Here is a 72,089-nt window from a genome sequence, read left to right on the forward strand (position 1 = left end):
CTCACCATCATTAAAACATTTACAAATCACTGAATCTCCACTGGTGCAGACCAGGTGCTATTCAAACCATCAGGATATTCTTGAGGAGAAATGGCTAAACAAGTTGATTAAACTTTACTCCAATGCAACATTTGTCATCTTCAGGGAGTGCAGTAAACTCTTTGGGGAGGATGGAATGACTCTCAAGCTGTTTGTTAAGAGGACAGCACCCTTTTCCATCCTATGGACACTGACCAACTACCTGTACCTCTTAGCATTGAAGAAACTGACTGCCACTGACGTATCTGCCCTATACTGCTGCCACAAAGCCTTTGTCTTTCTCCTCTCATGGATCGTCCTCAAGGACCGGTTCATGGGTGTTCGGGTCTGTATGAAATATAGAAATAGTTTCTACAACTGTGTGTTTGGCTCTGATGGTTGTTATTCTCTATGGACAGATTGTTGCTGCCATAATGGCCATCACAGGTATAGTCATGATGGCTTATGCAGATGGTTTTCATGGTGATTCATTTGTGGGTGTGGCCCTGGCTGTGGGCTCTGCCTCAACTTCAGCTCTCTATAAGGTCAGATTTATGGCTGTATAACAATTTTACTAAAACAATAGTTGCTTCTAAGTCTGTTTTGAGTGTCTTATTATTTCCTCACCTTCCAGGTTCTGTTTAAGATGTTCCTTGGCAGTGCTAACCTTGGAGAGGTTGCTCATTTTATTTCAACAATGGGCTTCTTCAACCTTATTTTCATCTCCTGTGTTCCCCTAATCCTCTACTTCACCAGGGTGGAGCACCTGGGCTCCTTGTCTTCTTTACCGTGGGGTTACCTTTTTGGACTGGCAGGACTATGGCTGGGTGAGAAAGCATATATTTTTCTTGCTAAAAAGTGTCACAGATTTTATGTATTTTATTGGGACATTATGTTATAAATATTCTTCAGAATGCAATAGACTTCAATTGATTTTATCAAGGATTGTCAGAATATATCCACAATATTGTTTTCAGAATTAATTTGTTATTCATTTCAATGGACTTTTCTTCCACTGTAAGCTATGAGCTACTTTGTGTTGATTAATCACATAAGTCCAAACAAAATACTTGAAGTCTGTCAAAAAAAGCTTAAGCGTTTTAAATACTTTTTCAAGGCGGCGTAAACTCTATCTAAAGTCTGTATTAGCAACAAAAATTAGAAACCTAGTAGTTACAGCATTCCCAGTTTAAATCCGACAATAGTTTTGATGTTTTAACAGTGCTTATAGGCTTCATTGCAGAAAACAAATTTTCCCACCAAATTTGATTCAACACATTGCTTAATCTCAACAAATTTCTGCTTAACTTTGTTCATGTGTTTCACAGTCTTTAATATTCTGGTCCATGTCGGCGTGGTGCTGACTTACCCCATCCTCATCTCCATAGGGACACTGCTCAGTGTGCCTGGAAATGCAGGTATGTGAGTCTTTAATTTTCTCCAACACTACCCCCAATGTTCTGATTAGATCCCCTTCGTTTCACTGTAAGCGAACACAGTTGTTAAAAGAGGATTGAACGTCCACACACACACTAGGTTCCTTGTACTGAGATCAGCACTTAGGGCCACAAGTGCAAACAGATTACACAGCAAGTCTGCCTCTCCCATCCTGGAAATCCAATCACTGGCGCACCACAACAGACCCTGCAGCTATCGTCTCGCTGAGGGAGGATCAGGTTGCCAAAGCGACACTAAACGCCTGCAGTCCACTTCTTTTCTTTAACCACAATGTGGTGGATGAAGGTCAGTGGGTTACGGCAACCTGTCCCAGAGCTCCTGATCGCAAAGACAGAGAGGATCAAGTGGATCGCTTCTGCTGATGATAAGCCGCATTTATTACACTCATCCCCCACAGTCAGAGAGTCCTGCTGTTTATCTTACTTAAAGTAATTAATCTGAATTTGTTTTTGTTTCACTGACACTCTCCATGCCCTCTTTTATGCTCTCTACTTTCATTCCTCTCTAGCTGTAGATGTTTTGAAACATGAGGTGATCTTCAGCGTGGTGCGGCTGGCTGCCACCTGCATCATCTGCCTGGGGTTTCTCCTCCTTCTGCTGCCAGAGGAGTGGGACTCAGTCACCCTTCGATTCTTCACCAACATTGCTGACAAGAAGTCCGAGGAACACGGAGAGGAACTGACAGAGTCCAGTGGCCAGACTCGAAGTCGGAGTCGAGCAAACGGCACCGTCTCCATTCCCTTGGCATGACACGGCTGGATTCTCATCACAGCAGTTAGCAAATCGCCTGTGTTTCCTCCCTGAGGTTCTGGCAGAAAGCTCAGTCTGTACAAACTTCTCATTCAGGAGGACAGCATCGACGAAGTTGAAATATATTCTTTACTTTGCATAAGTACCCCTGTCACTTCACAAAGGGGAGGAGAAAACTTATGGATCATGCAAACCAGAAAAAGGCTGAAACTGGTATTTACTGTGGAAATAGTTGCAATGTTCCATCTTATGTCCTGCACGCACCCAAAGCAAGAGCTGACTGGCTTCTCCTGATACGCTCTGCAGACTGTATTCTGTGAATATAAATTTCGGCAGGGCCAGTTTGGCTCAAAATATTTTTATTCATTTAAGTCTGTTCAAGAGTATTGATTTTAAGTCTAAGCAGTCTTAATGACAAGAATGGCTATTATACTGTGCGTAATGCAGAAGCTCATTGGGTTTTATAATAAAAGACTTGAAACCTTTAGGGATTGTGTTTGTAGTTGAAGAAAGAGTTCAGGTTAAAGTTGCATGGTGGTATTATATTTTGTTGTTATATGACAGGTCTCAAATTGCATTCAGACGCAAAAAATATCTAATTAATGAAGATTTTGAAGGTTCTGCTTAAGCTGCTCCTAATTTATGCTTTAGAATAAAATATATTTATCCCAATAGCTGGAAAAAAAAACAACAAAAAAAACAGCTGTCAAAATAGCTTCAGCTGAAGTCAACAGAAACTAATGTACCAAAAAGAATCAGATAAAAAGCCACCCAGAGAGTATATTCAAAAATCTTAGATCATTGGGGGTACAACATCTCTTATGCAAGCTATACATGTTGGCAAAACATAAAAACTACCAACAGAATAGATCAGCACATTTTTATTCAAATTATTAAGCATTGTGGTAGAAGGGTGATGATTTGTGCTCCTTTTAGATACACGGAATTTAGTCTTCTTGCAGTCTTTGTATGAACCACAAACTCCTTTGTTTATCAATGTTTTCTAGCGTAACATGTGGTGCTGACTTTCTGTCAACAAAAGTATTACTTTTGTCCCATTTTTAGCCAATGGGAAAATGGAAAAATCTGCTGTTTGGGATAGTAGAAATAATTAACAAACAGCTTCTTGATTTTATTCCCAGTAAAATGCAAAAGGGGTTTTATTAACATAATTATTGTCATATTCTATTAAAATAAAAGTCCCTGTCAGTGGTCAAATCCTGTATGAAATGTTAACATGGATAACAAAACCAGGTAAAAAAAAGAAAAAAAAAGACTGAGGTATTCCCACGTGTGAATGTTTGTCCAAAAACCTTTTGAGATGATTATAGTTTCTGTCACTTTATGATCCGTTCTGTCACACACTCACCCTCCCAGGAGAAACAGCACAGCAAAGCGTCATAGACCACAGTCAGTGAGTCGAGACCTCTAATGAGCCATTTGCTGAGATGACACTTCCAACTATACAGTTTAGGTGACATTTTAACATATAAAAATAAATGAGGCAGAAAAGGGATAAACAATCTATAATGTTCATATATTAACTTCATAAATGCCACTTTTTTACAAGATGTGTTTTATTTAGTGAAGTGAAGCTCCATCAACCAAAATCGAAATTATGAAGTAAGCAGAAAGTAGGGGATTGGTAAAAGTTAATTCAAGAATTAGTCCAAATTACTTTTTAAAGAGCCCGTGTGATACTTCTTAACTTATATTTAGATGACAAGCACCTTTTAGAGTGATGTGGCTATCTTTTTTGGTTTTGCAAATTACATCCACATTTAGCTAAGTTAGAAGTGTCACACTATTTAGACTACAAATACAACAAATATTCCAAAAATAATAACATGTGAAGCTGTTTATGAAGGGTTTAGCCATCAGTTCATGCCAATATACACAGATACAGTAAAGATATGATGAAGGTATTTTTTTTCAGCATGGAAAGGGAAATTTGTCTGAATTTATGGGAAGATGGGTTAAGATAAATACAACTGTGGATAAACTGCAAAAGAGCAGAAGCTGAAGTGAAGGTTCAACTTCTTGCTGAACTACAACTACAACACAAAGTCAGAGCTACAACAGGATGGTTTCATGAAAGGATTTTATGTTACTTTGTCCAGGACAAAGTGTAGACTTTAATCTAACTGAGAGTCCATAGAAAGACTTTCTTCATCCAGTCTGACTGAGGTTGAACTGTTTTACAAAGACAGACAAGAAGTTATAATTGCAAAATGATTGTTGACTGTGAACAGCACACTGGATTTGTTATTCCACTTCACAGTTTACCGCTACTTTGTATTGGTCTAGCACATAAAATCTCTAACATACATTGAAGTTTGTGAGTCCAATGTGACAAAATGAGAAAAGGTTTAAGAGGTGGGATACTTTTGCAAGGCGCCATTTATTTGGAGAATTTTATGACTATATTTGACACACATCGAAAAAACACTTCAGTAAAAGTGATTGAACCAGCAAGATGATAGATTACCATCCCTGAAGGTAAGGCATTACCATGCAAAATTATAAAGTATTGTGTTACATAAGAAACAATATTGAAAGCAATAATCCCAAAATGCACCAAACACAGAGACAGCAGAACAGCTCCGCATGAAGATTTTGTCACACGACAGCAACCAAATCTGTGTACTTTTAAGAACACAACAGGAGCCTTAGTTCACAAAGACTTAACAAATTCCAAATGAACCTGCTCCCCTGCAGGCTTTCATATCGCAAAAGGAAGTGCAGAGATATAACAGGTTCTCTGAAGCATTAACTTATGAGTTTCAGAGTAACCGACAGGGAGAGTTCCCATAGAAACCCAGCACTTTTTAATGACGGAGGTAATTCTCTAAACAGGAGAAGAGTACAGGCCTACTTATTAACCAGACCAAAACTGTTTAGTGTATTATTTTGACAGCAGACAGCGACTCTTACGGGCAAACACTAGGGAAGACGTAAGAACTACCAAGGTGTGTAGCGTGCGATTCATGACCTCTTTATTCACAACACTAACGGGCTTGCTGTGCAGTGTAAATCCACATGCAGCTGACAGGGAGGAGAAAATTTCATCTAGATGATAAGATGCTCCAATCATGGGTATGGCTGTCATAATTTATTATTTAATTTCCCAGGGTAAGTCAATAATAAAACATCTTCATTACATTTTAAATCAAGCATTTGGTGCACAAGTCTAAATTTATGTTAAATATACGGACTCAAATATATTACATACACCCATGTAATTCAGTTATAATTCTGAAATTATTCTGGCTAGACATTTAATCACATTAAATGTCAGTTTGTCCCACAGTTTGTTGGACAAACTGCTTTTAACTGTCCCTAAGCTTTCAACCTGATACCAACCCGCCTCATCCATTCTAAAATCAGCTAATGTAATTGGCGTCACTGTCCTGTGTGATAAACTAGATGAATCCAATTTTCAACCATCTAACCATTATTTTTTAAAGTGTTTCAAGTAAAAAAAAAAAAGAAAGATAGTCCTCCTTAGTTATTATTTATTAGAAATCATAGAAAGCCGAAAGTATGGTATTTATGACTACAATAATGAGGTTCAATAATCCTCTGGTTGGCTATATAACTGCTGAAAGGTGGAATGGATTAATCAAAAATGGTTGCTGTAACAAACGTCCCTTAAAACAAATTAAAAAAAAAAAGATTTAAAAAAAAAACATCTGTTTGTTTCTCATAAATTTCGGTTTTTGTTGTTTTGATTTCACAATGTCAAACTAATTAAATAAGAAGATCCATAAAGTTCAATGAGGGCAGCCATTGGTTGTTATTTACAGCTAAGACAGCAAAGTAATTCAGGTGAAGCATTTTGACAAAGTACAGAAAAGATGATGCGCATCTGGTACATTAATAATTCAAATCATACATTTTTAAATAAAAACAAAAGTTTGCTGTAGCACTTAAAACAAGATATGGAAACAGCTGAGTGAAAAGAGACAGCTGCTAGCAGAGATTATGACTTCTCCCTATTTCCCAGAGGACCTGATTAAAGTGCTGGTACAATGGAAACTAAGTGGTCTACACATCATTGTTTCTTGATGGGACCTATTTTGAGCATATAGAAAAGAGAAAAAGACCCAGAATTTAATTTCAAATTGTCAAAACCAAAGTCTTGTTTGTCAAATGGTTCTTTTTATGAAATTATTCTCCCTCATGTTGTGATGTGGCATTTAGGAAGCATTTCCATCACAGGTCCCTTTTGATGCCATTGACTCGGGGCTTGAGAGTCCCGACCAGACATTACAAAAGCACTGATTCAGGAATACTTTGCATTGAACAAGAAGTTGTTTTTTTAAAAGCATAGAGTTGACCCCTCGCATAGAGTTGACCCCTCGCCGTTATGTATTCGCACATTCATTTATTCGCTGATTTTCTGTGGATCATAACTCAAAATTACAAGGAGAAAACCCACCTACTAAATATGCTCTAAGGAATTTTTCTTAGAGCATATTTAAAATATTCTAAAGAAAATGTGGCTTGGGAACATGAGCATTGACACAATGCTAGTTGACATAGCAGCCAATTTGTAAAGCAGCCAATGAAGGAGCACCACTTATTTTCTTGCAGGTGATTTCTTTCGACCTCAAGAGCGGAGATAAGGAAGATCGTATTTATTAGCTTGTGTGTTATGGTAAATGGAAGGCAAAAAGATGGATGGATGATAGAGAAAGTTGGATGGAATAACAAAGCTTTGAAATACAAATAACTTTCCATACTCTATTTTTTTCATTTTTATCCAGACTTTGGAAAGTATAGCTGCTACAGACGCCATCGAGGCCTGGAAAAAAGGTCAACATCTCAGAGAGGATTTGCGTTTTCTGAGGCCTTCAAAAAGACTGTTACAGGTTTTGGCATTCACCACATGAATTCAACAATTTATGGTGCTGCCTTCACAGAGGAGTGGTGCAATCAGTCTTCAACAAGGCTGTGTCATTACCAAGTGTCTCTAAATAGCATTTATGCAAATGACATGATGGAAGTTATAAAGGCAGATTGTGTAGGTCTTTAGGAATTAATAGGCTCACTTTTGGCCTTAATTACTTTAATAACCTAAAATCTTTGATAAAAGTGCGCTAAACAGAAACTTTTAATACGATCACAACTCTTAAATTGAGGAAACTGAGTGTTGTTTTGTAAAATAAGATTATAGTGCCCTCTATAGGGCAAAATTATGTATTAAAGTTGCAGTTGAAACCTATTAAGCTTTACAATTAGCAATAACATCCTACTTCTATAAAGTAAAATACATAAGAGGTTCAGACAGTCCAACTTAAGTCCTTTTCCATTATTGGAAAAGAGGGCCTTCTGAAGTCCCTGCACACAGTTTGTAACTTGAAACCAACCAGAAGCTTCTTAAATAATAATCAAACTTCAAAATAGAAAATGTAATTCTTGAAGCGCTCTCCCCAAGGCTGGTACTCGTTTGACTCAGAGGAAATGGACTCCTACCAAACACCTGATGCCGCTGCAGCAACAAAACTCTGATCTTCAGGCACAAGCTCACATCACAGCAGGACTCCCTAAGTCAGCAGATAATCTGGCTTCGGTTGAGAAGAAATCCCTCAAAGATAAACATGTGCATTAAAATGTATCAAAGACATCAAAGCAATCTAACATGAGCTTTTATTGTTCTCTGCCACAAGGCATCATTATTGGGTTGAAAAGGCCCAAACAGTAGTAAGTCTTCATTCCTCTTTCCATATTTTGTCATGTTGCATATATTTAAATGGGATTTTATGTGATTGACTAACATATGATATTGAATAAGTACTTTGAACTGCCTTGTTCCTGAAAATGTGGTGCATAATTAAAATTGCTTTACATAGGTTGAAGTGGGAAGAAAATGCCACAAAGATTAATAGTGCAACTCTGCTTAGGATTAACATTCATAACCTTAATACTCAGATTTGTGACATTTACTGGTTTTTATATGCAAAAATAAGAAATTGAAAGATATCAAAAAAAGGTTTTCTTCCACTTCACTATTGTGCACTAATTATCACATAAAACCCCAATAAAATGCATCAAAGCTTGTGGTTACCATGTGACAACATGTGAAAAAGCAAGGAATGCTTGTTGCTTGATTGATTGAAATAAAAAGTTTTGTCGTAACTCTTTCTTTGATATGGCAGAGATATAGAAAAAACAAGTATTTAATAATTACAGTGTTGCAAATATTTTGATATGGGAAACATTTAAGCAAAACATGATGCATATTGTGTGAAGTCTTAATCATTTTAACCACCACAGTCCAACTTTGCTTTCACAGTTTTATGTTGACCAAATGGATTTGGACTCTGCAAATGTTTCAACACCTTCTAAGAAACCAAAGCAAAGTAAATGAATTATTATGAGAGATGGTGCAATTAACAAGTCACAGGTCTCGATGGACCATAGGCACTGAGGATGGAGCACCACATTAAAGAGAACAACTCAGCAAGCTCTTGAATCAATAAAGCAAAGTCTGCCAGCAAGGAGCCAGACGGGCTACATATTGCGACGCTGAGGAGATTTAAAGTGGCCCAACCCTCCACAAAAAGGAGAAGAAAAAAAAAGACCTTCTCCTTTTCCGGTTCGCTAACCACACACACTGGACCTTAAAGCCAAATTGTCATGGAGGGGGAAGAGACATGAGGTCTCGGTGTCTGCCACTCCGTATCGCTACATAAAAAGAAGGTGAAGGATGCCGTGTGAGCAATTGGTTCCAATTGACAGAAGATTGGTCATGGTCAGCCTTCTGAGTGGAAATCCACGTGAGAATGAAGCGTTTGGACCAGCAAGGGGCACAAGAGGCCAACAGCAGACAATGAGGCCACTCAGAGGAGCCTGGCTGCCGTGGAAATGTGGAGATTTTAACCCCTTCTTCGCCTGCTTTTTCATTCCATTTAATGCATCGACATGTAACATTTTCAGAATAAATATCAGAGTCAGCTGCATCGCCCCCAACACATGACGGGAAGTAAAGTGGCTAAGATTTTTGTAACCTGCTAAAATCAATCACAAGGTTTTCCAAATGACTTTGTTAAATAAACAAAAGGTCAAATCACATGCTTGAGGTTGTGTCTTAAATAGCACCTCTCCAACCTCAAGGACCAGCTCAACCATTACCATCCTTGTGACTTTTTCACCAATTAGGCAGGTCCTGTTCACTGAAAGAGACCGGCTGCTTTTAAGTCTCAAAGGGCCAAAGGGTCAGTGCTCAATCAGTCTGCTTGGAGAGGTTGTGTGTTTGAACGAGCCTCCAGTTGACAGGCCAAGGATGAGGGGTCAAAAGGAGACGGGGGGGTAAAGGGTGCAGTGATTGGTATGGGTAAGGAGTCCTGCCAGCCTTTTGAAGCCCAGACACTGGCCAGGGCAGCTTGGGCTTTCACAGCTCTTTCTCCAGACCTGCAGCAGCTGATGACAAGGCCCCAGCTGCTAATTATATGGCTGATGGAGAGTCACTCAAGTGGGACTGTTGGAGCAAGGGGTGGCCCTTGTGTGCAAATCTGATGGAAAGTCAAGGGTGGAAGAACAAGAAGGGTTCCACCTCCATAAGGGTAGCTGTATTTTTTTCTACTTTTTTAAAGGAAACAATATACTATGCTAAGAGAAATTATAGTTATTATTCTGAATATCATGTTAATTTTAATTATGCATGCTGTTTTAGGTTTGGAGAATGGAAAAACAAGTAACTTAAATTTTAAAAATAGAAATTAGATGCAAGTTTGAATTGATTTGGGATTTTCTCCACTCCACACAGGCTCACAATAATAGATACACCCACACATCCAGTAGTAACATCAATGTTCCTTAGCAAGTTAAAGGCAAATCAAACTCTTACTTTAGCCATCCACCAGACGTACTGCTACTTTTATAGCCTTCCTTTGGCTGCAAAGTCACCAAACGTCTGATGGCTACAAAAAGTATGTGGTTCCAGGGTATTTGACCCAACTATTATTGGAGGTGTGCATATATTTAAATGTGTATGTTTAATTGAAAATGATGGAAAATCCATTTTAAATTCAAACTCAGTATTTTGCTTTATTTTAGTTGGTGTATCAAAAATATTTCCTAAAAAAAAGCTTCAAATGAAATTCATGCCTATGAGTATTTGCAAACTTGTTACTGGAGCCATACAGAATAAATTCAGTAAATCATTATGTTTACGGTCATATGCATCCATTTCAGCTGGACTTGGTTTTCAGTCTCAACAGTGCACTGTACATCCGCCCATGATGGAGCTACTCTAGATCACCATCTGCCCAGTGGACACAGGGGCTGAACCAGTTGAATTCCAGATGTAGTACTCTTTGGACTGAAGTTCTCGGGCTGAGGACCACACAATGACACCACTTTCAATTTAACATAAGGATAAAAGCAGAAAATGTTTTGAGATCAAATCTCTCAGCTTACATGTGTAAATCCTTGGTTTGGCAGATGAATAAACTTGCACTGAATGCTGGTCAACACAACATCCGGACAGAGTCATGTCTGGCACCCTTAAGTACAACTGTGAGAAGAAACATCAGAACGGCAAACAGCACCAAGTTGATGAAACTAGATTTAAAGTTGTCCACCTACATGCAACGTATTAACATTTTTAAGAGGAAAAATCCAAGACATTCATGGTTTTCAGAAATAGATATTAGTGTTCACCAATACCTGCAAGTCAAGCTTAAATCAAACAAAAAAATAAAGAATGTGAGGCTAATAAATGCAACTAAATAATTTAAATTATTAAAGAAAATGTCTTTAGATAAAGACTGAAATAGTTTTGTGTCTTTCTTTTTTAAATAAATACACAAGTTCTTATTAGAAAGCCATAACACTTTACCTTAATGTAGGCAGTAAGTCCAGTGCAGAGAGGGTCAGAAGGTCCATGTGAGGATCCAGAAAAAGTTATTTTGCCATCCAATGTAACTTCACGAGACTTTGGAAACTTCTGACCTTTAGTTTAGCAAAAAACAGAAGAAGTTTAATTTTTATTTTGTTTAATCCTTAGTAAAATTCTAGAAAACAAATACTTTTTAATAATAATAACAATAAAACAACACGTACCTAGAGCCCAGACCAACAGATTCTTCTCTTTAGACACGTCTAACTGGCCGGAGCTCACTTTCACATCCGCCACACCCATCTGATTTCTGGACAACATGCAAACATTTGAGAAAAGCATTAGAAGCACACACCTATTATTTCACACCTATTGGGCACTGCATCTTTTTTAGATAACAGTGCTGATCACCTTGGCAATGTCTCTCTTCTTTTTACATTTTATGTATAAATTCTTCAATTTATGTAGTATATATTAACAAAAAAAGACAAGCAAAGTTAGTTTTACAGCTCTAGACAAACTTTACTGAGTAGGTGTAAAAGTACAGTTGTACAAGTTCCTGTTGCCTGACCTTAACAGATCAATTACAGGTTTCTTTAATAAATAGTAAATCACTAACTTACCATAATAAAAATGGAATAAATAAGGCATCTTTTCACTACAATTTCTTACCAGAGGTGCTTTTTTTCAATGGATCAGGAGCTATTTTCAAAGTTGGCCTAGTGCAAGAGAATTTTTCATTCTGCTGTTTACCTGTTGAAGAATGGCAGATGTGCTTCGCAGTACTCAAAGCTGTTCTTCACAGACTCGTGGAGCTTGAGGGACACACTCACGCGAAGGTTATTCTCCTCTTCCTTCAGCTGATAAAAGCCAAGGATGGGGGGAACAGGAACCTGGAAGGAAAGTACATCAGTTATCCATTCTCTCCTTGCTTCATAAAGTCACTGGTCTTCATCTGAAATGTATACCTGTGAAGTGTAGCTGCAAAGTCTAAATGGCTCCAGAGGAGGAGAAAAGGGGAACTTGTATGGCCCAGAGAAAGCCGAGCCATCTGCATCATCAACACTGCTGGCGGTCAGTATATTAGAGTCCAGAGAGGACACGCAGGGATGGACCAGGATGTCCTGCAGTGGAGAACCGTTGGGTGGCAGCGTGAGGGTCACAGTGACGTTTGGCAGCACCCCCTCTACTTCACACTGTTGAAAGAAGTGCAGAATGACACTGTCACTTCAAAATATATTCACACCACCTGAACGTTTTCACATTTTGTCATGTGGAAACCACAAACTTCAGTGTATTTTATTAGGATTCAATAAGACAAACTAATGCAGAGCAGTGCACAATTGTGAAGGAGGAACTGAAAGTACACAGTTTTAATTGTTTGGAAAGTATGTCAAAAATGTGTTTTCCCTTCTAATATGAAACTTGAAATTAAAATGTGACAACCTTTTCAGAGTACTTATCAGAAAAGCAACTACAATATCCACATCGTCTGGAGGAGGAGCTGCACAGATCCCCAGCTCAGGTGGACAAATCTCTCCACACAACAATCATTGACTGCCCACACCACGTACATAGACTTTATGATAGAGATACAAGAACGAAACTAATGATACAAGAAAGCTAAAAATAAGTTTACAGTTTGCCACAAGCTTTGTGGGGAGACTGCAAACATGTAGTGGAAAGTGATGTGTTCAGAAAAAAGCACATTTCAAACCTTTAGAGTGATATGCAAAAGTTTGTGTGACAGGAAGCTAACTGCAAATGCTTAAACACACCATACCCATGGCGGAATTACGGTGGCAGCATCATAATGTGGGAATGCCTTTTTACAGAAAGGACAAGAAAAAAATATGAAATACTCTGCGGATGCACAAAAAAAATGTAATCCCAGTCAAATACATTGAAATTTGTGATGCAATATAAGAACGTGTGAATGTTCACTGGGTATGGATACTTTTTTTAGGACACACACTACTTTCTTTACATGGCGTCCTTACCTTGCAGGTCACTGTCCCATAAACATCCCACGTATCCTGTCTGCTCTGGTTCCCATACTGCATGGAGCGCACTGTTTCAACCACAGCCACATTCACAGAGGCTCGACCCCGATATAGACCCGTCTTCCAGGCTGGCTGCTTCTGGGTGACTGTAGATGTGGGCGCCGTGGGTGCAGTAGGTGTTCCTGCCAGTGGTATGGTATCAAGAGGTGTGCCAAGAGGACACACCTGTAAGAGGAGAGGTGGCAGCATTGCCACACGAGAGTCCAGCCCCTCCCTGTCAAGCTTCCCCCCTGAACCTAGGACAAAGGTCTGGAGGCCAGCTAGAAATGTGAGACCCTGAGACACTGACAGCAGGCTGGCCAGAGGTGGTCGCGGCTCGTTGGGGATATCCACTAATGGGAGGCAAGCCAGGATGAGTGGACCCTGAGAGATGGCCAGCACAGGCCACAATGTTTGCTTTCCATTCAAACGCAGCTCCACAGCTGGTGAACGTGGACGATAAAGGCAATCATCTCTCTCAGCTACGTAGGGCTTGTTAGGGCTGGAAAGGCCCAGCTCAGTGAGCAGGAGCTGCAGGAAGATCCTGTCCTCTGGGACGGCAACGTAGGAGGAACCTGCCATGATTTTAGCGCGGTGTTCCACAGTGGAAAACCTCCTGTTAGAGAGACACATGACATTCAGCTATATTGAATAACTAACAAGAAGGCTAGAATAAACAAACTGATATAAAACCTCATTATAAAGGCTATTATTAAAATAATAGCCTTTACTATTATAATAATAAAGGCTATTATTAAAATAGCCTTTATAATGAGGCTATTACAATAATAGCCTCTTTATAAAGAAAGGATATCTGTTTTTTTACACAGAGAGAACAACAGAAGGAAGTTACAAACCTTGAAAACCGTACAGATGCATTTTCTCCCTTTTCATAAAATATAATCCATAAAGCTCGCAAACTCATCTGTTCGACTGCAAGAACTCTCCTAATCTCCACAGATTAATATTTGCATCCCTTCGAGCACGTTTAATTATTTCTTTTTCTCAGCATTCACATTTCTCTTGATGCAGCACTTAACTTCCTGTTGTTATCTCATGTGACGACCACGGCCAATCAGCTGACACAAGCGCATGCGCAATATGAAGTGACTGTACTGGGGATGGGAATGCCGACTGTTTTTTAAGATCTATGGTTTTTGGCTCAGTTCGCCACCAAACCTTTTACTGTCTGAAATATTTAGCTTACACTTTGCTCAGTTTCAGTATAATAAATTTGACAAAATCTAATATGAAGAACATCTTCTCCTCTGTCCACCAAATACTAATATAAAAAGAAAGCAGAGAGAAAGCCTGGATAAAGTTTTTCACAAATGTAGAAAGTATAGCAAACATCGCAGAAGGTCCTCTGGTCGAGTGGGACCATAATGTCACTTTTTGGTCCATCATGATATACAAGTGCTTATTCTTAGGACAATCTCTGAACTGTTTGAATGTGCTAAAGATCGAGGAACTAAAGAGTAGCCTATTGTTTTGTAAAGAATAAATGAGAAAATCTCTTTCTATGTAAAGACAGTAGACTGATGGTGGTACTGCAAAGAATATATTTAGGTTTCTAAATATCATGTGTCACATTTTCCCAATATTATTTGATTACATTTTCAAAACACATTTATTTCCTTCCACTTCACAAATTTGCACTACTTTGTATTGTTATTACATAAAATCCCCCTGTTTCATAAAGTGACAAAACGTGAAAAAATCAAATTGGTTTTTCTGCAAAGCACTGTGGATTATTTCCTCTTGTACAATAGCGGTTCTCAGATGGGAATCTATTGCCAGCTTGGCGTCATCTCAAAGAGCCGGCACATTAAGTCGGCTCAGCCTCGGACAGCACCTACTTGTCCCCACCCTTCCCTCCCATACAGGAAGCTGCATTTCTTACAAGCTAGCTGTCAACAAAGGGGTAAAACTGAGAGAGAGAAAAAACAAACCCGAGCATACGTCGGCGTGATAGCTGACTGTTGGTTGATTGGTTGTCTTAAAACTTAATTTTGCGGGTCTGTCAGGTGAATCGTGAATATGGCGACCACCGCTCAGCTGTTTGAGGTAAAAACAACTGCAGTAAACTACTCTAGCTAGCAGGCTAACTAATGGTCAACTGTTATAACGGCTGCTTAACGGTCCTGACTTTATTTATTTGTACAGTGCGTAAAGAAAGGTTTGCAACAACTTCGATAGCCAATACATGCTTGTTTTATTCAGCAAAATACAATGAAAAGAGCTTCACTTTGCATCTTCCTGGAGATGTCATTGTTTTTGACTGCGTCCAGGAGAATCACTGCTGGTTTTAAATGTTTTATGAGATCTTTTTGTCTCTGCTCTATGTAGATCTTATGGTTTATGATTTGGTCGTCATTCATCTATGTTTTCTGCCCCGATGTAGGAGCCTTTTGACGCAGATGAGTACATTGAGAGGTTGGCATGGAGGACTCCAGGAGGAGGTTCTAAAGGAGGAGCTGAGGCATTTGACCCCAAAAGGTAGCAAATAGATTGCTTGCCAGTCACGTATTCTGAGTAATGCACCTATGTATCTTCTTATTTTAGTTGACTTTATCTTTTTATTATTATTATTTTATATGAAAGCACATTGTTGTTGACCAGCAGGCGTTTGTAAACGTGCATTTAGTGATTCACCAACTAGATGTTTTCTGTCTAAAACAGGTGTCCAGTTTTTCTTTGTGTATTAATTGCAAATTTCACATTTGACAAATCCGCGCTTCCTTTTTATATTACGGTTTGTTTTGAGATAACTTTGTTTCTGTGAAATATAATGAACATTTTGACCTTTACAAGGTAATTGAAGGCTTCAGTGTAAGTGGAAATAGAGTATTTAAAATCTAATTTTTATTTGATTCTTTTTATGAAACTTGAGAAAATGCATAGAAATATACACTGTCGATTAATGTTTGTGTAAATTGAAATTGATAGTGGTTAGATTATTTTAATGTTCATTCTGTCCTATAAAAGAATAAAATATATTTAATGAAACTAACAAAGAGGCGCAAATGCAAAAAAGCACATGGATGATGTCCATTAGATTAGCTCAGTGTTTTCCCTTATTTTTCTTATATTAAAGCAAAAATGTATATTTAAAACAAGTCTCTTTAAATAATTGTATGTGAAATTGGTTCAAAAGTTTCCTCCTGTTGTTTTCAGATTATTTAACTTCATGATCATGGTAATAAAAATTGTTGAATCATGTTGTCTTTATTAAAATGCTCCCATTAGCAAAGTGTTGCAGTTGTTCATGTGATGTATGTGGATCAGTCAGTAAAGTTTCTAAACTGGGATGTTGCTCAAGGTGCTTTGCAAATTTACTTAAAAATAAATGAACAGATCCAAATAAAAACAGGTAGAATAAGATTGAAATGTTTTAAAATACTTTGGTATTTCATTTTGTTAAATGTCTCAGCCAATTTTGAATTTAATTTAATTACCTTTTTTAATTAATTAAAAAAACATTTTAGATACTTTTTTTATTTGTTGCAACTATTCATTGTAACTTTGTCTATGAGTATTAATCCTCACTACAGCTGGTTCCTGTGCACTGATTTAGACGTTTTGATAGCTTGAAAAAAATTAAGAAATGTTTACAAATCCTTTGCATGCTTTTCTCCCCACTTCTGTGATGTTTACACTTTGGGACAGAGTTGCATCTAGTAAGCAAAAATGCCACACCAGTTTAACTTTGCTCCAGATCCATTCCCACTTTATCTACTTCAACCACAAATTGTTGCCAGCACCTCCTCGGAAGCTCTTAGCGGCGACGTGTCTTTGGAGGCCACCATACTGTGAGTCACCAGCCGGGGAAGCGAGTGTCTGTTGAGAGAGGATGGAAGATGACTTTAAGCTGCAGCCAGTGCTGAAGGAATTAGTCAGAAGATTATACACTCATCATTTTGGGATATTTCCTATTCCTTGAAATGTGGTGCTGACTTAGAACATTTGCTCTGTAGTCCTAATGGCACTTAAAATGCAGCTGACGAAGCTACTAGTTTTCTGAGCTTTTTAAGCCAAGGGAGCCAGGAATTAGATGATCAACATTATTCTGTAACTATTTACTGTGTCTGTGAGGTCAGTGGGACAGATATAACCTTTTGCCAAGCAGTGATGCCTTCACTTGAGGTGCATTGTTTCATGTTTTGTCTGTGCTGCATTCACTAGTGGAAACTTCTGTCCGGACATATCTGCTTGTCCTCTGCAACAGGCTCTTGGATGAATTTAAGTGTCACATTGAGGAGCTGAAGCAACTGGATGAGAAGATCCAGCGGAAGGTGGAGAAGCTCGAGCATCAGTGTCATCGGGAAGCGAAGGAATTTGCCCACAAAGTGCAAGACCTGCAAAGAAGCAACCAAGTAGGTTGCTTACTTGAAAACAAACACCCAAGTTTTTAACACAAACCTTAAATTAGCATTTGGAAATTATGAGATTTAAACCAGACAGTTTAAAAAAACAGTTTATTATGTGACATATTTTCTATTTATATCACCTTCTTTTTGCTTTTATTTTCATTCAGGTGGCCTTTCAACATTTTCAAGAGCTTGATGAGCACATCAGCTACGTGGCCACTAAGGTGTGTCACCTTGGCGACCAGCTTGAAGGGGTGAATACGCCCCGCCAAAGGGCCGTGGAGGCCCAGCGGCTCATGACGTACTTCAACGAGTTCTTAGACGGAGACCTACGCAGTGATGTCTTCCATAACCCAGACAAGGTGAGGACGACGTTGGGTGTGTGTGTTTGTGTATAGACACACACACCCTTCAACAGTGAGACCACTGTTGAAGGCTCCTGCGGTGAATATGAACAGGATTATGAGGTAACCCACCCTTGCTAATTTGTCAGGTTTATCCCCTTGGTTGGATCCCTCGGCTAATTTGGATTAATGGAACTGTCTGACAATAGCCGGTTGATTGATGAGCATGGATGTCAGGATGCGGATGTCAAAACTAATTGCATTTACTGTAGTTTGTCTTAAAGGGAGAATTTGATTGGTTTCTAGCTTTGTATTATGAAGCCAGATGGTAGATGTAGGAGCAGTACAAACCATGTTTGTTGCAGAGGCGAGTTGGTGTGTTAAAGTAGTAACTCTGACACTTTAAAAACAAAATACTTAAGTATTTTTGGTCTTGTTTCCAGTGCAAATATTTTAATAGACTTGAAAGAAGACATGACTAACTTACAAGTAACTCTTGAGCAAGATATAGGAGCTTGGCTTTAGTCAATAACTTCTTAATATTGAAAAAGTTATAAGTGAAAGAATCTACCAGTGGATGTAGGACTTTTTTGTATCAATATTAATGATTTTTGACTTACAACAAGCTTCTGTTTCTTGTTGAAAGTTACTCGTCTTATTTCAAGTGTACTAAGATATTTGCACTTGAAACTGGACCAAAAATACTTGGTAAGATTTTGTGTTTTGCAGTGTGAAAGTTTGTAGTTTTGTCATGATCATCAACTTTGAATGATTCAGATTTAACAGGAACTTGATTTGAAGTTGGGGGGTCAATCCTGTAGACTGAAGCTTGAGATGGTGCTGGTATACCAGAAAGACAAGCAAAAATATCTGTCCAGATTCCTTTTCCTGAGCATACCTCCATTTGAGGGGGAAATGGGAAAGCTGCAAGTGAATAGCTGAAGGGGGATGGCTTTGCTAATCCTTCTGAAAGGGAGGGCTGGGCCGCCAGCGTGGAGACAAGTGCTGCTAAACCCTGACTGCAGGGAGACGGCTACATTACTTACATGGGATTTAGCTAATCTTAGCTGGGGGACAGATACTTAGAAAACCTTTGCCGAGCAGAAAGGCTGGATCCTCCTCACGGGAGCAGAGTAATGATGTTAGCTGAGGCAGGCATCTGCGGGAACAGAGGAGTTGCGGACGGTGGGCCTTTCGTAGGTCTGGGGTTTTACAGCCGATGTGTGCGGGCGGTGGGGTGTGGGGGAGTGTTCTCGATAGGGCCTCCTTTTTTACACAGATATCCCTGGCCGGACAGATTATTGAAAGCGATTTAGCCTCCTGTGGGATTACAGTCCATTCAGAAAAGACGTGCCAGTAAAGAGCTGGATGTGCTGCTAAGTCAGGACTGCTGCTGCTGCCAATGCCCAGGTGAGCGCAGCCTGTCTGTTATCAGCTTCCTGTTTAACACAGGAAGGTGGAGGGAGGCTGCTCTAAGATGATGATCCCTCAAGTGGAGACGCCGCCAGCGGCCTGCCCACTTTCTGTCTAGATGTCCACCTCACGTGGTTCTGTTGTGCTGTCTCTCTTTTTCCACCTCACCTGACATCTCCCCTCTCTCGCTCGTCAACACTCACACCTGCGCCGTCTCTCTGTAACCCTCAGATTAAGGAGGCTGCTGATATCATTCAGAAGCTGCATCTCATTGCCCAGGAGCTCCCATTCGACAGGTGAGTCAGGCGTCCTGGAGGCAGCTTTAGAACATAGCGCTGTCGAGCAACAGGAAGGTGGTGCATTACTCACACCGTTATGAAGAAGTATTCACCCTCTTGAACTTTTTCATGTTTTGTCACATCATAAGCATAAAAGTATTGGACTTTTATGTGATATACCAACACAAAGTGGATGAGAAGACATTCCTTATAAGGGAGTGCTTCATCTCTCCCTGAGTCAATACTTACAGCTCCAAGCTCAGTTATACATCTATAGACTGAATAATTTTTGCTTATTCTTTTTGTGAAATTTCTCAGATTGGATTGAGAAAATCAAGTTTTCAAGTACTGCCACGGATTCTCAGTCAGATTCAGGTCTGAAAGGTGTCTGGTGCATTCCAACACATTAAGACGCTTTGATCTAAATCAGGAATCTGCAACTTTTACAGTCCAAACAACCTTTTTGTCCTCAGTGCAGCTAAACAAAATAATATTTCTTGATTAACATCTGCAGTGGAAACCACTATTTTCTTTGTTTTAAAATAAAGAAAAACATGAAATCCTTGCAAAAAGAGAATGGATTTTTTTTCTTTTATGTTATCATGTGAAGCACATAATTTGAATGGGGGAAATTGATCTAAAAACATTATTGGCGTTGTTTGTGTCATTCTATTTTGAACTTAATGTAGTCATTAAAAACAGTGTTTGAAAACAGTAGTTGATTCTTTATCATTTCCAAAGTTATTAAGAGCCGTTGTGGAAAATCCTAAGGGCCAATTGTGACTCCAGACCGACTAGTTGGAAGCCCCTGACTGAAACCTGTCCATCATTGCTATTGCAGATGTTTTCAAATATCATGATCATTTTCCTTTGTGTGTGACAGGTTTGCAGATGTCAAGGCAAAAATAGCAAGTAAGTTTCCACTCCACTTCCGTCTTTTGAGATTAGCAAAAGGTGGCCGCATTGGATATTGCGTTTATGTTTGTGTTTGTTTTTATTTGTGCCTAGGTAAATATCATGACCTGGAGCGACAGTTGATCCAGGAGTTCACTGCGGCCCAGCGCAGAGGGGAAATTGGTCGCATGCGGGAGGTTGCAGCAGTTCTCTTACATTTCAAGGTGACCTAGGAAGACATATTTGTTTTATTGATGTTTCATTTATGTAGTGAAAACCATTGCAAATAGGTATTTCAGTATAGCGTTTAAAGGCCTCATCTATGCACTTTAAAGTTGCTGGAAGAGTAACATCTGTGTCTTTCTTTTGAAGGGTTATGCACATTGTGTGGATGTCTACATAAAGCAATGTCAGGAAGTAAGAGTTTGATTTTCTTTCAACATGTTATCTCGTTTGTTTCCTCTTTAGATAAAAACATTACAAGCTCTTTACCTTTCTATTTATTTTTATTTTTTTACTCTCTGTCCTTCTCAGGGAACCTATGTGAGGAATGATGTGTTTGAAGACACAGCAGCTCTCTGCCAGAGGGTCAACAAGCAGGTGGGAGAGGTCTTCAGCAGTCCGGAGACGGTCATGGCCAAACTCATCCAAAACATCTTTGAAAACAAGCTGCAGGTACTTTTTCAGTGATTCATTCATTCACTTGTTCATGTTTAGGTTTTCGGGGTTTTTTTAACTTCCTATGTCCCCACAGGCTCATGTTAGGGAAAAACTGGATGAGACTCGGCATTCAGATGTAGAGCAGTACCTAAAGAACCTCTATGACCTCTACACCAGGTGACAAGTTGCTCATTTGCTGTTTTATGAATTTCATGTATGTGTAATCGTGCTTATTTTGCATCTCAATGTTTCCAGGACGACAGCTTTAACCACAAAGCTGACAGAGTTCAACCTGGGCTCAGATAAACACACATTCCTGTCCAAGCTCATAAAGAACATATTTTCCTCTTACCTGGAAAGTTACATCAGCATGGAAAGGGAATACCTTCGCAGTCGAGGCGCGATGATTCTGCAGCGATACTACGACTCCAAGAACCACCAGAAGCGCTCGATCGGCTCGGGCAGGTCGGATTTTCACCTGCAATTTGAAGCATTTCTTTTTCTTTTTTTTTTTTTTGCTTCATGTTTTGCAAGAAATGAGAAACGTTTCTGTGTTTGTGCAGTATCCAAGAACTGAAGGAGCGGATCAGACAGCGCACCAATCTTTCACTGGGTCCAAGCATCGACACCCATGGGGAGACCTTCCTGTCCCCAGAACTGGTCGTCAACCTGTTACAGGAGACGCGTCATGCCTTTGAGAGATGCCACAAGGTGAAACTTCTCTACCTCTTTCATTTAACTGATGCCGTCGTGTTTTCTAATTAAGTGAAATGATTGTTTTTCTTTGAATGCTGCACAGCTTTCAGATCCGTCTGATCTGCCCAAGAATGCCTTCTCAATCTTCCTCCTGCTGGTTGAACATCTGTGTGTGGAGCACATTGATTATGCCTTGGAGATCGGCCTAGCAGGTACTCCCATCCGTCCTCATTAGAAACACAATATCAGTTCACTATTACATACAGTGAAACATTTACATACACTCATCACTGGAGTAAATATCATACTAATTCAGGACAAACACCTTCAAGGGTTTTTTGATTTATTGCAGAGTTTATCTTGTCCACATAGGATATAAATAAGGCACTCAACCTCAAAAATGTATGTTTGGATAAAAGTTCATGTGGAAATTGCAGAAAAAAGCAAAACAGATTTTGTAGCCATGAGTAAATTTTTAAGGTTGATTTTAACCAGAATTCTTTAGTTTTTTTTCATTTGCAGTTCATAGCAAATATTGTTGCTGAAGGCGAGTGTTTCGATATGACTTGTGACAATTAATTAAATACTTAAGTATACAATATTTATTTATTTATTTTTTAGGTTCATTGCAAACCTAAATCCCAGATATTGAGTAGTCTGTCCATGTCTTGGAAAAAATATTTTATGATTTCCATTAAAGCTATCTTGTCAGATTCATTGCCAGCTACATTCAATAAAAATAAGTAAAAATCTTGTAAAAAGTAATCAAGCTAAACAACCTCATTCCACTACATAAAGACACAATCTGTTTAATATAGAAGTACAGAAATAAAAATTTGATCGAGACTGTCTATTTAAATTTCTATTCACATGAGAAATGAAAAAAATAATTCCATATTAAAAACAAAGTAAAAACTTTTTCAGTAACATTTCAGTTATTTCTGTAAGTGATTACCGCACCACACTAATGTGAAATATTGCTACTGTTAGTCTAGCTATAAATAAAAAATATATATATATCTTATTTCTCAAGTGAAAGTACCTCTTCCAGAGGAACATAAATTCTAAGTAATGGAAAGTTGTGGATGGTTAAAAAAAAAAAGATGAGGTAGCTGGATAATTTTAGTCTGAGCTGGTGATTTTCATGTAATGTGATCCTGCTTACTAACTGCAATATGTTTACGCTGAGGCAGCTCCAGACAAACCAAAGAGGCTGTGTTTTACTCTTGGCAGTCATCTGAGACACTAAGCAAAAAGTTGCCAAACACAGCTCTTTTTTCATTATACTGTTAACTGAATGGGAAATGACAGACATCATGATACATCGGGAACTTTAAAAAACCCTGCGTTTTGTAAAAAAGTTCCTTTTTGAATGACATCATATGCTTTACTGCCTTTTCTTATGATTTCCTTTCAGCGATTCCCTCAACTGATGCGAAAAATGCCAACCTTTACTTCCTAGATGTGGTTCAGCAAGCAAATTCTATCTTTCATTTGTTTGACAAGCAGTTTAATGACCAGCTCATGCCTCTAATAAGGTTGGTTACAACCAAAAGAGCCTCTTACAAATTATAGTTCCTGTTAATTCACCCAAAAGTTTGCTTTCTGTAATCTGTCTGCAGCTCCTCTCCAAAGTTGGCTGAGTGTTTGCATAAGAAAAAGGAGGTGATAGAACAAATGGAAGTGAAACTGGACACTGGAATTGACAGGTTGGTGTGTTTTAATTTTTTCCCCCCTGTTTATCCCATATAACTACTATTTGGCCAGTAAAAATACATTTTCTGGTCAATTTTGTTTTTACACACAGAACATTAAACTGCATGGTGGGACAGATGAAACACATCCTGACGGAGCAGAAGAAAACCGACTTCAGGCCAGAGGACGAGAACAACGTCATGATCCAGTATACTACTGTAGGACACGCTGAACTCTCGTGCAAAGCTCAACTTATGCTGCTAGTTTAACATACCTTGTTCCTGAGCTACAGGTCGGTAGATTCTCCTGTTTTTATTCTGTTTCTCGGACAGGCCTGCTCCAAGGTCTGCGGCTACGTCAGCAAACAGGTGGAACACGTTCGGAAGTCCATGGATGGAAAAAATGTGGACACGGTACTGGCTGAACTGGGCGTCCGTTTTCACAGACTCATCCACGAGCATTTACAGCAGTTCAGCTACAGCTCCATGGGAGGCATGCTGGCCATCTGTGACGTGGCTGAATACAGACGATGCGCCAAGGACTTCAAAGTGAGTGAAGGGACAAAGGTCCAAAATATTCCGGTCACAGGCCAAACTTAGTTCTGCCATTTCAGGCCTTAATTGCTTTTGTTTATATTTATAAATTCACCAAAACAGTTGTGGTTAATGGTTATACAGAAAATGATGTTTAAAAATTACACTTTTCTACTGATAAGCAGCATGTAGGTCACTTTATGAGTATTAAAATAGTAAAAAGTTCCTTTCCACTCAACATTCTATAAATATGTTTAGATTAGCTCTCTGGGCATCCAGCTTCTGAGTTGTATTTGTTGCTGCTATCAGACAGATGTCAATCAGCAGACTTAACTTTATTGTTTTTATATGATTTTTCTGAGAAATAAAATTTTGGCTTTTTGATAGCTGCAAGCTAATCTTCCATCAAAGATGTAGTTTCTGAAGCGTTTCTGCCTGTCCGTCCTCAGGTCCCTCTCGTGCTGCAGCTCTTTGACACGCTCCACTCCCTCTGTAACCTGCTGGTCGTCGCGCCTGACAACCTGAAGCAAGTCTGTTCAGGTGAGCAGCTCACCAATCTGGATCGGAACCTCTTGCACGCCTTCGTCCAGCTCAGAGTGGACTACCGCTCAGCAAGACTGGGCCGTCATTTCAGCTAATGACTCTTTAAAGACTTACTGTACTCCGTTCAGGGAAAAAATAATAATGATGCCTCCTGAAGATACTAATTGCCAATCGGTCTGTCTCCTTCAAACACCGATTGGGAAGCCAATACTCCTTGAATGTAGGAGTCTTACTCTTTTGTTTTTCTTTATTTCTGTAAAAGGATGAAATTGTAAAAGGATGAATTTGTTGATATTGAATCAATTTTGTTTTTAAATACTAATCATTGACAAATTTATGTTATAAGTGAATTACTTATGTCTGTGCTTGCATAAAAAAAACACTTTGCTTGTGCCAAATATTTAAGTTCTTTGGTTGAACTTCTGCACAGGCTTTGGCTCTGAAGCAGCCAAAGCCTGGGAGACTTCCTGTCATGTCAGACATCTGCTCTGCAGTTTTCACTTCATATGGCTTACTTATTTTGATGAAATATTTAGTGAACAGGAAGCTCTATGAAACTGGAGAAGCAGCTATTCTCTGAAAAGAACGTCTAAAAGCAAGAGCGATTGCATTTATAATCTGCTCCTGCTTCTTCTGTCCCAGCATCTGAGATCAAAATAAAACATGGCAAAGATAACCCCAAACTCTGACCACATAGTCTGCATCTATTCCTTACATTTCAGTAGTGAATAAAGCATTAATCAGAAACATTTAATTCAGTTCTTAGTACTCAATATACATGTGACTCAGGATGTGTCTGTAAAACTTGCATTTCAGTTTGAACTAACACACAGTATGGATTGTTTTGTACTTTTGTCTTTAAAGCATCCAAATTGATCAAAAGTAATGTAGTTGTAACTTTAACATATAATGAAGTGGGGATGGGTGATGTTGAGGTGAAAATCATAATGCTATGCAGTATTTATTGCAGTAAAAGGAAAAATTCACCTCGTTGCTTACAGTCAAGGCCTCGGAAGCATAAATACTTATAAAACAAAATATAAAGCAGAACAAATCCTTTGTCACATAGACATTAAGGTGCTGCAGCTGTACTGCGAAACACAACTCAATCTTGTTTTCAAATATATCATTTGAATTTATTAGAAACACTACATCAGAAATCTTATCAGAAATTATTTTTTTTTACCCATATAACATGGCAATAGTTCCCCACCCCTTTCACAAAGTTCATTCTTTTGGCTCAACAGACAAAGTGGTCGACACGTTTAAAAAATGTTAACAGATTCCACCCAAGTCAGCGGTGCTTTGCACTCTGAAATGTCAAGCAAAGCAGACTATGTTGATGTCTGTGCGTAGTGCCCACAGAGGAGCCACATGGGCACTTTGTGACTTGTTGGACACCATGATGGAAGCAGACAGGCCTGAGAATCCCTCTCTGGAGGGTCTGGGTGGTCCCTCACAGTTCAGATCGGTGCGATGGGTCACTGAGTGTGCGGCTCCGTAATTGCACAGATCAACACTTGCTCAGTCAGCGGTGCGCAAAGTCCAAGACATTGTTCATCTGATCTGCGGCGTTTCTGGGTCAAAGGAGGCTGCAATGTTGATCTCCAGTGATTAGGGAAACAAACTGAACTTAGGAACTTCTTCACACACACACACGGCTTACTGGAGGTCCGTGTTAGCTGCCCTCTGCCCCAGAAAAAGAAGGATCGTGCTTCTGATGTCTGGAACTATCTGCTGCTCCCATTGTACTGCTGTTTACCGTGATTACTGATTCAATAAAGATGCATTTTATTATTCAACTCTGGATATTTTCCATATTTTGAGAACTGTGAATAGAAAGTTTGCCTTGGTCTCTCTCTTTCTCACTCTATGTGAATGTCACTTTCAAAGTGAGATGAAACACTCCTCCTTTCTGTAGAAGTCATCAAGTATTCATAGGAATTCTTGCCACCAGAGTAAAGTTCTTTCTTCGACTCCAGGAAGTGAGCAGAGCCGGGGGGGGATTAGATCTGTACAAGCTGATGAATTGTGTGCAGTAGTCATGAACTGGGGGAGAGCGGCGGAGATAGAGACGGCTCAGAGCTCAGCTCCAGCGCCGGCTGGTTAGCGTTGTGTAGAAGGTACACACAGAGCTGCGCAAGTTCAAACAACATAATTAATTAGGCTAATATTAATATTATCAATGCCACATAAATTCAATTCTCTCTGTCCTAATCACAGCTAGATAGCTTGTAAAAATTATTTTGTTAGGCCCTGATGCAAACAGTGGGGATTTTCCAAACATTTGAGAACTATTTGTTTTTGCGGCGATTAATGTGCGTGACTCGGGAAGGGGTTGGGGGGAGCGGAGCCCGGCCAGAGACGATAACTGGCGTGCAGACGGAGGCAGCGGCGCAGCGTGGCCCCGGGGACTCCCAGCATGGGCACATGGAGGAGGTGGAGGGATGGGGGCTTTCGAGGGGGAGGGCGGGTGTTTGAGCAGGTGGAGGGGATTAGTAATATTGTCAACACTGGAGAGGTGGATAAGACTGTACCCCCTTAATCGTCAGTTTGAGCAACTCTTGCATACATGCAAACATAAAGACTTCAGTGCAACTTAGAGTTGGACTGATTCTGGTTATAATGGCCCAGTTTGTAAAAGTATTTGTGTTTCGTTACCTTAGAACCATAAACATTGTTACTAAAGCATTTTCTTACTCTGCTCTGTCAGTCTGGAACAGCAGGACCTGAATCCACTTTGATTTCTTTTGGACAATTCAAATTTCTTTTAAGAGGAAGACAAAAATGTAAACTTGCTCATTTAATTGAGTCAAAATTCTTGATTACATGCATCCTTGCTCTTTTTGTAAGTCCTGTTTTGTTTTTTCAAAGTGAGTCTTCTTAATGAGATCATGGATCCCAGTGAGACAAACTATATAATTCAGATCAAACTTATAAAAATGTATACTATTTGATTTTATTTAATATCCTAAAGTAAACAGTGAAGCGGGGAAAAAAGCAATCTTCACTCTGATATTCTGAAATTAAATCAGATTGTGGTACAAAGGGCTGATTCAGGTTGGCTGAATACAAATGTATGCCACACCTTTAAGATTTTGATTTGTATAAACTCTTTTAATAATTGAATAATGTTTCTTCCACTTCATTACTATGTGCACTTTGTATTTGTCACATGAAATCCCAATAGAATAAACAGAATTTTGTATTTGCAATGTGGCAAAGGCAGAAAACATTCAAACCTGAGTACTTTTGTGGGACTCTGTAGTTCCAAGAATGTGACCCATAAAAGCTAATTTATGACAAGTGTTGGCAGTAAAAAATTTCTCTATAGGATGATAAATATTTAGGGGAATGTAAGCTTGAAGCTATTTGGTAAATAATGTGAGTGACTGACATTTTGTCCACAAAACCTCAATTTTTTTTTTTTTTTTTACTTTAAATAATGACTGGAAATAAAGAGTAAGTCACAAACTCTTCAACATCTTGAAGCTTAAGAGAAACCTATACTATCTCTTAATTATTGCCGGTATTGGTTTACTCTGGTATTTCCTCTGCCAGATAAGTGATCAACCAACATTTCCTGTTTTGTCCACTCCATCTGCACATTCAGTTATTCCTCCTCACATCCCATAAATCCTTGCTTTCGGCACATTTTTGCTCCCCCATCCAGGCTGGGCCACTCTGCCTCCTGGAGCACTGACAATAAAGCATTACAGCAGTCAATCCATGTCAATAGCAGCTTTGCTTAATTCCTGCTAAACACGTTTAAACTAAATCTTCACCTAATGATGCATAATGATTTGCTCTTCACTGTGCTGATGGCTCATATCTGTTTATTTCCCCACTCCAGTGGAAAGGATGACTCAGGTGGACTTGTTGTAGAAAACGATTGGGATCATTTACAAAGCCTCGTGAAGTCTTGGCACCCTTTTAACTTTTTTTTATATTTCGTAGTGTTGCATCCAGAAAATTCTGTGTGTTTTAGTGGAATGTTTTTTTTCCTACCAGGACAACACAAAGTAGTGCTTCATTGTGAAGAAGAATCTGTAAAATATGACATGAATTTCTACCAAGCCCTTCGTTTTTACCCACTCCTCTTCGAATTTCCTCAGCTTCTTTTGTTTCATTGCTGATTCTCAACTGGATTTAGATGTAACACATGAATATACTCTGATATGAACCATTTCATTATAGCTCTGGCTGCATGTTTAGAGTCATTGTCCTACTGGACAGTGAACTTCCTTCCCGGTCTCAAGTTTTTTTCTGCATCTCACTGCTTTTCTTCCAGGATTGCCCTCTATTTGGTTCCATCCGTTTTATATGACTCTGCTAAAAGAAAAAAATCTTTCCCACAGCATGATGCTGCCACTGCCACACTGTGTTCAGCAGGATCTTCACTGTTAATTTTCCACCACACATAGCACTTTGCATCTTCCACATGCTTGCTGTTGCTTTTATAAAACCACAAATGGGACTTTTTCTGCCTTTCTTTTAGTGGTTTTCTTCTTTCTGTTCTTAAAAATATGCATTTTTCTTCCTGTCAACAAATTCACATGAGTTCTGGATCTTTGCAGCTCCTCCAGAGTCACCCTAATGTTGGTTGATTCTCTGATAAATCTCTCCTTGCTCAACCTTAGTTCAGCCAGTCACTCCTGTTTCCAGTTGTGCAGCCCATTTTCAGATGATGGATTGAGCAGAACTCTGTGATATTTAAAGCTTACATTATTGTTTTACAACCTCTCTCTGCTTTAAGCTTCTCCGTCACTTTCTCCCTGCCCTCTCTGCTGCGCTTGTTGATCTTCATGATGCTGTTTGTACTGTGATGTTCTCCAGCAAACCTCTGTGATGTTCACTTTAGCTGATTTTAGACTGAAATCTAAGTACACACAGATAGATTTGATTAAATTCAGATTAAAGGGGGGTGAATGCACTTACTGTCTCACAGTTTTGTGCTACTTTTCTTTCAAATTTCATTAAAATACATTGACATTTGTGGCTTTAACAAGAAAAATGAGAATATTCAAGGGATGTGAATGTTTTTCCAAGAGTGCAGGGGTAAAAGATTCCAGCTCATTATACAGATCAAAATCAGAAAATGTGTTTTTTCGTAAAGGCCTGCTTTGATTCTTAAAACCTTACTTTAGTGCTGCTTATGTGAGAGATTTTCATAGTGTGGGCACTCAGCCAGGCTCTCTATGTGATGCAGATGTTGCCCTGGCCTTGCCCTTCTGCAAGGCACAGGTGCCGCCCAGCCCTCCATCTTATGGCTGTGAGGATGCAAACTGTGCCAAATCTCCTCCTTCCCTCACTTTTCTGTTCAAAGTCTTCTCTTAGAGAGCTTAACAATCATCCCCTTTTATTCCCATAATTATTCACAACAGTAGTTTTGATGGCTAGTTTGATTGTCCTTCTTACCCCCCCGACTTTCAGCCTTATGTCTTATAAAAACACCAGTGCTGTTCTCTGCTGGTAGTGGAGTGTTTTCCAGCGTTATTTCCTGGCTCCGTGCCTGTGCCTTGCTCTCTCTTGGCTGAGTTCGTCTGGTTGACTGCTCCACAGGAACAGACTGGCACTCTCGCTGAGGGCTCCAGGGCCTGCATGCACTCTCCACTAAACATGGCTGTGCTCAGAGCTGCGCTCTAATGATTTACATAAAAAGTAACCACATTTTTTTGGGAAGTAATCATATTTTGAATGTAATACTACTTAATTTCTTACATTTATAATTGTTTTTTAAAAAAAATGCTCCTGACACGCATTATTATTTTTTTAATGGTACATATCTCTGATTGCAAATGGCACAACTTAACTTACACATGCATGAAAATGACTCTGTATGAAGAGTAATCTATATCCAGTTAAGTGAACTCAGATACTCTCATTGATGAACAGCAGCTAGACCTGAAGGCCTGTGGCCCTCCTAACCCACTGATGTTAAACCAAGACTCCACACATGCCAGAGAAACAAATGAGGTCTCTCTCTCCTCCACTGAAGATGAAACACTGCATCACCAAAGCATGTGCATTTGTCTAATCAAGCTTTCGCCTCCGGCTACGTCAAATGTAAATGAATAGGCTGGTATGTGCCAGCCTCTATTTCTGTTCAGCCTGACTGGTGTTTGATGATGAACCGACACAACGGGCTTCAGACAGAAGGGGGCACTGGTGCTCCAGTGTTGCTCTCTTCCCCCTTGTGGAGCCCACTCCTTCCTCAGAGCTCTGCACAATGGGAATCAGCCAGAGGGGGGAAATGTTGCTTTTTTAGGTCTGTGAGCCCATATCCCTTAATCCCCAGCCATGATTGACAATCATGATTTAGGGTATATGGTGTCCCATTCTAATCCACGAGCAGTGATTTCATTTGCATACCTTCCGAATGTGGCCTCATTTTGGAGGAAACGGCTGCCTTTGTAAGTGATACAGAAAGAGAGAAGGGTGCAAAAGATAGAGAATAAGGAGGAGAAAGAGAAAGGATGGGGTAATGTCTGTGTTTTTTGTTTTCTTTTTTCTTTTCTTTTTTTTTTTGCCAGAAGATGAGAGCATGCCTGAGTAAATATTCCAGTATAGATGCCTTTGCTTCTGCAGCCCTTTCTTCTGAAATACACACAAAGAATACATGTGCAATTGGAAACTCACATGCACCAAGTATATTTAGCAACGTAAGGATGTATAAAAACACAGAGGAACACACAGAGACACTCCCTCACACGATGCAAAACTAAATTGCTATTTGCTCATTTTATAACCAAGTCAAGCTTAATTATAATCATGGGAGTTTGGGAGTTACCGTATAATCTCTGGAAGGTATTAAGTATTTCCCAGTGCTCATCACAGAGTAAAAAGAAACAAATACAAATACTAACAATTATTTCCCCCATCATAACACCCAGGGGACTATGCATCAAATAGTGCTGCTCAGTGTTTCTGGCACCCGCAGAGACCGTTCATCTTCACTTTTATCTGCTGACGAAGTGGAGCAGAACTGAAACGTTGGATAAAAGGTCAAAAGAATCACATTTCTCTGTGAGGCAAAACGAGAAATCCGTAAACCAACAGTCGTGAAGTTAATTTTCAGAAACAATCAGCATAAATTATGTTGTTTAATAACATTTTTTCTGTTTGAAAATATTCATCATACCTACAGTTTACTACTTTTGTTTGTATTTTAAATACATGGGTTTTACGTCTCCATTCCAAATGAACACAAATTAGTTATTTGAATATTTTGTTTATTTAATATTCTATCGAATATTTGAATGTTTATTTGATACAAATACTATTATGTTGCAATATTTGTTTCAGTCAGGCAGCTACCACAAAGCCAAGATAAAAGTAAAAAGAAGTATATTGGCTTGAATATACAATAGATAAGGCTTCAATTGATTTCCATAAAAATGTTCTTTCAAAGAAAGTGGACTTTTATAATCTTCCAATCAAGAAAAGCAAAATGAGACAAATGGTCTTATTTGAGTTGATAAACCTTCCACTGAAAACCATAAAATTCAACCAATAAATTTAGCGTAACAATTTTAAAATATTTCATTTGGATGGTTAAAAACCATTTCTGAGCCAAAATTAATCTTAACACCTAAAAGACTGGAACAAAACAGTGCAATTCCAGCCATTTTTTCTAATAAACTTATTTAACAAAAAAGTTAAAGTTGATCTAATATTTAGATACATTATGTTATATTTCAAGATTTGTAAATTTATTATATTTATGGATAATATTTATGCTATTTGCATTTATAATAATCTCTCGATTTCTGAATTTACAATCTACAAGTTTAGATCAACTTATACATTAGCTAACCCAGCAGATTGTTGGTCTGCACAATATTATAATTGGCTTTTGCTTCTGATTGTCATATGCAAACTAATAACTTTGATTACATTTTTTTTTTAATTACTGCAATAAAATCACTTCTCCTTTTCTGATAAGTGATCAATAATGTAGTTTCATGTAGATGTGAAATACCAAATGAATAAATGAAACATTTCTTTTAAAGGTATTTGCAGTAATGGCGATAATCAATCCACAATAACTTGCTAACCTCATTTTTATTACTACTGTGTTTAGAGGCTGGTAAATACACTGCCTATTTGATGGGTGGCCTCTTTATGCGTCTGCTATGTGAGAAATACCAAGAACATACAAAACTGATTATTCTGGTGATAAAAACATGGCTAATTTCTTAAAGATTAATATACAATTTGTATGTCTTTTCTTCACACTAAATAACAGTTAAAATAAAAAAAATGGTCAACAATGTCATAGATGTTCCCACCACCTCCATCGGCCAGTTAGCGCTATTTACGAATGTTGCTCTAATTGATTCAGTTTCTTTATCTTTTTACCTCCTTAATTTTGTTATTAAGTGAGAGGGAGAGGCGCAAAAAGCTCTTCCACTTCCCCGTTTTGAGAAATTATACTCTTGTACTTGATCCAGCTAACAGGATTTTCTTAAATTACTTTATAAAAGACCATCTTTTAACTTTCTTCTTTCTCTCTCTATCCATTCATTAGCAGGTCTGCCTGGAGGCCTGCTCGCATCAATTTCTTGGGTTAAAGTTACAAACTTAGGCAGCTCAGCTCGACGCTCGCGGAGGTTTTTCATGGACGAGAGGAGGGTGGCTGTGGGAGGAATGGGGACAAATTATTAATTTCTGATGTATTAGAAAAATAAAGAGATTGAATTAAGAGTATTGGTCCTCTGTTATCCAGCATGACTTGCCTCAGGGACTTTCTGTGGTGGAGGACATTATGCAAATGCTCGTCGCTCACTCTGCTATCTTCCCCTCTCTCTTTCTTGCTCCCTATTTCCACCTTTTCTCTCTCTCTCCCTTTCCATGAGTCAATCTCTGCGTCTCCATAATCTGTCCTTCTCTGTCTCTCTAATCTCTGTCCGTCAGCAGAAGCAGAAACAGAGCGGAGAGATCGTCTTCTGTCAAAACACGATGATTTTCTATTTTTCCTCTCATTGGCCTTCATGTTGAGCTTATTCCCAAAATCTCAAAAACCAAAGTTTATATTAAAATAAAAGAGGCTCTCGAAAGATGTAGGTTTTAAAAGGCACATATAATTTGCATTTAAAGTGTAGCACATACTGCTCAATTAAATTTAGTTACAAGTACTGTAACTAAATTTACTAAAGTTACTGATTCATAAAAAAAAATCATCTCAAGAAACTTTACAAAACAAGCCAGTTTGTATACTGAAATTCATGGTCAATTCAACCCAATCATACATAGAGTCTAATTTAGCTACGCACCTTATAATTGAATTATAGTTATAAAACATTGCAGTCGTGTTCAGGATATTTTGAAATGCTATGCTGCTGAAATGTGCTATTAAAATAAAATTGAATTGATTGCCTGTCAACCGGTAAAATGTTTTCTCATCTGATGAAACAGCTGATTGCATCGAGTCACTAATTTTACATGAATCCCTTCTTCTATTGAACAAACGTGGCAACAGTGGACAGTCTATTGCATAGCGTCGTTAATTTAGCATCAACCCTTGATACTGTTTATGCATGCAGTGACAGTGGAAATGTATTTATTGATGTAAGGAAAACTTCAGTTTGAACAGACATTACCATGCACTCACGTTTATACCTAACAATCCAGAGATGCAGTTTAACCTAACTGTCAAGTTTTTTTAGAAAGCAAGAGGAAGTCAGAGTACCTAGAGAGAACCCACACATGCACAAGGAGAGCCAGCCAGCTAGGCTGGGATTTGAACCCATGACCTGCTTGCATTACTACTAACTGCATCATCATGCTGAAACTTCCTTACAATCTACCTTTACAGTTTTGTTTTAAGTAAAATAAATAAATAGTTGTGTTTTTACACAGCTATTAACTTGTAAAAGTTTTAATTTATTTTGGAGTTTCTCAAATCAACACATCTTCAATATATATGCAAGCTCAAATATATAACATGTCTGAATGGATGTTTGACCACTCTTCAAATAGGTAGAATTCATTTAAATTGTTTAAATATCTGAAAGAATCGTCTACATGTTCCATTCATTCAAACTTTTTCACATATATTTTGTAATTTCCAATTTATGTGATGTTGATTGTATGTAACCTTCTGGCTAGATTTCAGCCATTTTCTTGTTGAACCAAAGCTCAACAAGCTTTGTCTAAACTCAAAAAGTTGTTTTCAAGTTGGACCTGAGAAATAAAAGTGTGACCAGGTAACTGAAAACAGAAAATGAACAACAACCTCTATAAACAAATTAATCTACTGTTCCTGTTGCATAATACACTTACACTGTACAATGGGTGGTGGCAGTATCATGCTGTAGGAATGTTGTTTTTCAGCAGCGACAGGAAAGCCAGAATGGATTGAATCAAAACATTGTAAAGTGACATCAGTCTGATTGATCCTGAGCTATTTTGCACGAGAAGAACGTGCAAAAATGTTCCTGTGACTTGTTGCCATAAGTGCAGCACAAACTAACTGTACTTACCCAACCTGAAAGGACCTCACATACACCACTCTTTTCAGATTTGTATTTGTTAATTTTACTTTCAAAAAACAGTTTTTTCTCTACCATTTTACAGTTATGCACTTTTTTTACATAAAATCCCAGACATATATAATGGACTAATAAGAGTTTAATTTACCAGAAAAACGTTTTGAAAAAATTTACTTTGAAGAGTATTTTTACTGCACTGTACTTTTTATTTTTCCTTGCGTAACTTTCTTGTAACAGTTATTAAATGAATGAAAATCGGACTTGTTTTAACCAAAACGTCACCAGACACAGACACACACCTGCAGTTTTTGTTAAAGTTTCATAAAACTTTATATTTAAAGAAATCAAGTTTTTCTTTTGCCTGGTTTTATTCATGTAATAATGTTATTTGTATGAAGTATTTTTGTTTTGCTCCTTAAAATACTAACATTTCCATATAACTTTATATCTTGGTTCATCTGATGCTGCCAATTTTTAAATATTAAATCATTGATTGATCATTGATACTTTGATCAGTTATTCAGTACTTGAGTAGCTTTTTTCATCAAACACATTTTACTCTTGCACCACTACTTTGTACTTTTAGTTGAGTAAATTTTGCTGAAGCAGTGCTACTATTATTGGAATTTAATTTTTGAGTGCTCCATCTATCCCTGGTTATAAATACCTTTCCACACAAATTACTGAGATTACAAGAAGGAAATCATTTCTACTTGTATGTAAAACATGTCATAACAGACAAAGCTAGTTTTACTATATCATTTGACTGAATAACAAACATGTACCTCCTTGAAACTTCCGGAAGAAATAAGTTCTGGTCGACTATGGTCGTCTTCTAATCTAATCTGTCAATTGATTCTTGGATTCTGCTGCACAAGAATAAAACATTTCTCATTAAAACATGCATGTGAAGACAGGTTAAATGTACTCATTATCTTTGATCCATAGAAATCCAGATATCCTAAGCTGACATGTAAAACTTCAGTCAATATTGATATTTATTCAAGAAGGCTTTAAAGGGCGTATAAGACCCAAGTCCAGTTAATTAAGTCTTAATAGAAGGGGAGGAAGAAAACGAAAGGGCAAGATGATAAGAGAAGGGCGAGCAGGAAAGGGAGGAGGAGGGCAGCGAGGCGTGGTGTCAGTAACAAGGCCAGTAATCTTACAGCAGGAGGGGGAGAGCGTCCCAGCAGCACCAGTCCCATTCAGCTCACTACTAGAGGCAGAGCAGACAGGTTTGATGTTGGTAAATATTAGCCTTGTGTCTGCGACTCATTGCATATTCAAAGACAGATGTTTCTGAGGAGGGTGGCAGAATGAAAGGCCTTAGATGGCAACGTTGCTCTCAGAGGAGCAAGTAATTGGCCCCTCGATGGTGTCACCGCGACAGAGAGGCATTCACACACACACGCTCTCTCTTTCTCATGCACACACCTTTCCCCCTCCCCACCTCTCTCTCAGCTCCTCTGCCTCTCTTCTCTGATCTGATAAAGGTAAACGTGTAGCAAATTTGCCATTTGATGAGGGAGGATTTCCACAAACAGAGCTGACATGATGAGCCTGTGATCTGCCTGTATGAGAGTCAGCAGGGGCCCCGGCAGTCAGAGATCTCAATCCTCCCTCTCTCCCTCCCTCCACTTGCCCTGCGCTTCTCTTCTCCTCACATACTGTCACACACAGACTTACACTTGGCTGTGCTCGCATGGAGCTTCAGTCTCAGTAATTGCTGCCTGCCATCCATATCTTTCCCCCCGTCTGTCTCCGAGTCCCTCGCTCTGCTGCCGTCTATCTCTCCCCCTCAGAGACGTCCGTCGCTCCTTTTTCTCTGTTTCCTCTTTTCTCCGTCAAATAAAGGGCCCGGCCCTCGCCTCAGCATCACACTCGATTTCTCACTCCTTCACTTATCTCTGAGCTCCAAGACTGCAGACTGCTCAATTATCCACTCTCACCTTGCTTCTGCACTCTTCCTCATCTTCTTTATGTCCACTCAGTTAAATCCAGAAAGTCAAGCGTTTTCAGTGCTGCATAGACAAGTGAAAGGGTCAAGAGCTCAGTCAAAGAATGGGGACATATTCAGGAGAAAACAAGTGTTTTTTTTTTTTTTTTCTGTGAGTCTGTTATTGGAGGGTTATCTGATGACTAGGCTGCATCAAATGAGGCACTTTGATCATGGCCCATGCAAGCTTCTCAGCCACAAATTGATCCCCATAACCACAATTATTCTCAGTGCAGTAACTCCTTCAGAACTCATACATTCAAAGTCATCACAAGGCTCCCTTCTGTCCATAAAGCCGGAGCTTCACTATCCCACCACACCTAATTGCTCAGCTCTTTTGCAGCCCCCTTTCAGGATTGTACAGAACAAACACTCCATTGCCTATATCACTCTGTCTTCTTTTTAGTCTTTTTCTCACCATCTGATTTAAGAAGGAGTCACTGGGTTTGAGCCTTTTCAATCAGGGGTAATGGTCCTGCCTTTGTCTAGTCTCATGACTCTAATCCTTGGACCTGAGCTCTCCTCCATCTATCTAACTCTATGCCTCTCTGTCATTCTGAGCTTTTTCTGCTGACTTTAACCCCCTGTTGGAGTGCAGATATAAAAAACAAATTATGTTAGCAAGAAATATTTAACACCAATATAATGCGTTACACAGAGAGCCCACATGAAAAACAAACTTTGTGTAACTATGCTTCACTTTGAAGCTTTAGTTTCAAAATCTCAATATTCATTTCAGATAAAGTGCTTTAGATTAGGATTACATTGTACCGCCTTTCCAAAGTGAAGAAAATAAAAACAAAAGAGCGAAATCATGAGGACAACTTCCTGTTTATATGCAGTTTTCTCCATCAATATCTTCTGACCTTTTTTAACTGATTATTTGTTATCTTTTAAATATATATCTTTATTTAAAGTTTCTTTCAACATTTCTCTGAAATAGTGTAACATTTCTAAACACTACGAGTTTAGAAATATTACAAACTTGTTTTCAGGTTCTAAACTGTGAAGATGCTTTGACAACAACATGATCATTTAAGTTTGATTTGCCTAAAGCAAGCAGATTATTTCAATGAGTTTTGTCTGATTTTGCTTGTTGAGCGATTTCATGGGCTGTGACTGACTGTGAGTGGTCTAACAGGCTGAAGCCTCCTCTGTCTCGTTTGCTCTCATTTTTAGGTCCCTAATGTTTATGGTGTTGCTGCCCCCTGAAATATCTTCAGAAATATATATTAAAAAAAAGAAGCGGTGCTGCCAGTGAGGGGTCTTCTGTGGTGGGGGGAGACGGGGTGAGGCTTGGAGGAGAGCTGAACTTTGTTAATGGAGTGTTTCTCTGTGCAAGTCACTGCAGCTTTGAAAGCCAAGCCCCCCGGGTGAGGACTCTGAAGCACAGGAATCAGACATGCACAATCAGTTCCACTCCTTAAATCTTCTTCAGAATCATATCTATTTGAGCAGCCTCTCCTTAATTTATTTCTCTATCAGTTAGTGGGTTGTGATCTGGCGAAGTGCTTCGGGAATAGGAGGCACTGCTGAAATGTGAAATGGAGAAGGTTCATCTCCTTTTTTCTCTGTGTGTTTTCTGCTTCCTCTCTCTGATTTCCACACACACTCTCGTCCTCCTCCCAGCACCCCCCTCCACTCTGTGCCCTCGCCATCCATTTAGGCAGCGCCTCTGACTAATTTGCCCATCACGCTCGCTGTCTGGTCCTTTACGGTTGAAGATGTTTTGACGTGTCTCTCTCAGCTCGCTCTCTTCACTGGCGCTGTCTCCACTATGATTAAGAGTATTCTGATAATAAGCAAAATGCCAAGAGTCGCAGAATGGCTGAGGAGAGTGTGCTCCTGTGCATCAGTGGAAAGAAAAGGAAAAAAAAACCTTTAGAGCAAGCAGTGCACAACAGTTCCACTCAAGAGAAATGTAATCCAAAGTGCAGAAAAGGAGAGGCTTCTTGAAGGCAGCCTCTTTATCCTTTACATGAAAGACTTACTATTCTTATTTATTCCTCAGACTAAAACCAGTTCAGATCAGTGACTGTATTGGTCATGTCTCATATAAATCAGATTTTATTCGGGTGAATTTGTAAGCTTTCACATGACCTTTATTTGCCCCAACATTTTCAACCACATTGTGCTGTTTGGCTTCTTTCAAGTAGACTAAGGAGGCACTATCCTCCACCTACCTTCAGACCTCCATCCTGTCATAGGCTGAACCTCCAGTTGGACAATCAGTTCTGCAGAGAGGATCATCACCTTCCCTCCATTGAGCTCTTGAACAGGCCACAGGGTCAGAGACATGACAGTTAGCATCTCTGCAAACCCCACACATCCTGGAGACAGTTTAGACTTTGACTTTCAGGTTGGCGTTATTTGTAAAAACAAGCTGCCACAGAAACAGCATCTTCCTCGAGGTTGTCTCTATAATGAACTTTTTTGCACCTTCACTTCGTTCTGTATTTATCTGAAAATAAATGGACTACTACTATGTTTACATAATTTGTTCCTTTATCCTTGTTTTAATTGTCCTAAAGTTTATCCCTCAAATCCCTTGGCCAGTAAATTTGATTTTAATTCTGAAAATCAACCTGATCTCAGGTTTACTTGAACTTCTTGCCCCTAGTTATTAACAGAACTATTTGATCCACTGAGTGTGTGGTAACATCTAAAATGTCCAAAGCCTCTCATACATTTTCACTACTTTTTATGTAACACCGGTTTGCAAACACATTTCTCCAAGATTCCACATGAAGTGCAAAATAAAAGGAAAATTGGCTGAAGTTGCCAAGTCCTTTATTACCCCTCAGAGCCAAACAACATGCACCCCCGAGGACTCACTTCACTCAGCAAATTAAGAGCAGGCTCTGTGGCTACTGCCGTCCATCTCAGCAGCTTCTAGCTCCCCGCCGTCGACCAATTCAACCTGCACTGCCACCGCAGAGCATTCAGCCCGGCTCTGTGCGCAGTCTTGTTTTTCTTTTATTATGAGTCCTGGCCACTAACTCGGGGGGCTAATATTGTTTTGCTTCCGACGGTCATTTGGCAGTGAGTGCTCTTAATTTCTTGTGCCCCCTCACTCCATCCTACCTTTTCTTTGAGGCCTGCTAAGGCGAGGCAGATGAAGGATGTCGGTAAAATGCAAAGGTTTAATTACTTTCTGTTGAATTAATTAAAGAGGAAAAACTTGTTGTTGGAGAACAAAAGTGAGGCTGGCTGGAAGCAGTGGTGAAGAGTGAGTTTGCAGTAGAAGGAAAGCACCATTGTAGCCTGGCAGCCTCTGAGGATTTAATTTAGAGTGGATCTCCTGGAGAGCCCATCTTCTAGAGTCCCGGGCCTCAGATCGACCACTTGGAGGTACTTATTGGTACCAAGCTTACAGCTATCCATCATTGTCACACCACCCTCTGAAATGCAAGGCTTATTGTGGAGAAACTTCGTCAACACCTTAGGCTTTCTGACTCTAGAAGTGACTCTCAGGAAGTTGGCTGTCCTAAAACCTTGTTGAAGTAAAAGTAAAAGTTTGGTGTTGAGCAATTATCGAACACAGTTTTTCCATTTATGTTCTTTTCTGATGAAACACAAAATGTCCCAGTTCAGTTTGTGGTTGAACGATAGCACCACAGCATATACACAATGCTGACCAATACATGTCATGCCCAGGCTTCCTGCACATAAAAATTGGTAATTCTTGCTGCAAAAGAATGGCTCCTAACTGTGCTTTATAGGCAATCCCAAAGGAAGAAGTGGGTTTTTAAGGTTGAAATTTGAATTAAGTGCTTTTATAACTTTTCTGAATGAACTTTACTATTTAAGACGCTTGAACTGGCTGAACCATTGAATATTTAGCTTTTGGATTATTTACAGTTTGACCACTTTGTGAATTTGCTAGAACATCCACGATTAAATATACGGTAGACATCTTGAAGGCTTTTCTTTTGCCAGTGATAATTCTCTCTGCATATTGGCTTCAAAGTTGTTTGAAATGGCCCCATTACTTTTCTCTGAGGCAGCAACAGTTGCTTTACTGGAAATTTTGCGGTTTCTGGCCACTGCACTTTTTATGTGTAAATGGAAATGTAAAAATTATTTAGCTTTTTTTTTTCTCCCTCTTCACAATTATGTACTATATTGTGTTGTTGTGTCACATAAACCCCAAAATAATACAACAAAGTTTGTAATTGTAACATAATAATTTCTGAAAAGGCTAAACAGGTATAAAGGGTTACGCATGACCAAAATAGTATTAAAAGTAAATACATTTTTAACTGTTCTGAAGACAGTATAAATTGTTCTTGTTTCTTAAACTGAAATGAAAACATGTTATTCTAGAAGAGCTCAGATAGAGGTATTTGCATATTTAAGTCTGTTGACATCCAAATAATGTGTAGGTGTTGACTTCTTGTGGCTTCACAAACACAAATATGTATAAAGTCAAAGAAATCATCCAAGACAGATCCTTTTTCTTATTTTGATTCCAAGACAAACACATACACTTCAGTTTGTTTCTAAATTAATATTTTAATTTAGAAAAACTTCCCTTCCTTTTTTTTTTTTTAATTTTTGTCCCTATCTTGAACCCTTGTGTGCAGTTCACGATACAACAAAAATGCCCAGCAAGCATGCGGATTGAAAACCTCTCAAAATTGCAATAAGATGCTGAGCTTGGCAAGAGAAAAAAAACTGCACAATATTTACAGTTTTTTCTTTGTGTGTGTGTGTGCATGAGTGTGAGTTTGTGCTTGTGGCAAATGGGGAGGGGTTGACTGCACAAATACCACATCCAAAGAGTGCATGGCAGAAATATCACCAAATTAGATGTCTCTAATCCCTAGGGAATTTGAATTAGCCCGGAATGAATCAGTCTTCAAATGAGTAGGTGTTTTGAGGAAACAGAGGCACAGATATGAGGCACCAAAGCTGGTAAACAACAATCCACAATGACAAAAATACAAAAAGGAAAGAGTGATGCTGCCAGAGGAAGATGCCAGTGAGATCTGAGACGCCACATTCAGCATTTCAAACAAAGAAACAGTCCCATTGTACGGAGATGATTTTTTTTGTCTTGTGTTTCTTACCTTTTGACTTACTGTGTGAGAAATCTTAGCAAAGTTTTGCATAGTCTTTGCACAGTCTTTTGCTGATGGATTTGCCTTTGTTTGATTTGTCACTACATCTAATCTACTTGTTCAAAAATAGACAGGGAACAGAGAATAGTTTGTCTTTCACTTGTGTTGATTCAGAGGGTAAAAATTAGTTTGAAATTTTTGAAATTTGTGGAAGCAACTTAAGTCTGGTAGATAAACTACTTAAAGAACCACTAATGACACCTGGATCTCAGCTGCTGCTAATGCAACCTTCGGTCTGGTCAGTGTGTTAGTTAGCATATCTTACTGTAAGAGAAATAAAACACTAAAACAAATCCTTACAATCATCTCACTTTCTAATCAAATTCTCTTTCTTTTTGTTGAATTGTGCACACTGACCTCACCTGAGGCAAATGCCTGCAGTGCTTTAACGTTTGTGGGACTTTTTGTAACTGTGACTTTTTTGTGTCATGAACCTGCTTAACAATATGGATCAACCTTTGAGGTGTGGTGAATAAATAAACAAAATAAAATGACACACCTAGCTTATAACCTGGGATATTTCACAACATGTTTTAGTTTAGCCCAAATTTAGTCTCACCCAAATACAGCTATTATTAGAATGACTTGTTTGCTGCTAATATTTTTCTATGAACAGATGTTTGTTTGATTTTTATCTGTACCTCATTTTGCATTTATTCTGAGAGACTGTCTGTCTCACTTCCTATCAGGCGACAAAATTCTTGGTGGAATGATAATAATTAATTTTTTTTTAAATCTGGCATTGACTGGGTGACTTTCCAGTCAATGTTTTCCAGCTCTGCATGGTTAACAGTGCTAACAAAGTGACCTATAATCTAAAAGTGTGCCCTTTTTCGAGGCTCCATCTTTTCCCTTGATCGCACTATCAAGCCTTAAGATCAATACAGCTTAGTGCCTAAGCTCAGTTTTGTTTTACGAGGAAAATCGAGGCAGTGTGCTATGTAAATGTTCTGACTGGCACATATGAATTTCTCTGCACTCAAATTAAGCAGGATTAAGAAGTGTGGCTTGAGGAACAAAGAAGAACAAGAAGGAGAGCACTGGTGCTTTTGGACCACAGATCAGGTGACAACAGCTGAGTGCGGTCAGTCAGACTGTTGGTGATAGGCAGTGGGCTGAACTTTGAACTCTGTCAGAATCTGATTCACACGATCATCACAGCAAGCTGATCATTAAACTGAAACGAGTTCTCTTTCTGGATAATTATTTCCCAAAACATCCTAAAGTTTCTGAAAACTTTACTTTGATAAATAAACCTGCATCCAAACTATCCATTTCTGATTTTTTTTCTTTTGCCCTGTTCCTAATTTCTTTCATATGACATAAATGCTACGTCTGAAATAAGTTAAATTCACTCACAAATATTTAGATTTTTTTTGCTATGATGTAAGGAATAATACTTTTCACACTATATGCTAAAACAAAACAATGGGCTTTCCTTTCTATTTTCAATATAGAAAACAACTGTTTTCATTGTTTTATTACTGTTTTCTAACTGTAATTCTATTAAAGCATGAAGCATCAATAAGATTTAAGCCTCATTTCAAGAACGCCCTGAGCAGGTTGAAAACCGTGCTAAAATATAACACACATAAAAATACAAATTAAAATCTTAAATAGTCATTGAAGTTTTAGTTTGATATGTCCTGTCCAATCATTAACAAACTCAGGAATCAAAGCATATTCATTCATGTCTTTGAGCATAAAATTATCTTTAAAAATTGTTGAAACGCCCTGAGAGCAGCAATGGTGTTTCCTTTTGCTCTGGGTTTTGAAGCCACTTCGAATTTGGAACCAAATGACAAAATTGTCAGTGATTGAAACTAATGGCAGCAAAGGTGTGCAGGAAAGGAAAGATAAAATCAAAACTCTTTGCTCAGACTGAACACGAAAGATTTACAAATACCAAAAAGAAAAAAAAAAACATTTATTCCAAACGCAGACTGACCACATCAGGGTGACTCTGTTAGGTTAATCATTTGATTCAATGAATACTTTTGCTCCTTTTTGCTTCAACTGAAGATAATACACTCCCTCACATCGAGTGGGTCCACCAGTCATTACTGGACTTTTGTCTAATATGGAAGTCGGAGATTAGCCAATTTCTTTTTCTGTGATTTCATCTGTGATGTCAGTTTCACAGATATCTGATTTTTTCAAAAATATTTTTCTTTTTTCTAACACAAATTGTACACAAAACTGTATAACTAGATAAAACATCACCACTCTCAGCACTCATAGTGAATATAATGAACATTCAATATGATATTTTATGCTGATTAATAAAACAAAACTGCTAACTTTCCCAATTTTATATTAATTATAATGTAATGTGTTTTAGAACAAAGACTCAAATTCAACTTTACTCAACCTTTAGCATTGTTGTGCATTATTTCATTTTTTTTTTGTCAAAACATGAAATGACAAATATTAAACTTACAAAATTACATCTCCAGGTAAAGCAAGCAGTTTTCTCTTTAGTTACTTTTGTCAGCTTTTGCTGACTAAATAGGTTTTTAGTCATTTGACAAAAGTGCTAAACTTAATTAGTATTGAATGAGGACACAATGAAACAGAAACTGTTCCTGGAATGATTAGATTAACAAATTAAACTCTTTATCAGGCCTTTTTTTTAAAAAAAATAAAAACTTCCTTCCTCCTTTCTCCCTTTTTCTCTTCCTCTCACCCATACAATGCTGAGACCATGTTGACCAAGACCAAATAAAAGGAGGCTCAGTCAGAGAATAGATGAGGCTTTGGCCATAGTGTGCTGAAATAGCTCAGGCTCTAAAAGAAATGAGATCCAGGCACTTATTTGTCAGAATGTCTGCCCGCTTTTTTCCCTCGTCTCTGCACTGTGTGAATATGCATGAGGATTTGAGAGGTATAAATAGCGGAGGTGTCCATATTGCCACTGCGTTTTCCATCAGCTCAAAGAAAAAGCTTTAATGGGCTTATTATGAACCACATTACATCACTGATGGCCAATGGAAGAAAAATTTTTACTTTAAGAAAAACTCTACAGTAACTTGAAGTATTCATACCTCTTTAGTTTGTTTTTTACTTTTGATCTCAACTACAACCTTTAATTAAAAACTGACACAGCAATAGTGTCGGTTTATACATTTCTCTGACAGAGAAAGTCATAAGAAATGTACTTTAAAGTTGAGGACCCTGCAGACACATGGGACGCTTAAATATAGCCATCAAACTCATTTAGATTTTAGACAAATATATTAGTTTTTCAGTGTAGTTTTCAATAATAGTGCAATCCTATCTAAATTAGCAATTTGAGTTTTTAATGTCCTTCTAAAAAAAAAAGAATCTGTTTTTGTTTCAACAATTTAAAATGGTGATGTTTTCATGAGTTTTATTATAAATAAATGTATCAATTAATTATCAGTTCTTTAATTGAGAATTTTCTATCTGGGTTTTAATAACTAAAGTTATGGGGATCATCAAAAGGAACCATTTTGTTTTATATGAAAAACTCTGTGTCGTAAGACTAATGCCACACATTTCCTTTAACACACCATCCCCACAGTGACACATGGTGGTGGCAGCGTCATGCTTGGGGTAACGACAGAGTAACGACAGAGGAAAGTCTTCGGTAACGACAGAGACCTTGGTCACAATAGATTGAAGGACCTTGATACTACATAACACTTTTGAAAAATTAAACTGTTAGAGGCTGCAAAAGATTTGTGACTCTTGTGGGCAATAGAATGTTTTTAAGTATTTTCATGTTTTAGAATGGCCCAGTCAAAGTCCAGACCTAAATGCAATTTAGAAACTGTAGCAAAGAACTTGATATTCTTAGATGTCCTTAAACATTTACAAGATGGTTCTACAAACTCTTGACTAAAAGAGAAAACTACTCATGTTCTAAGAGATTACAGGTAAAACATGTGTAAGTCATTACTCATAGATTAATGACACAAAGAAAGTATTGCATGTTCTGCCTTTTGTATCCAAAAACATGCAGGACAGGTTGAATAGAAATGGGTTTTTGAGGGTTAATGTCGATGCACAAGGTTGCCCTATGATGTTTTTTTTTTATGTTGATTCAGATTAACAGAAAATGGATTTTACTGCCTGACTTTTGCGAACCAGATCCCCCACTGAGTTTGCCAATGTAGTTCTTGCATACGCTGTTTGAATTTGTTTATCAGCGTGCTCCGTGGCCCACTTTGCACCCATCGTTAGTGTTGGGGATTCACTCAGTCAGACTTCTGTTCCACTTTCTCTTCAGGGTTACGTCTATGACCCACTTTGATTCACTTCAGCTTTGTCACCTCTGAACCTTTGATGGCGCTGAATGAAACAAAACTGAGAAAACAGATCCATCCCCTGAGGCACCAGAGAGGCTAAATCATCAGAAGATTGCAACTTCATTGTAAACGAAGCATTTAGAAGGAGGACAGAAGGTCAGGAGCAGAAAGCGGCCCTGTATGGCTGAAGAGAATGAGTACAGCCATGGGAGATTAACATATGAGATACAGTTTGAGCCGGTGTAGGAAAGAAAGACAGAGCGAGATAAGTTGAGGAGGAGATGAAGCGGCGCTCTTCTGATAAGCTTGATAGAAACGAGGCTCAGAGTTCTCTGAAGGAAGAGGTCGAGGGAGGTGGATAGATGCAGCGGACGGCACATCGAGCGCTTCTATCATCAGCAGGGCTTCGGGTGCTTGCCAGTCCAGATGCAGATGAACAAGCAGAGGAGAGAAACAATTGGGCAGGGGCAGCAGGCTGGGCATGAGGGGAGGCAGATAGAAGGAGAGAGGGAGCTGGGGAGAAGGGTACCATCCCCGCCGCTCTTTATCACAGCCATTGATCGTGGCGTGTGTGCATTGATCCAAGTCGACCATCTGCTAGAGTTAGATAAGCGTGCGAGGGCCTGGGCATTGTGCTGTCACTCATGGAGTGTGCACTAAGAGAGAGGGAGAATGAGAGAGATACAGAGTGAGTTCGATAGAGAAAAAGGGAGTGGTGATGTTGAGGAAGGAGGGGTGCTATGGCTGCAGGGAATTATAGGGGCAGGATTAGCCTCCTCACTTGCAGGAAACAGAATTTTAAACGGCTGTCTCCTGGCTCTTTCACACACACACACACACACACACACACACACACACCCCTCGTCTCTCCCTGCCCCCTCTCTGACTCGTCACTCACTCTGTTACAGTGAACTTCATCAGAGCATCTTATCTCTGATGTGTGTGACTGTGTGCCCCCAGAGGCCACACAAAGAATCACTTTGTAGCATTGAGTTTTGAGTTTGTGTGTCATCGACTGTCCTGCTCCTCCCACCCTGGACACAACAACCATCATCAGTCCAAGACGTCTTCTTCCATATTCTGCATCAACATCATCATGCTGACTGACTTTTTTCATATTTAATCTTTTTATTTGTTTTCTCTTTTTTAAATTGAAAAAAAAAAAAAAACAGGTTTGATTGCAGGTATAAATCTCAAAGTTAGTTTTTGAACCGTCATCACTCTTTGAAAAGTTTCAGCTGTCTTGTGTTTTCTTTGACCTTCTACTTTCAAAGACTTGGAGCAATGTGCAAAAGAGAAATGTTAAAAAGTATCAGCAGAAACACGGACAAAGATGTGTAGTATTAAAAACAGTATAATTGAATTTTTTCAACATGCTATTTTTAGTATTTTAGTATATTTTTTAAAAACATACTTCATATTTTATTACTTGAGATACAGCTTTATAATTTCATATCAGAAACAAACTTCTTGGTTGATTGGAAAATTACATCTGTCAGTGGCAAGAACAATTCTGGTCTTAATTTATATGTATTTAATAAAAGCATAATTTTACAATCTGTAAACGTTGCATTTTGGGAAGTTATAAATCACATTGTCATCTACATATTTACGAACATTTATGCAGACTTCAAAATTAGCTTTTTCTATTTAGTTTATCAAGTAAATAAATAAAATCTGAACTTTGTGTCTACAGTATTTTTTTTAGTATTGCATTTTAATCTATGAGGTGGAGAGTAAATTATTTTTAATTTATTGGTGTTATTCTGGACTCCACCTCATTTTTGGTTTCAACCAAAATCATATTTTAGTTAGAATTATTAAAATGATTCTTCATTCAGCTATAATTTTCTACTTTTATTGTTTCACTGCTTCATCATTCACAAACACATTAAATATTAAGGCAACAGACTCATGACTCAAGAAAGCTATCAAATCTTTTTCCAAATTTTCTTTGGAAAACACTAAGAATTGTGATAAATATTATAAGATTGTGCATGAATTTGCACTATGAACACTTTTAACCTTTGGATATTTCTTACATTTTTTTTTTGTTGTCTTTATTCTGTGGAGTCAAGTGTTTAATCTTCATCTGTTGGCAGAAAGTATCTTTTTCCAGTAGCACCGAACAACATACAGCCATTATTTCCCTCACAGCAACATTTAGATAGAGCTTAAAGGGTGAGGTTTCAATCTTCTTTGTCAGTTTGAACAAGTCATGTTTGATCCAGAAGCTCCAGCATCCACTTCTTCAGTTTTTTTTTTTTTTTACATTTGGCTGCCTGTTATTTTACTGGCTTATCCAGGATTTAGATCGAAACAATATGGTGTGTCACAGTTGGCATTTGTGTACAACTTTAAGCTCATGTGCATTCGGCCGAGAGGCACCTGTCCCTTTTCTCCCGGCTTGTAGTCATGAAAAAAAGAAAGAAATATACAGGTTTTGAGGAATATTCTGGTTCCCAGGGAGACCTATAAAAGAGCAAGTGCAGCAGCAGCATCAGGGCTTGACCTGAGGGGGCGAGTGGCAGCAGGAGGAGCGTGTGTTCTCGCAGGCTGGAAGGAGCCAGTGATGCCCCCACCCTCACCCCAGATCTCACCCCGTCTTCTGTGCAACTGTCTTTAAGTCTATTCTGCCCTGTTGTTGCAACTATTTCTTTGCTCCTTTTTGCTCTTTAGAATTTGCACATTGGGGTCCAACACACAGGGCCGCTGCTTTGTGGGAGGGTGGGGGGTGTTTTTGATGTGAAGGCGAAAGTGGTATGGAGGGATTAGTGTGGCCGGTTGGATCATCTTACAGCCGCGGACCCCCCTCCACCCACAGACTCGTGGACAATGGGGATTAAAACTTCTCTTATTCTTCAGCCGCGAACGGTGGGATGACAAAGACAGTATTCCTCTGGGTCTTTTAACACCAGGCTGCACAGCTGAAGTTGTGGACAGGGTGGGGGTTGGAGGCCTAAGCAGGGGTCTTACACAGAAAATTAATCCTATGGAATTTTCTCCTCATTGCAAATGGAGATTTCGTAGCTTTTGGTATCTTAGGCAATCATAGAACTCATCAGTGTCACTCAGTGGAGGATAACAGCATCCGATGAAGTAAATATTCCTACTTGAGGCTCCTAGGGGCCAGAAACAGCTGATAAGCATCTACATTCACAGCTTCAAAGACTCATTTGTAGCATATGTTTTAAAGCAATTGTTTTTTTCCCTTTTGCAAATGTTCTACAGTGCAGTTTCTTTGATTACAGAGTGCAAATAAGAGCTGTACATTGTACCTAATTACAATTGTCGCCAATTTCAGTGTGTGCAATTTTTCAACTGTGAAAGACTGTTTGTACACAATATTTGACATCAAATTTAAACTAATGAAGTGTATTCAAGTAGAAGAAGTAAGAGACTAATGAACACAATACCATGGTTGAGTTTTGAAGCTGAAACACCTTCTGACTAAAAAGAACACAAAGCTTTGCCTCACATTTTTAAAACAAATTTTCATGATTACTGAGACTTTTGTGTACATGTTCTGTGGACAGATGAGCATTTCAGACAAAAAGAATGATGCCAGCAGTCAAACATGGAGGTGATAGTACAATGCTCCAGTGTCATGTTGTTTCTTCAGATGGAATCATAAAATCCTGACAGATAAGATCTGGCAAATGACTGGAGTTGAGCTGCAACTCAATGATTCAAAGCACACCACGAAGTCCATCTGAAAGGCTCATGTTTTCTTTTTTTAATCAAGGTTTTGGAGTGACCTAATCAAAATTATTCCAGTGACACTTATTGTAAATGCTTGATGTTTGTTGTTGCGACCAGAATCTGTTTTTGGATTTAGGAGGGAATTATTTTTTTCAGATTGAGCAAGGGTAGTTGAGATTTTTTTGTTTTATTTTTGTTTTTGCAAAGTTGACCATTTAAAGTAACTTTAGTTAGTTATGTCAATCACATTCTTACTATAACTGCCACAGTTCAACAAAAGACATCTTCCAGTTTCAATTATGGCTGCCATCATCACTTTGGGAGCTCACAATGTCACTTCCTTTCCCTTTCACTGAATATACGGGGAAAATGCAATGCAGTGTTTGGGGGTTGATGGCAAACAATATCCAACAACAAAATGACAAACTTCTCCCCTCCTCCAGCCTGGTGTTGCAAAATCGTTTCCCTAATAAAATGCATCTTTTGATTGTGAGGGTGGGGATATTTAAAATATATGCATATTATCTCCGTCTTTTTCACCCGAGCTTCCCCTCCTCGCATCCCCATCCTCTCTTGCTGACTCGCACTCCCTCTCCCTCTCTCTCTCTGTTTGCAGTAAATAAAAGATTAAAATGACTGTTCTAAAAACACCGACTGGTCACCAGAAGATAATTGTTTCAGCTTTGTTTACTGTGTGTGAATGTTTTTCCTCCCTTTTTCCTCCTTTTTTCTTTTCATTGTGTCCATAATTAAAATTCCTTTATTTTCAAAGTAGTTATAAAAGAAGCTGCTAAATTGCCTTTTCTGTGTTTATGCTGTCATTGGCCCACTGTCAGGAAGGGTAGAGAAGGGGGGAGGGATGGGAGACAGTAGCATCGTCCTTGGGCTGGTGGAAGATCAACTTATAGTGTGCAGTAAGGAGCATGTACACGAATATGCACTGTAAAATAATGATTAAAAGTATTTTTGGAGTGGTGAAGACAACCAAATACATTTATTATACCTTCACACAAATAATTTTTGCTATGTCTTATGTTGTATATTAAGTGCAAGGCCTTTTAAAGTACAGAGAAATTGTGCTGTTTCTTTGGCTTGTTTTCACCTGAGTCACATAAACATGTAAATATGAGCACAAATAGATATCATATTCCATATCTGTCCACGGTTTGTGTTGTACTGTCAGAGCCTTACTTTCAATGTGAATGACCAACACAAAGAAGAGCATAATTGTGAAATGAAAAGGAAATAATACAGTTTTTCAAAAATATAAATCTGAAAAGTGAGACATCCACATGCTTCTAGCCCCTATGTACTCTTACACCCCTAATTAAAACAGAATCAGTTTCCTACAAACAAGAGAAAACATTAGTAAACAAACAGCATCATGATGAGCAACTGTAGGAAACTTTAAAGCAATGTTAGGATTCAAGAAGTAAAACTAAAGCCTGAATGCTGAATGCACAATCCTTATGGTAATGCATGGTGGTGGCAGCAGCATCATGTAGTGGGGATGTTGCTCTCCAGAAGAGCTAGTCAGAAGATTCATGGACCCAAACACAGGACATCCTGGAATAAAACGTTTTCAACCCAGAAAAAGGAAAAAGGTTCACCTTCCAGCAGGACACACAAACAAAATGCAATGGCATGATCTAAATAATTGTTTATTTCATGGTTTATCAGACCTAAATACAAATAGGCTTCTGACAAGACTTGAAAAGCATTCACATCTGATCCAGATGAGTTCTATCTATTTTGACGAAGAAGAATTAGCAAAGATATTAGTTTCCCTAGTTTTGCAGAGCTGCTGCAGACATACACCAAATGACTTGTAGATGAAGTTGTAGAAAAAATTTTTCTTCAAAGTATTGATTCAACAAGGCTCAGAACAAATGCATGCCACACTTTTCAGATATTTTTAAAATGTTTTAAAACCTTCCGTTTAATAATAAAACGTTGTATTGGTCTATTTCAAAGAAACATAATAAAAGGACTTTGTACACTGGACGATATATTAAACCAGTACGTAAAATTTAATAAATGTGTTGGATACTTTCTTTACTCTGAGGTTTGCTCCTATGCTTTTTTTGTGAGTGCATTGATGTCTGCTTGTAACAAAAGGTTTCTTGTAAGGATTTAATTCAGCATTTATAGGGATACTCAAAAAGCATTGATTACTGTAGGAAACATCTAATTACTACTCCTAATTGTTAATATGTTACTCATTGCTTTTTATTTGGTTTCAAATGACATTAATGTTATTGAATCTTGAATTTCCTGAACAGACAGATTTGATTTCTGTTTTAGACATTTCAGTGAAAATGTATTTTCTGTCTGCATTGTTTATTAGTTTTTTTTTTTTTTCATCCTATGCTGCACATCTAGTGCCATCAGATGTTCTCAGTGCTGAACTTAGTTTCTGTTTTTGCATTAAATTCTCACCTGCCAACTTTAAGGGCGGCTAATCTAATATCCTCAAATTGGTCGTTATATACGAATGAGGTGTTGATGGATCCTTGCAGCAATAGTATGTTAATGTGAATTAATATTACAAGAGCCACTCTAACACCTTATAATGAATATAGCGACTTCACAAAACCACACAAAACACTGACCCGAAACTTGCTTATCTGGCACAGGCGGCAGAAATACATTTCCGGAAGCCTGCCTTTCATGCACACTGATGAAGACATAGTGTAGCTCCTATCCGTCTAACCAAACCAGGCTTTCTGTTCCTTCTGTGCAGGCAGTGTTGGAGCTGAAAACACATTTGATGATAGGGGAACTCATTAGAAAAAGGTGACAATGAGGTTTCGCAACACTGAATTTCCAGTAGCCCGGCATTGCACATCTCCCCTTTGCTGTGAGACTGACGTGGGGAGCCTCTGAATGATGGAAAGACTCCTGGGGGGAGAGATCTGAGGAATCTTCTTGACCCTTTATCAAAACCAACAAGGTCAAAAAAAAAGATATCTGCACTCTTCCTGTATCTCACCCTCATGTCTGAAGCCAGAAAAGTTTACGCATACATACACTTTACACAAACATATCACATAATCACTGACCCCTCAGTCTTGTCCATGCCTCTATTCCTCTCCTGCTTAGCCAAGCATCGGTAATTGAATCTCAGGTTGGGATTAATTTTAGGAGCTGCACTTGACTCGGTCAAAAACAACTATTACAGGGAGCCAATGTATTTTTTTACACAGCACTTCACATTGATTAGGCAATGTGCAGCGATGAGAGAATCACTAGATGTTAGATGACTGTCATTTGCATCAAATGAGGGATTTGCAGCATCCAGTGGAGAGGCACAGTCCGCGACAAGCAGCCTTTGCTTAGTGTATGCTCAGACATACATTCATGCATTCACTAGGGACACTCTTACCGCACCTTTCAAGCGTCAAGTATTCACCCCCTTGAATATTTTTGCATCGTGTCATAATAGAACCACAAATTTCAGTGTATATTTTAAAATGCATTTTATATACTATCAAAGAGTCATAAATTAGTATAAAACAGAAAGAAAATAATTGATGTAATCTTCTATTAAACAGAAAAGTATGAAAAGCGTAGTCACCCTTTTCTGTGAAAGTAAAGCATGAAGCCACCACCATGTTTCACAGTGCAATGGTGCATTCAGGGTCTAGAACAGTTCATTTTCTGCTAAACATAATATTTTATATTTTATCTAAAAGTTCAAAGTCAGTCTCATCTAAATAGAGCACCTTCTTCCAGATGTTTGCTTTGTGTCGTATGTGAGATCTCTGTGAGATACTCTAAGCTTGGAACCTAACTCTGCTTTAAACGTCTCCTTAATGTCATGTGTGGCCTATCTGCCGTCCTGATTGTTTTTTATGATTCATCTTCTAACTCATGTTTTCTAACAAACTTCTGATGCCTTCAATGAACCCCTGTGGTGTCAATGTTTTGGTTGCTGAGAAATTCGGTTTGGCGTATCAGAGAAAAAAAGGACTGAATACAAAAATGATTTTGATTTTTAAGTGTCAAAACATAAAAATAGTCGTGTTTTCTTTCCCCTTCACTTCAGCGTTATGCACTTTTTGTCTTGGCTTATCAGATAAAGTGCCAATAAATTAAATCTGTTATTTTGTTTTTTTTATGCATTTCTGAAACAAAAACTGCGGATGTTTGAGTGGAAATTACTAAAACCAGAGCGAGAAGCAATCACACTGTTATCATTCCAAGGATGAGCTCATTGAAATATATTGTGATCTCAGGAGAGCTACCAGTCTAAAGAAAGCTGCAGCCTGTTTCAGTTTATGGTTAAAAGAAGAAGACGGGTGAGATGATGGAGGCATGGCGGAGCTGGCTGGTGGGTGAGAGACGGGTTTGGGAGGGGGGACTGAAAAAGGCCTTCTCTTTTCGTTCTCAAAGAGAGCAAGAGAATGTTTTTCTTGCCTCCTCCCGTCTTGCTGTCAAACTAGATCAGCAGTGAGGAGCAGAGACGCTTCTCGCCTCCCAGACTCCCACTTTCCACAATGAAGTCTGCGAGGACCCACCATGCATTTCACATTCAATTTAGCCCTCCCCGGGACGTGGCTGTCAGGGTCAGCGTTGACGGTATGAGACAGGGCTGGGGGTGGAGGCCAGTGTCTTGGACTATGGCAGGTTTCAGGAGGAGGAGGGAGGAAATAACAATGCCGATAGGTTTGGGCTAGTAGTCCAGAGGAGAGATGCTGGTATTGGTCACGATGTCGGCAGGGATAGAAGATCCAAAGAGAACGGACAGGAGATTTGGGTTGAAAACAGGGTTGGTGGAGGGTGGCCTCTTCTCAATGCTAAAAAAAAAGACTCCTAAAGAAAGATCCGGCAGGAGCTTTTATTAAACAGAGCTTATGCTGCTTTCCATGGGGTCCTCAATAGGACTTGGGGGACTGTTACTCTGCCGAAGCCCATTAGCCAGTATTAGGATCGTCCACACACCCACACAAGAAGATTTGAGACAAACCCTAAACAGCCCACAATAACCGCAAGCTACAAGCCCTGAGCCTTAAGACCTCAGCTTGGCCCAAAAAGGTCTTGAATAGACGAGCTGCAAATCATGTTGTTGAACAAATCAGGTATTAAGGAGAAAGGAGTTTGTCCGAATTTACTTTCCTTAAAGACTTTAGTTAAGCTAGTTACTTCGGAGATTTAGTTAGGCGTCGGTTGCTTGTGTGTGACTGTGCATGTGTTAGGGGCAATCATTCTTCAGACATCTTACACTATGACACCCTTACAGCTCCCCCCTTGCAACAGAGGCACTTCCATCTTTACCCCCTCATGCTCTCACACATACAAACAGAGCGGTGCTAAAGCCTAAATTCACCCAATCCACACAATGGGCTGCTTCTGGCAATTAAATGGCATTTGGTGATTTGGGGTGCAAGCTAATGGCATTACTGTTGCAATTCTTCTCCTGAATGGCAAAAAGGATTTCACTCTTCACCAATAAAGCTCTACTCACTGTCTTACCAGCATTACATAGCTTACCTTGGGCTTATGATTCACGGGCTTCCGATTACCATTTGAATATTTCCTTTTTTCTGAGGGACTGGCAGATCTGGTGGACGGTGACGCGGGGCCTTTAGCTGCTAATGGACGAAGAAGCCAGGCTGTCGTCACCTATCACAGGCCTGTCGATCAAATGGGATGGTGCTGTCCCACAGCCTGTCACCGGAAAACCACCCAGGTTGATATACATTTTGCTCAGACTGCTGCTTAGATTTGTCACACCTCATCGAAATGTAATACATTAAGAAAACATGTAAATATTCATTAGCAGACTTTTGAAAGTCTTGCAAAAATCATGCAGGTGTGTTGGAAAGCTTACAAAAAGTAGTGTGAATTCCACTTAATTACTTAAGTGCAAGCGAATATCTGCCATGACCTACACTGGGTTAGAAAAGACAGGTACACACACATAAACATAAGAAGAACTGATGTAGGAATGCTTTCCATTTTTACTAAAAGTGAGAAAGTTAATAGCAGGAGAGGGAGAATGTTGTTGCATGCATAATCTCAACCAATGCCGTTTAAATCAAACATATAGCATTTTGTTGGCCCAGTCAAAGTTCAGACCTAACTCTAAAGGTGAATTTGTGGCAATACTCAAAAAATGATTATCTCAGACAATCTCCAGTGTCTTTAGCAAAGAAAAAAGGCAGATTTAAGTCACAAAATACAGTAGATTAGGTGTAGGCTAAGTGGATTGTGGATTAACTAATAGAATGACTTCTGAAGACAAATGGTTGAACTGAATTTTATTTAGTGTTATTACATTTTAGGGTGCTGGATAAAAATGCATACAGTGGATATATTTTTGAAATTGAGAACCACTTATAATTTTCCTTCTGTTTCATACTTTATGCTCTATTACTTTTGTTGAACTTTTTCATTAAATCCCAATAAAACACAAGAAAGATAATCATGAATATGTAACAAAATATGAAGAACTTGAAATATCTTTTCAAGGAACTAGATTTACAAGAATCATAAAATGTTTAAAATTACCTATCAATTAGCAATTAAAAGGGCCAAATTTACTGTTGAGGCATGTCCAACAATGGAAGCAAGAAGCTGAAGTAGACGGAGGAGGAAGTATTTTTATTTCTTTTCAGTAGTTATTTGCCTTTTCTAGGTATCCCTTCTCTCCTATTCCATCCTTCTCTTATTTGTCCAAAAAATCCGGTTTGGCAGACGCCTTTTCAATAGACAAGACTCTTTGAGAGGAATATGAAAAGGCAGATTTAAAGGTGACTGCTGGTCAGAGGGGAAACAGAGAGCGAGCGCCCGGTTATCGCAGCTATGCGCAACATTTAAAAAGCTCCCTTCCCTTTTCACCCTTTGCCAAAATGAACAAGAGATGAAATAACTGCGGTTAAACAAAGTCACAGCAAGAAAGGTTTGGTCCTAACAAAAAAGAATGAAGGGATGAAAAGGGTTGAAAAGCTCCTGGGAAATATCAGATGTCTTTCTCTACAGCTCTATTCATACCTTTATTCTTGTGTGAGGCATGTTTTCAAAATATGAAGGGAGCATTTTATCGCAGAGCAACCCCTGAAACCTCATGTGCATGTGATTTGAAACATAATCTCTACAATTTCAACACAGAACAAAAAAGTGTCCATTTTGTTGTGGTGGCCAATTAAATAATGATTCCCACTGAAGCAGCAGGGATGATGGTAGACCAAAGACAATATGAGGGGAAGGCTCAGAGATTGGTTGAGGGTTTGTTCATAGATTTGGCTGCCACAAGCAGGAGAGGGGCTCCCTTAACTTGACAGACCAAACAGATCAGGCAGAGAACAGAGCAGCCCTTGTCAATAGGAGGGATTATAGGAGCAGCAGTTTGGCCTCCAACCATTTTAGCCACCAGAAGACACAAGGGGGCTCCAGTTTGAGTCAGTTCCACTTTTATTGTGAAGTCTCCCTGACTCTTTCAGGTCCAGGAAAAGGCAGATACAATGACGTACATTTGGCGGTCACTGAAAATGCCCCAGTGATATTTTAAACTCGTCACCTGTCAGATAGCGCTTGATATAATTGAAATGTGGAGATAGAGACAGCATCATTCTGTGGGGATGTTTTTCTTCAACATGGAAGCTGGAGATGTGATGGGAAGATGTATGCCACTAAAAACAGAGATCTAAATAATACAAAACCTTTCAGCAGCATAACAACAGATATACAGCGAGAGAAGAATGAATGAAGATCAAAACATGTCTGTGTGTTAGAATCGCTGGATCACAGCCCACTCCTAAATCCAACTGAGAATCTGTGGCTGTATGGCTTGATCCTCACAGACAGTCTCCACCCAATCTGAGCTTGAACTGATTCATGAAGAACAATGAGAAAAATTTTGTCTCTTTCTAGAAATCTATCCCAAAAGTCTTGTGGCTGTAATTGTGGGTTCTACAAGGTTTAAAATTTGTGAGGGTTAAATACAGATACACACCACACTTTTCAAACTTATGTTTTCAGAAAATGTTAGAAGCTATGGCTTCCCTTCTCACAATTGCTACTTTGTGTTCATTTGTCATTTACAATTCCTGTGAAATACTTTGAAGTTTCTTGTAACACAACTACATGTACAAAAAAGGAGGTATGAATACTTTTGAAAGGCACTTTAAAATGTTTCAGCCACGCTATGATCTTAATTAGCTACACCTAAAGCCCTTCCCTTCCCCAGACAGATCTAATTAAGCCCAGAGCTGTTTCCCTGCCAGAGCCCCTCGGCTGGCTAAAAGGAGAACCAAAATCTCTTGTTCAAGGATTATAACCTGGGACACATCACAAGAAATCATCTTCCCAAAGAACTCAGAACCCCTGGTTACTGTCGTCTCTTGTTTCATAAATGCACCGTACTGTTTCCCCACTAATTATTGTCGTATGGATGAAGAGCCACTTCACCCAAGTCAAGGAGAATCCCCTTAATAAGTCCAGGGCAAAGAAGCTAACCATATAACAAATTGCTTTGTACATGGCAGCAATCGTTCAAGCTAAACGGCTTGTTATTAGTAAATGGGGAAGCAGCTTTTCAGCATTAGCTCAAGCCCTGTCTCTTTTCTTCCACACACACATTGAAAGGCGCGCGTTTTCTTAATTGGATAGTTCCCTTAACCCTACGAGGATCTTTTGATCCTTATTGTAAACTTTCATTGTTGTCCCTCAGTCTTACGGCGGCTACCCCGATTGCTCGTCCTCATCTTAGCATCCTAAACTCCTTAGTGTTAGTATCAGCTCAAGCTCTTAGCACTGGATAAGCTGCTGCTAATGTCATAATGGCGATGATTTGGCTGAGCCCTCCGGCGCTATGTCAGTGGAGCGGAGGGAAGTGAGAGCCACAATTAACAGAAATTAGTCAAATGTTCTTAGCTGACATTATGAATCTGTAGGCTGGAGTTTGACCCTGATACAGCTGCTAGTCAGCTGTGTTTTTCTCTGGTTTCTGTTGTTTTTGGTTATTGTGTCTCATTTTGAAAATGGGAAACTTTTTTCTCTCTCTTACAGATTTCTGGTATTTTCATGTTTTAATTGATTTCTAAGTTCCAGATCACCAATCTAATGTTGAAATAAGACAAAAATAATCAGTTTTAATGCAAAAATATTTTTCTTGTTCTATGAAATGGAAAAAGCTTTACAATGTAAACACTATGTAAAAAGTAATTGCCTTTTTTAACCTAAGTATTGTTTGTGCCACCTTCTGTTTACAATAACAAAGCTGTGGAGAAAGTTTTACTCACACTTCTTTGCAGGATTGTTTTAATTCAACCATATTACCACAGCATAAGGTTTAAATACCAGATCTGAAAAAATAATCCTGTTTTTTATTGTTTAGCCATTTAGAAATGGGCTAATTGATAACTGTCCTGCTGATTATAATGCTGATGTTTCAGCTTAAGATGAAGAAAACATGACTAGATTTTTATTGAGGAGTTTCTGGTAGAGAGCTGTGAGGTGGTGTTTACATTTCACATTGCATCAGCTTCATTTGAACTTTTTATGAAACCAATAAATTATCCATTTACTTGAAAACTGCTGTTTTTATTTAATATCATTAATTTTGTATGCATTTTTAAAACTATTTGATGACTCAGACATTTTTGTGTGACAAAAGAGCAAAAACAGTTAAAAGCGAAACTGCACTGTATATTATGAACTAAGCAAGTTGAGGCTTGGACTGGTTAGTGATGCTGTAATCAAAGAAAAATGTCACTGCTGCTGTTACTACCTATGGTTTTGAAATATTCGAAATGAATCTTTGCTCTTCCACTTTGAAGTTCTTCAACAGACTTGTGGGTCAGACCTCCTGAGGAGAGAGAGGGAAATTCACAAGGGTACAACAGAAGCTAAACCAGAATGCTCTCCATGTTCAGTAATCAGAGGGGGCCTGTGGAAGATAAAGTGTGTGAGGCTGAACGTGAAACTCCTGCAGGAACAGGAGGAGCAAAAGAGAGCAGAGACTGTGGGGATCTCCTGCAAGGAGGCCAGCCCTGGGTGGTTCTCACTCAAAGCCTATTTGCGGATAAAAGTGCAACAGCCCTGGGGTCCACTCGCACAGAGAGGCAAGGGCAGTGATTAAGGGGGCGCAAGGGCAGGACGGCCCTTTAATTTGGAGCCGCAGAAAGAAGGGGAGCCGGCACTGGTGTATCTGTAGCCAGACAATGGCGATTACCTTCCTCTTTATCTGGCGAAGAGAGGGCTTTGAGAGAGCAATCTGAGGAGCGGAGGAAATGGCACGACACAGGATTAGTGGCACAACAGGACGGTAAATTAAATGTTGGAGATGAAAGAATGAGGCTCTGACATGCATCAATAGAGAGCATTTGCTGCATTCTAATAACAGCAGCCGAGGAGAAATACCTGTAGAGATTAACCTCTCTGAGGAAGCAAGAGAGGGAGGAAAGGTTCACAATCACATCAATGACTTGGAGTGTCTTTTATCATGTGACAACACTTATTAGATAAGCTCAAATGTAACTTTTTCTGTAAGTTGTGTTGAAGTGAAATTGTTAAAGCTAGCAATTACAGCAAAATCACAGATACAGTTGCCAAGTGGAGCTACCGGGAACGGAGTCCTGCAAAAATAATCCAGGGGTTTAAAGTTGTAACATTGCTATGGCCGTCCTTCATGTCAATTTGGTTCTGTGCAGCCTCCTAATGTTCAGCTGAAAAGGCAGCAGCTTTGAATCTGGTCAGGTAAAACATCTTGTTGTGATGTGATCATCCCAAATACACAAGCATCAGAATTGGCTTTGTCAAAAAATTTGACTTCAATCTTGAAATGGGAATCTGTACTTCATCGCCCAGATAGGTTTTCATTGTGAAAAAATGTACCACAATATAGGCAATGTGAGAGTAAATTTAAATTGTATAACGTCCATAAAGTTAACATAATAATATTAAAATTGTAAAATTAAGAATGATTTGCCTTGTGATAACTCTAGCGTAATAGACTTTCAAGATCACCCATAATTTAAGTGTGTTTGAGCAATAAAATGTTTCTTATAGTGACAGCCACTTTTAACAAATTTAAACTTCCACATGACTCCAAACAACTCAGTAAACATTCTGCAGCTGTTGTATTGTTAATTTATTTATTCAAACTAAGAATTTTAAAGAACTGATGTAATTGTTAGACTTTGTTAAAAGTTTTAACCTTTACAAGTAGAAACCAATAAAACCGTCCACATTTTAGACTTCATTAGCGGAAATCAACAAGCACAAACCTTCTCATTAGCAACAAGCAGTGAGTGACAGGTATTAGAGATGAAAAGTTGGGAAATTAAAAACCGAGATGAATAACAGCGATGGAGTTAGAAGTGAGGAATATGACGTGCGAGTGACAGCTGATGGGGGGGAGGCGAGAGTGAGGAGGTCCTGAACACACGCAGCAATGATTCAATCAAAGAGTAGCTTTATCTAGGTTATTACTACACCGAAGCACGATGATGAAGAGGAGGTTTGCCTTAATCTTAGCCACAATGGGAGGGAACAAAGGCGTGCTTACAAGCACTATCAGCCACAAATATCAAATCAGCTCTGGCTGCACCTAATCCTGCCAGACAGCATTGTTGATTCAGTGAACCTGCGGTCACAATCTTATGAAGCTGCTGCACACACCAACTCTAACATACACATGTACACACATATTAAGATGTTTCATCTTCACCATGACACTCTATGCAAGCCAAAGTACAGCATTAAGAACATTTCTTGTTTTGACTTGTGGAATGTTGTACACTGATCAGACATAACATTATAACTACCTGTCAAATACCTTATGGGTTTCTCTTTTGCTGTCAAAACAGCTGTAATTTGTCACAGAATACACTCTATCAGACTATTTGGGATAGATATGTCAAACTCAAGGCCTGAGGGCCATATCTGGCTCACCATAGCTTTTTATGAGGCCCTCCAAACTCCAGAGGGCAAATTACATGAATCAGTCCCTCCAGTATTTTTGCTATTCTGCGATCGTGGAAATTCTCAAAAAAATCAACTCATTTTTGGCATAACTGTGAGTTTAAGCAAATTTTCCACATCAATGGTCAAAAATCTGGGTTTAAGTGATGGGATCTTTTGCTCTCTCCATGTATTCTCTGTCAGTTTCAAGTCAGAACGATCCTCCAAAATTACAATTTTACCTTCACAGAGAAGAAACATGTAGGTAAAATGAAAGGTTTTCTATAATGCTAAATCCTAATCCTAAATCACTCACTATTATTTACTTTAACAACATTGTATTGTTTAACTTCTTCGCAGATATTCCTGTCAGGACAAACAATGGATATCAGCTTCTGGCTGCATTAAAGTGCATTTATTTATTACATAAATGCTCATTAATATCAGTGGTAAATGTTCACTGGGTGCCCTTTTTGTGTGCATGTGATCTTGTCACTGCACCTACTTCCATCTATACCCCTTGTTTAACATGAAGAGTCAATTAGTGTTTTTTACTTCTCCTGTCATTGGTCATAATGTTGTGCCTGATTGATGTATTACCCTGACAAGATCCTTGAGAGGCTTCATGACCTGTCTACCCTCTGCATGTCTTCGTCCTTGGGGTCCCAGCAGCAGCATTGGGAACGTCCTTGCTCAGGATGACACTTGACTGAGGGAAGAGGACAGTGGCAACTTCATTATCCACCAATAACAGGCTAATTATTGTGTTTGTTAGCAACAAATCAGAGCACAACAGACTGCATGTCCCTGTCCTGTTTTGAGCATCTTAATTACTTACCCCCCCTCATCACCACCCTTTTCTCTGTTGCCACTGCTGCTGTTGTTATTTTGCATATAAAAGGCACCAGCTAATTGTCTACCCTATAAATATTCGGCATGCAATTAGCGTCCTGGCCTGCCTCTGCGTTGTGTTATCACCTCGCCGTTTGGTGAGCGGTGACGACCGCACACTCAATTCCTCCGTATCTAATGGGAGTTTGATAGCAGCATGGAACCTTTGTTTTTAGGAACAAACAGCGGCAAGCGCCTTCCTGTTGTCTCACTCTTTAGACTTCTCTTTGAGGAAAGAACAACTTAAAAGCATCAGCAAGAGAGCAGGAGAACGTTAATGCCACACAGATTATACCTGTGGAAGGTGAGTTTTGGAGGGTTGTTAGATACAAAGCAAGTGGCAAAAGGCAAGAATCCGAATCAAAATGTACTCCAAGAAAGGTCAACATTGCATAAACGTGAAGTGTACCAGAAGAGAATTGGTAGAAAACACGAAAGGTAAAGAAGTGTATGAATTTTGATATTCATTTTGTCACAATAATATCACAAACCTCACCATTTTGGGTTGATTTTAAGTAGAAAAAAGTTAATTTGTCAAGTGGATGCAAAATGTTATGTGGTTTTCAACATTTTTTTTTTAGATGTGTGTGCATTGAGGACTCCATAGTTATTAATGCTTATAAAGATCTTTGACTGATGACTCCACCTGATTTATAGAGGCTAAAATATTGGCCTTTCTTCACATCATATCTCAAGCTAAGTTAGAGTAGACCAAGAGGATCCATTCAATCTGATAGTGACTTTTGAGTCTTGCCACAAAATTCTTAGTTGGATTTGGCAATGATTGTATTTAATGGTATCAAATTACAAAGTGTTTTATGTGTGATCAATTATTTGTGAAGGCATTGTGTGTTTGCTATAAAATGTTATTGGAAACATGGCTAAAGTCAGATAAACGGGTTAATGGGGGTAGGTGGAGAAAAACAAAAACTGACTCCAGTCTGTGTGAAGAGGCTAACTGGAGCCTGAATGCTTGTTAGAGGCAAAATTCTGAGTGTTCCTAATTGGTCCAGCCTGGACCAGGCAGTCTTGGAGAGAAAGAGGGCAGTCAGTCTCAAGATCTGCCTTTGGAGAGGGCTGGATAGAGGGGGAGCAGGAGTTACTGGTGAATGGGGGGCTTTCCAAGTCACATGAAAGTTTGTGGGGATGAATGTACCATAATTAGATTAATAAGAAGCTTAATTTATCGCAGCAGAGGATATCAGCGGCTCCACGTTAGAGGCAGGCCAGGAGATTAGCCCCAATCGGCGTTTCCAAAACACGATTAGCCCCCCGACACAAAGACCGGGCTCTTTCGCAGGTTCCTACCACAAGGGCCTGGATTAGAGGAACATGTTGAATAATCAGCAGTGCCCCGCGTGCTCCGTTAAAGTTGGCACCTCATCCAGGGGTGTGGTGCTACTGTTTAGAGCCCACTCACAATACTTATCGGAGAGAATATTTTGAAACCAATAAAAGTCTAGAATAACTACAGCAACTCCAAGATGGTCTGACCTGCCAGTCAATTATCATCTAGTTGCATTCGTTCATGTCAAGTCAAGTCCAGTTAATACTGGTTTACTAGGCTTGCCCACTAAGTCATCAGGACAAGAGTCCCCAGGAATAGGCAGCTTGATGGCTAAATGACTGTCTCACCCTGAAAGCCAGTAAAGACCTCAGCACATGCTTGCTCCAGTTCAAGCCACCAGACTTATGCATCATGAATACAGGGCTCTTACTAAGCCTCAGATCCCTTGATCCTCTACATCCTCCACATCCGGTCTCTTGTTTGAGAAAAAAGAAATCCCGATGGGCCCCAAGCCAACATTTTTCCAGAGTATCCCATCTAAAGAAGAGAGACTGCCACTGTTAGTAATCTCCTAAAACAATATCTGCTGAGATGTCACATCTGATCTTTTTTATGGAGAAGAGGCCATTTACACAACAGTTTCTGATCACCTAAAGTTAAACATTAAGTGAACATATCCACCTCAAAGCTGCATTGAACAGGTACAACTAATGAATTAAAGAAAACATTTATAATGCCCTCAGCTGTCAATGTCACTTTGTGAGGATGACAAGTCCTATTTACCCTTGAGCTGCCAGCAAACTTTTGTACTCCCTGCTGTTGTGCCACCACTGCAGCCCAATTATCCTGCATGACTATGCAACACCATGCATTGGTGATAATGTGTGCAGAGTCAACATGTCCTACAGACACAGCTCACTGGAAGGGGTTAGACCAGCAAACCAGAGCAAACTCAGCCATGTAGACCACTACAGCAAACGCAAACTAGAATGGATTCGTATTTACTTCCTGCACACAACCTACAAGCACAGGTGTGTGCTTGTAGGCTGATTACACATCTTGTACGATGTGGAACCACTTCTATGTGTTTTTAGATAATTCAGACCAAACCCTATAGCTAAAAAGGGGAGAAAAGGTAAATATGTCTGGAAAAATATGTAATTTTGACATTAAGATTAAAAATATCAGTACTTCATCAGCATGCTTTCTTGGGTCACAAACAATGTTTATTTTTGACACAGGACTTGAGCACAGATAGAGTTTTTGTAGTTAATGACGAAGATAAACCTTTGTAGAATCAGTGGCATGCCATGGGGTTTCAGTCAGGGCCCTCAATAGACGTCACCGATACCTCAACAATACACATGTTGTGGAAGACAATGGAAAAACTATGACTCTTCTGCATGAATCACCTGTCCTAGATCTGCTAATCATTTTTCTGATTATGGAAACTCCAAATGGAGCATGATGGAGAGACATTATTATCAAAGGAGTCACACTGACTCTGTAACATACTAAGCTGGCTTCAAGGGAAAGGAATGGTGCTGCTCCCCTCTCAAGTGCTCTTTGATCTTCTACACCTGGAGGAAGATCTTTTCTCTCAGTATCATCCAGATAGGAGAAATGCAATCTGGCTTCACTATGCATAAGGAATGGTATACATCTTACCTATAAGATGTTAAATGAATATAAACACAAGCACTGTTAGTCAAATTAAGTCATGTTTTAAGTCATTATTCAAGAACAGATTCCAGTCATGTCACCTTTTATTCTGGCTTTGAACTTAACCTTTTCAAGTACAATGTGGAGATGTGGGCCATGGCACATTTCATACCGGGAAGATGTTTTCTACCTTATTTTATGATAAGGTAGGAAACTATGAGGAGATTTTGTGAAATCTTTTTTAATTTGTGACAATCCAGCGATTTTAATTTGTGACAATCCATACTCTGACAATAATACACAATTAAAATAAATTATAACTCTGATATGTTTAATAATATAACTGTACGTGAATAATTAATTTAAATGCTTCAAATTACAAAGCCAACAGATTATACCTGTGCACAAAGTTTCATCTCAGGGAAAATCTTAGCGATTGCACCCTTCAGAGTGCAATCGCTAAGATGCACCTGCACTCTGAAGGGTGCAGGTGCTTGGCAGCATTCCACTTACAAAAATACACCAAAGCTTTGCCTCACAAAGTAAAGACACTGCTGCTTTTAGAATTGCACTCAAATCAACCATTCTTAGAGAAACCAAGAGCTTCAACGAAATAACCAGAAACTGTAATCCCAGTGAGATACCACTGGCTCTTTGGACAAACATTAAGTCTTTCTTAATAAAAACCTTTAAAACTTGTAAATTTTTTTTTTTTTTTTTTTTTTTTAGCATTCCAAGAAGCAGTAACGCTTGCAAGAAGAAAATGTATGTTAGTTCTAATACTCTGTGCTCTCTGTTTGTTAGATAGCATCTGTTTCACTGTTTGGTGAAACTGTTGTTGAACGAGGGAAAAACAAGCAAACACTGGGCTTGATGAGGACATGTGCACATCCTGCTCCGCTCTGCTAGCTTCCGCGTTCAGCTAACCTTCGCCATGCTGCAAATTAAAAACCCCGGCCATCAGGCAGACAGCTGGCTGCCTCCCCTCGGGGATGCCAATTAAGTTTGTAAAACATTTAGACAACAAAACTGTACAAGAGAGAGAAAAAACCCCATAGAGGCGTCCGTCCCCACAACTCCCAGCAGTCTTACTATAACCTCCCCTGCCCCCCCATCTGCAGCAGCCTCCAGATACACCGCCACCGAGCAGAAATCAGGCCCAAGAGATCTGCAAATATGTTCAGAGAAATGCATGAATACCAAATCAAAGCCATTGATTTTGTCATGCTAATGTGTTGTTATAGCAAATTAGGTGATGATGTTTTATTAATACGTTGGCACAAAATTCATCAGATACTGACTGGCAGCAGCACTAGACCATTTCATTGCTGAAGCAAGCCAGAACACTTCAAATCTACCATTGCTGCAACAAACTAAAACTGAAGAGTGTCGCTTCAAACTTTTACACAGCGTCTGATCAGGGGTCCAACATGGCAACACAAGGTTCTGGCCTTAGGGGGTGAAGCTGGGTGGGGATTAGAATAATACCTAAGTAGCTTTCTGAAAATTGAACCCTGGAGTAAGAAAGGGATACGGTGGCCTTAGGCACAGAGTGTGACCCACGCTCTAATGTCGGATCCTTACACGGAGACTTGTTGTGTGTTCATCCAGACGGCCCCCTCCACTGTTGTGTCAGTTTGACATCTATGACGTGACAGATTGAGCGACAGCGTGAGTAACTAATTGAGACAGGATCTAAGAAAGATCCTTGAAGCTTTAAGTAAGTCAAAGAGTGAGTATGTTGTCTCCCAGCACTCCCAGCCCACTCAAACACAAAACCTCAACCTGCCCAGGGCATCTCTATCAAACAGATATTATTAATTTGATCTAAGAAATTTGAATCCACATGGTTCGTATTGAAGAAAACACAAAAAGGAAAAGTTTCTAAGTAGAAGTTTGAAAATAAGATGGAAATGTTGTCTTGGGAATCTGAACTAATTTCATATCCATACAAACTTTCTTTACCTTACCTTTTTTTTAAGTAATAGTGTATTTTTCTTCTTCTACTATCTGAAGCTTATTTACTTACTTACTTACTTTATACTGTTGAGTCCAAAATTCGGCAGTAGGATCACGGAGGAGGCCTTCTTGTTTGTCTCATGTTATACTGTAACATAAACAGTGACAATTTTAACATATATGTGAAAAAAAAAACATTTTTATGGAAATTACATACTGCAGCTTTAACATAAATTGAGTCTTCATTATGTGAGATGTCATTGGAGACACACACTCTCATCAAGGTTTCATCTCCTAGGTGTTAACTGTGCAAAGGAGCCAGGAATTAATCTGGGAATGACTTTCAACAGACTGTGTGCTGATTCTCTGTCCCCACTTTGAATGAGCTAAGAAAAGCTGGGATTGTCGACAAGAATTGTGAAATGTGCAGTTAATTATGTTCAGTTTTATGTTTTCTTTTCTAATCGGAACATATTGTTGAGATGGTCAGGGCGCCTTATCGCTCTTAACCTTGTATCAGTGCCATAACCTCCTTCTCATTTCTTGCCCTCCAACTATTTAAATATGATTTTAACATAATAACAGGACTTTTAGTATCTTAGCGACTGCACCTTCTCCCAGAATCAGCTCTACTAATGGGATCTAATCTATACAATAATGGACATTAATATATATGCAAATCAGCTGCTGCTATATCTCTTCCGGGGGAGAGTTTGCGTACTCTTGTGTAGTTTCTGTCACTCGTGTCACTCAGTTTGTTAATTGCTGTTAACATTGCTAAAATGCAAATATGCAGTTTTACAAATACTGTAGCACTCGATTTCTTCAGTAACAATGTTCTGAGGAGAACAAGTCCCCTGCTCCCTTGAAGGTCCATCAGTGTGGGGGTGGAGGGATTTAAAGCGGTGGGGGTTGAGGTTGTAGGTCGACTGTTCAAAGCCACTCTGTGCATTGTTGGGCAGTGGAGGATTAGGTCTCTCCAGGCTGCAGAATTTGCTTTCTAATTAAAAGGGATAAGATGTAGAAAAATAGTAAGGGGCATTACTACTGTAGAAAGGAAAAGGGGGGACAGGGAGGAAAAGTGCAATTCTGAAAAGAGGGGGTAGAAGGTTGTAGTGTCACCAGCAGTCCTTGATCACAAGTCTTGGGAGAGTTACCAAGCTCCTTCCCTGAATCTCTTCATACATTTTTGTTCTGTGAAGCTGAGCCATGTAATTAGTCTAACTCCTCTGAATCTAAAAACTTTTTAATGGTAGCTTTTCTCTTCATGCCATTCTAACCAAAGAGGTTTACTTGATTGCTTTCGAAAGTATGTTTTTGCATGGTTTAATACAACAATATTTTACATCAGAATAGGTTGAGATTTTTTCATGTTTTTTACTGTCAAATGGAGGATTAAGTGGATCCTTACTGTACTTTCAGATTTAATAAAGGAATTATAACAAAGTGCAGTGATGCAAATGTAACTCTGACATGAAATTCAACCTGCAAAGATCAGTTTATTCAAATATATATTTTTATTGTGGCCTAGCATCTCAAACTATAAGTTTATGATCTTGCTTGGTCGTCATGTCCCAGTTTGTTTTCTGAATGTATGCCATCATGTTTAGAACTCAATTTGTTCTATCTTTGTTTAATTTCATGAGTTTCTTGATTTCTTCACTGCTAAAAAAAAAAAGACAACAAATATCATTTGATGTCATTGTTTGCCTCATTAGTTTCTTTAAAAAATGAGGCACACAAGACGTAAAATATTTTAAAGATCTCAGAGAACGCTATGAAGAGATAAGAATGTGAAATAAGTATGAAAACATATAAATAAATAACTAAAAGAAAGTTAAAAAAATGCTTACTGGTGACTATTTTTCAATTAATATATTAATATATATGCAATATATTTTATGTGGTTTTATGTGGATACTTAAAGAATAACTATTTGCGTGTATGTTTTTTTTTTTTTTTTTTTACTTAATAAGTGGTTAGTTTGGTTAAGCAGGAATTGGATACGTTTCCACATTACTCAAAAATCTAATTTGAGCCACTTAAAGTTATAATGCTGAACCTGGGGGGTGTGCTCTGAAACCTAGCATGTGTTTTTTTTTAACTCCTTCACTCCATCGTCTACCCCTCCTTTTTTCTGTGCTGCTGTTTTGTTACCTTGTCCTCCAGCTGGGATCCAGCTCTCCACAGGCTCCTTCCACTCTGCACTTCAGCCTCTGTTTCCCTGAACCCTGGGAGGTTAACAACATGCCAACGAGATGCCACTGGAGAACAAACCCTCCACCGTCCTCCCCATTAACAGCAAACACAAGCTCTGCAGCTTCATGCTTGATCGATCTCCTTCAAATAGTCCAACTGAAACTGAGCTTATTTCTTGTTAGTGTCTGATTGCTGGAGCATCCCGATACCACCACCATTACTCCTCCATTATTTTTTTTTTTTAACCATGCTCCATGCAGTTCTCACCTTTTACTCCCAGGCAATCCGATCCTATTTGGAGTGTGTGACGAGAGCCATTCTCCATCACCTCACTGATCAAGAGCTCCCCCGTAAAGCAGACCCAAGGATGATCAGGTGAAGATTTGGGAAGAGGAGGGAGTGGGGCTTGCAGTGAAAGAATCTCCAGTGAGCCAAGGCGAAGATTAAACGGCAGCTAACCACCAGGTCCTCCACCCCCTGCCTCAACTGCCCCTTTCTTCCCTCTGTGGTATCCTGAGGGGGAGCACCAGCGAGGGAAGACCAGAGGAAGGCCAGCAGCACAGTGGTGGCTGAGCCATCTTGTCATCATAGCAGGACAAGCATTTTCAACCGTGTCCTCTGTACCCTCCCATCTTATTCTAGAGACACTGTGCTGCCCTCCACTGAAACCCATCAAAACCTCTCTGCTTGGCCCCCGCACCCACCCCTTGTTGGAAGAGTGCTCTCCGCTGGTGTCTTTTCTCTTTTAAAGGGCAGAGATGAGTCCTGGGCGCTGTGGTCTTTTCAGGCGTCCAAATTAATTTGCGTCTGGTCAGCAGCATAAGCAGCACGGGGCTATTTGATGAGGGTGTAGGGCAATGACATGCACTGGCAGTCATGCCTTGATCTCTTGCTTTCTTTCCTTGTCACTTTCCCCCTCACCTCTATGCCAGATTCATGCCAGTCTTATCTGCATGGGTGCACCTCAAAACAAATCATACACCACTTAGTGATCCAACTGAGAAACAGTTCTTACAGGGTTCATATTTTCACATTTTATTAGGATTTTAAGAAATAGACCAACACAAAGTAGTTATAATTGTGAAGTGAAATCTGTGAACATCATTTTACAAGACCTGCCACAGATTCTCAAAGTGATTTACGTCTGGACTTTAACGAGACCATTATAGCACATAGGTATACCCTCCATCTAAACAGTTCCCTCGTAGCATTTCCTTTAAGTTTAGAGTGAACATCTGACCAGATCCCATGCCTCTCACATTTTCTTCCAGCTCCTTCTGCTTCCCTGCGCCTGCTGAAGAAAAGCATCACACAACATGATAATGTTGCCATTACCATGTTTTACCAGAGGATTTCTCTTTTTTTGCCACATGACCCTTTGCATGCTCGCTAAAAAGTTTAGTTTTAGTCCTGCCTGTTCAGAGCACCATGTTCGTAACTGCGTCTCCTAACTGTGAGCATGTTTTCTTATACCACTATGTAAAAGTATTTTTTCCCCTTTCTTTCACTAAGGTGAGATTTATGAAGTGCATGACAAATGGTTGTGCTGTTAAAAAATTCTCCAGCCTGAGCAGTGGCAGCTCCTGCAGAGTTACCATGGGGTTATTGGATGCTTCTTTATTTAATGCTCCTTTAGCAGAGCAACAAACAAACAGCAGATATTCCCTCATTCCTGAGATACTGCTGTATGACTTGACTTTGCTCTAAATGTTTTCTTCCCTGTCTGTTGGGTTCCTTGGTGTTCATGATGCTGTTTCTTCATTTAATATTACCAAGCACACCTTTGGAACCTTATATGCTCTAATTTTATTACATTTCTGGTGTCAGTATAATCATTAAGCAATTTTATTTGAACGCATGAGAGTAAAAGGAAATGATTGAAAATTCATACCACATTTTCTAGATTTCTGCTTGCAGAAAAAAACACACTTCACAATTAATCACTTCTTTACATTGATTTATACCATTGAATCCCAATACAATGCATTGATGTCTGTGGCTGTAACAAAGATGTGCTTTTTTTATTAGTAGTATTTTGCTCACATCTTGTCCTGGAAAC

The 72,089-nt window shown here is 39.0% G+C and overlaps 3 protein-coding genes across 7 annotated transcripts in view; 2 read left to right on the top strand and 1 right to left on the bottom strand.

Moving 5' to 3' along the window:
* The window catches only part of slc35f4 (solute carrier family 35 member F4), a 16,394-nt gene extending 13,681 nt beyond the window's left edge, over positions 1–2,713 (top strand). For 4 of the 5 annotated variants that reach the window (XM_055039005.1, XM_055039007.1, XM_055039008.1 and 1 more), the window contains exons 3-7: positions 145–364; positions 438–563; positions 653–845; positions 1,347–1,436; positions 1,985–2,713. In XM_055039005.1, the coding sequence (XP_054894980.1) occupies positions 145–364; positions 438–563; positions 653–845; positions 1,347–1,436; positions 1,985–2,226 (871 nt within the window). In that variant the 3' untranslated portion in view covers positions 2,227–2,713. The remainder of the gene's footprint in view (positions 1–144; positions 365–437; positions 564–652; positions 846–1,346; positions 1,437–1,984) is intronic. The other variant, XM_055039010.1, reaches the window with a different exon arrangement.
* A 7,545-nt stretch (positions 2,714–10,258) lies between these two features.
* Positions 10,259–14,170, bottom strand: ap5m1 (adaptor related protein complex 5 subunit mu 1). Its single transcript, XM_055038983.1, has 8 exons — positions 13,971–14,170; positions 13,072–13,729; positions 12,040–12,267; positions 11,825–11,964; positions 11,296–11,381; positions 11,072–11,184; positions 10,651–10,747; positions 10,259–10,566 (listed from the first exon to the last, which is right to left on the bottom strand). Exons 1-8 carry the CDS (start codon positions 14,036–14,038, stop codon positions 10,484–10,486), a joined length of 1,473 nt encoding a protein of 490 aa, XP_054894958.1. The 5' UTR covers positions 14,039–14,170; the 3' UTR covers positions 10,259–10,483.
* An 822-nt stretch (positions 14,171–14,992) lies between these two features.
* On the top strand, positions 14,993–26,341 carry exoc5 (exocyst complex component 5). Its single transcript, XM_055038704.1, has 18 exons — positions 14,993–15,180; positions 15,518–15,612; positions 17,342–17,489; positions 17,651–17,845; positions 19,472–19,536; positions 20,402–20,430; positions 20,527–20,636; positions 20,785–20,829; positions 20,947–21,087; positions 21,167–21,249; positions 21,328–21,537; positions 21,636–21,783; positions 21,872–21,980; positions 23,186–23,306; positions 23,391–23,477; positions 23,576–23,681; positions 23,796–24,011; positions 24,446–26,341. Exons 1-18 carry the CDS (start codon positions 15,154–15,156, stop codon positions 24,632–24,634), a joined length of 2,124 nt encoding a protein of 707 aa, XP_054894679.1. The 5' UTR covers positions 14,993–15,153; the 3' UTR covers positions 24,635–26,341.
* Positions 26,342–72,089: the final 45,748 nt, after the last annotated feature.

Source organism: Poeciliopsis prolifica, unplaced genomic scaffold (genome assembly GCF_027474105.1).
Source record: "Poeciliopsis prolifica strain line A6 unplaced genomic scaffold, Auburn_PproV2 SCAFFOLD013, whole genome shotgun sequence".
Lineage (NCBI taxonomy): Eukaryota > Metazoa > Chordata > Actinopteri > Cyprinodontiformes > Poeciliidae > Poeciliopsis > Poeciliopsis prolifica.

Excerpts from the sequence above, each read along its gene's own strand:
- exoc5 (XM_055038704.1), top strand. The coding sequence starts at position 15,154 with ATGGCGACCACCGCTCAGCTGTTTGAG. Across the intron at positions 20,830-20,946 it reads ACATAAAGCAATGTCAGGAA|GGAACCTATGTGAGGAATGA; the intron begins GTAAGAGTTTGA and ends TGTCCTTCTCAG. Across the intron at positions 21,784-21,871 it reads CCTTTGAGAGATGCCACAAG|CTTTCAGATCCGTCTGATCT; the intron begins GTGAAACTTCTC and ends AATGCTGCACAG.
- ap5m1 (XM_055038983.1), bottom strand. The coding sequence starts at position 14,038 with ATGAGTTTGCGAGCTTTATGGATTATATTTTATGAAAAGGGAGAAAAT. Across the intron at positions 11,382-11,824 it reads CATCTGCCATTCTTCAACAG|AAATCAGATGGGTGTGGCGG; the intron begins GTAAACAGCAGA and ends CATGTTGTCCAG. Across the intron at positions 11,185-11,295 it reads TCTGTTGGTCTGGGCTCTAG|GTCAGAAGTTTCCAAAGTCT; the intron begins GTACGTGTTGTT and ends GCTAAACTAAAG.